Here is a 70,825-nt window from a genome sequence, read left to right on the forward strand (position 1 = left end):
CCTCATGCGCGGCCCGTCAAGCAGAAAGTTAGGAAGCAAGCAGTGGAGCGCCAAGAGTTTATTGCAGAAGAGATCAAGAAGTTGGAAGCAGCATGCCTTGTCAGAGGAGTGCTCCATCCTACGTGGTTGGCCAATCCTGTAGTCGTGCGCAAAGCAAACGGGAAATGGAGACTTTGTATCGATTTTACCGATGTTAACAAAGCTTGTTCCAAAGACTCATTTCCTTTGCCGCGCATTGACCAGATTGTTGACTCCACAGCCGGATGTGATTTGCTTTCATTTCTTGACGCATACTCAGGATACCATCAGATCTTCATGGCAGAAGAGGATGAGGAGAAGACCGCATTTATTACTCCATGTGGCACGTACTGTTTCGTACGGATGCCTTTTGGTTTAAAAAATGCTGGTTCAACATTTGCAAGAGTAGTCCATGTCGCTCTGAAGCCACAAATACACATAAATGTGGAAGCCTACATGGATGACATAGTGGTCAAGAGCAAGGACAAGGCGACTCTGATTCAAGATTTAGACGAGACCTTTGCAAATCTGCGCAAGATCAGCCTCAAGCTCAACCCCGAGAAGTGTGTGTTTGGAGTTCCCTCCGGCAAGCTTCTCGGGTTCTTCGTGTCTCAGCGGGGAATTGAAGCCAATCCCGACAAGATCAAGGCCATTGAGCAGATTGAAGCACCAAAGCGCGTCAAGGATGTACAAAGACTTGCCGGTTGCATGGCTGCTCTCAGCAGGTTTATCTCTAGGTCTGCTGAGCGCGCCCTGCCGTTTTTCAAATTATTGAAAAAGGCAGGCCCAATGAAATGGACTTCGGAAGCGGAGGCTGCGCTGCAAGACTTGAAGAGATACCTGTCCTCCCCTCCAATACTTGTCGCACCTAAGCCACAAGAGAAGTTGCTGCTGTACATAGAGGCAACCAATCAAGTGGTTAGTGCTGCATTAGTAGCAGAGAGGGAGGCAGATGACGAGCCAGCAACCACGGCAAGCGCATCCAGCGACAAGCAAGGGGCTTCCCCGGCAAGCTCTGGTCCCGACAAAGATGGATCTGCGCAGATGCACGACGAGACACAGAAGAAAATGGTGCAGGGCCCAGTTTACTTTGTCAGTTCCCTTCTGCAGGGGCTAGGTCAAGGTACTCTGGCGTGCAGAAATTGCTTTTCGGCCTTCTCATGGCCTCGAGAAAGCTGCGCCATTACTTCCAAGCACATGAGATCACAGTTGTCACTCGCTTTTCGCTGAAGAGGATACTACAGAATCCAGAAGCGACAGGCAGGATTGTTGAGTGGGCACTAGAACTGTCAAGCTTTGGCCTCAAGTTTGAGAGCACTTCAACTATCCAGAGCAGACCATTGGCAGAATTCATAGCAGAATGGACGCCAACACCAGATGAAGAAATTTCAGAAACGAGCATCCCCGTCAAGGAAGTAAGCAAAGAATGGCTGATGTACTTTGATGGTGCCTTTTCGCTACAAGGCGCCGGCGCTGGAGTGCTGCTTGTCGCACCCACCGGAGAGCACCTCAAGTACGTAGTCCAGATGCACTTTCCCAAGGAGAAAGCAACAAACAATACTGCAGAGTATGAGGGATTGCTTGCCGGTCTCAGGATCGCGGCAGACCTTGGGATCAAGAAGCTCATTGTCAGGGGTGACTCACAGCTTGTCGTCCGCCAAGTAAACAAGAGTTATCAGAGTCCGTTGATGGAAGCTTACGTCGACGAAGTGAGAAAGCTAGAAGAGCACTTTGACGGCCTACAAATGGAGCATGTTCCAAGAGCTCAGAACGCCATTGCCGATGGCCTGTCAAAGTGCGCCGCACTTAAGCTACCTGTGAAACCAGGGATCTTTGTGCTCAAGCTGACTCAACCGTCCGTAACACCATCAACTGGACAGAGCAAGAAGAGGAAGTTGATTTCTGATGACTATTTTCCGGCAGAGCTTCCTGAAGCCGCCGCCAAGAAGGTCCCTAAGATCGACGCCAAGAGCGCTGAGGAGCAATATGCTCCGGCAAGCCCTAGGGTTTGTTCCGTTGAAGCAGAAACTCCCGATAAGTTTTGCTCCGGCAAACTTGTCGGGGAACGTCAAGCTCCGGCAGAGACGCAGCTTCTCGCCGTAGAAGTGGATGTTCCCGCAGCAGCTGAGACCAACACCAAGAGCGCTGAGGAGCAAGATGCTCCGGCAAGCCCTAGGGTTTGTTTCGTTGAAGCAGAAGCTCCCGACAAGTTTTGCTCCGGCAAGCTTGTCGGGGAACGTCAAGCTCCGGCAGAGCCGCAGGTTCTTACCGTAGAAGCGGATGTTCCCGCAGCAGCAGATTTGCCTTTTGTCCTTGTTGTCGAGCCACAGGCTCCAGCATGGGCGCAGCAGATTGTCCGTTTCCTTCAGACAGGAGAACTTCCCGAAGAGCAAGAAGAAGCGGAAAGAGTAGCCCGGCAGTCAAGTATGTACCAGTTTGTCGACAAAACACTGTACAGAAGAAGACTCAACGGTGTGAAATTGAAGTGTATTCACCGGGAAGACGGACAAGAGCTGTTGGCAGAGATACATGGAGGCATATGTGGTCACCACATTGGCGCAAAAGCACTTGTCGGCAAAGCGTTCCGGCAAGGTTTCTTTTGGCCGACAGCCCTCCAGGATGCAACTGCACAAGTAACCAAGTGTGAAGCGTGCCAGTTCCATTTCAAGCAGATACACCAACCAGCTCAAGCTCTCCAGACAATCCCTTTATCCTGGCCATTTTCGGTCTGGGGGCTCGACATCCTCGGCCCCTTTCCCCAAGCAATCGGGGGCTTTGAGTACTTGTACGTTGCAATCGACAAGTTCACAAAGTGGCCGGAAGTGGAGCCAGTGAGGAAGGTGACAGCACAGTCAGCAGTCAAGTTCTTCAGGTCGATTGTTTGTCGCTTCGGGATCCCTAACAGGATAATCACCGACAACGGTACGCAATTCACGAGCCGCACCTTCATGCAATATGTCCAAGATCTTGGCGCCAAGGTCTGCTTCGCTTCTGTTGCTCACCCGAGAAGCAACGGTCAAGCGGAGAGGGCAAATGTTGAAGTGCTGCGCGGGCTCAAGACCAGGACTTTCGACAGGCTGCACAAGTGCGGGAAAAACTGGATCGAGGAGCTGCCGGTGGTTCTTTGGTCGATCAGAACGACGCCAAATCGAGCCACTGGCCAGACACCTTTCGCTCTAGTCTATGGAGCAGAGGCAGTTCTCCCCACGGAACTCGTATACGGGTCACCTCGAGTGCTCGCTTATGATGAGCTTGAGCAAGAGCAGCTGCGACAAGATGACACGCTGCTCCTTGAGGAAGACCGTCTTCAGGCTGCTGTGCGAGCTGCTCGCTACCTGCAAGCTTTGCGCCGCTACCATAGCCGCAAAGTTAATGCCAGAAGTTTCGAGGAAGGCGACCTTGTTCTTCGGCGTGTTCAGTCCGCCAAGAATTCCAACAAGTTGACGCCGAAGTGGGAAGGCCCTTACCGGGTGAAACGAGTCACTAGGCATGGCGATGTCCGCCTTGAGACCGAAGATGGCTTTCCGGTGAGCAACTCCTGAAATATTGAGCATCTTAGTAAGTTTTACCCGTAAGGCGCGGTTGCCGGAACCTGTTCCGGCAACCACCTTTTGTACAAGTCTTGCCGCTGTTGCATGTAATCCTTTGTACAAAGCCGGGCGCAGACCCCGTGCATAAGTAAAGCTCATGTGCTTCGCACATCTTGTCAATTTCATGCTTTCTATTTTTTGCATGTGTTATCTGACATTTTGTGCAGCACCTACTCCCCGATAAGCAGTAACGAGCCGCAAGGCTCCATATCTTTATTTTTTCTTCTTTCTTTTTTCCAAGAAAAGGAAGGTTCCCTCGCCCACAAGTTTGCCGGGGGGAAAGGAGAAGATAATGGTATGGACCAGGCGTCGTTCAAGAAAGTTTCGCCTTGCCGGGAAGCAAACAACAGAAAAGCTAAGTTACCAAAGTTTGAGCAATCTGATTTTTTAAATTTTTAAGTTATCTCCCTTGAATGACCGCACTTTGTATGGAAAACCTGTGCGCGGAGGAACCAACTCGTAGCTGGTTGCGCCCTTACTTTGTTTCGAGTCCGCTCAACAACTTAAGTGAGCTGCAACTAGTTGCGACAAGGTTTCTTGTCGGTAGCGGCACCGCCAGCAGGCTGCTGACGTCCCGCACTCAGCGCTCGCGGCTCAGGTGCCTACACCGGCAAGTTCCCTAAAAGCGTAGGGTAAAAACACATACAAAGGGAGGAATCAAGTAAAGGGAATAACATTGCAATCACTATCCAGAATAAAGTTATATTACAAAAATAGCTTGTCGCAGCTCTAATAGATTGTTTTCATAACATGACGAACAGCGACAAGGAAAGAAGAAATGGGCGGCCTAATCTACGCGATCGCCCTCGATCCTCTTGATCCCGCTCACCTTGTCCACAATGGGTGCGACAAGGGCCTTGAGCGCCTCCAGATCGGCATCCGGCGGCAGGGTATTGAGGACGTTGGTGAAGTTGAGGCCCGGATTGCGGAAGGCCACCTTCACCAACACTTTCTGAAGAGCTCCCGCGCAGATCTTGCGCGACTCGTCGGCCAGCTGCTTCGGGATCCTCTCCCGGAGTCGCTGGAGGGCCGTCGCCACGCCCTTGAAGAACAAGACGAGCTTGGCGCTGGGTTGGAGGTTCTCGTCGGAGGGATACCCGAGATCCTCCATCCCCAGCTGCGCCAACTCCTTGTCAATATCTGTGGCGGCAACCACAAGACTCTCCGTCCAATGCTCCACAGTCTCCCTGAAGGCGTTTTGGGTGGCGGCAACACTCTCTAGCAGCGCCTTGTCGGCCTTGATCTCCTCCTTCAAGGCCGCCTCCTGCTTCTTGGCGCCATCCAGCGTCCTGGTCAAAGTGGTCAGCTTCGACTCAAGATTCGCGTTGGAGTCCTTGGCGGCGCTGAGCTCTTTGCCCTTCTCGGCAAGATCAGCTTCTAGCTGCGCCACCTTCGTCTCCAACTCCTTCTTGGCGGCCTCGGCGGCGGCGGCAGCGTCCTCTGCTTGCTTAAGGGCTCCGCCAAGTCTTTCCTCACGCGCGGCAAGCTCCTCCTCGTGGGCGTCAAGATTGACCTTTCGCTGCGCCAGCTCGCCCTCCTTCGCGGCTAGCTTCACAGCGGCAAGTCGCTGCCGCTCTTCGACTTCAGCCTTCTCGAGGAGGAAAGCCTTCTGCGCTTCGGCAAGTTGCTCCCGCTCCTCCGCCAAGGATCGGAGGGCTTCCCGGTGGAAACCCCCGAGCTCTTCCGCGCGCTTCTCGATGTCTGCTCCCGCCTTCGCGACGAGCGCCTCGCGGGATTCCAGCTTGGCTTGCCGCGCGCGGTAGAGCGACATCAACTTCCGCAGCAGCCGCTCCTCTTCGGGCTCGTTGCTGCTGCTGCTTGGCGCGTCAACCAGCGTCAGCCTCGCGGAGGTGAGCACTTCCCCGTCGAAGATCTCTCCCTCGACCGGCGCCCTGGAGCTCGACGCCTAGGGGAGGTTGATGAAGATGCCATCGCCGGCCTTCAGGTAGACGCCTGGCTGGGGCTCTCCGGAGCCTGGCGATGCGGCAGCGGCGGACGGGTCGGCGGTCGGTGTAGCGCCTGGCGCTCCTGCGGCCTCAGGGCCGTCAGTACGATCGCCGGACCCCTCGCCAGATGCTGCGGCGGCAGCCTTGGCGGCCTCTGCGTCGGCGGGATCACCAGCACCGGCCGCTTCTTCGGCGGCAACCTCGGTCTCCATCGGCTCTGTAGCTGATGGGTCTGACAGCCGGGAAGGGGGGAAAAGTCAAGCAAAAATCCAACAAAAAGAAGATCAAAAGAAGAAAAACCCAAGGGAAGTTTTGAAGCAAGAGGAGTACCTGTGCCGGGGTCTGCAGTCGTGGTCTCCACCGTTGGGGGGCCGCTGGCGCTCTCCCTTGCCGGAGACTTCTCCCTTACCGGGAAGCCCTCCCTTGCCGGAGAATTCTCCCTTGTAGGGGAATTCTCCCTTGGCTCCTGGTGAGGCTGCTCTGCTCCTACACAAGTCAGCAACCAAATATCAGCAAAAACAGAGTATCCATGCGCACCTCACAAGCGGAAAGCAAACCATATACTTACGCTGGGGGCTGCTCTGGAGAAAAGTTGCCGGGTCCGGCAAGGTTGTCTCGGGTGCACCCCCCGCTGTCGCCGTGGGTTCATCCTTGATGATAATCACCGGAGCCTTGGCCCTCTTTGCTGCTCTCTGGGCCAGAGTCCTGAAAAGGAACAAGTTCAGGGAAAAGCAAATGAGATACGAGACAAACAGCAAGGATTGAAGAACAGCAAGAGAAGCTTACTCTTCTTCTTCTTCCTCGTCGGAGCTGAACGCGGAGAAGTCAAAGTCCGGCGCGCGCCCGGCGCGGGGAGGCGGAGGAGAAGCTTCCCTTGGCCGCTTGGCGGGAGCAGTGGCGGCGGTCTGAGACGACCCCGCTCCAGCTGTCGTCGCGGCACGAGAAGCGGCAGGAGCAGAAGCGGTGGTCCGGGAGGGCCCCGCTCCAGTTGTCGTCGCAGCATGAGGCGCTCCCGCGGCAACGGTGTTTGCCGCGGTGGAGCGTGTCACGCGGCGCGGCGACTGTTGACCCGCTTGCCGCTCCGCTACGTCACCAGCCTTGCGGAGACGCCTTCTTGGTGGGGATGGAGGCTCTGCTTGCGGCGAGCTGCCCGAAGACGAAGTGGAAGACGAGTTGATCTCCAGCGAGCCGCTCGTATCCTTGGCGGGCTCGCTCGACTCAACGTTCTGCCCGGCAAGCTCTTTCTCGCCGGCAGGCTCCTGTCGCTCGGCACGGCTTCCCGCCTCTGCTGCATCTGCCTCCTCCATGGTGAATCCGAACTCGCCCGCGGCCGCGGCTGCCGCCGCCTCTTCCAGCCTGGTGGCGATCAGTGCCATCTCCGCGTCGGTGGTGTCGCGGGTGAGGCCGTCCTTCTCGTCGGCGCGGATCGCCACTTCTACCAAGTCATCAAAGAATTGCTGCACGACGTCGTCTGCAGGCTCCTGCCAAGTTGGCATAATTCCATGCGAGTCACACTCCGGCATCATTGCACGGATGCGGTCGAGCGAGGAATTGTTGCACAATGGAACGACGCCCCCCGGCAACCTGAAAACCTCGGGATGTTGGGGGTCATACTTGAAGAGCTCCTGCAGCATCGCGTTGAACTCCAGAACTGTGAAGTTGTAGTTGAGGCCCGGCCGCAGCCTCATGATGTCCGCCGCGTTCTTGAACTCCCAAGTGGGTATCCCCCGTTCCTGCAGGAGGGCAATGCGGCGGCGAAGAAAGTCCGCGCCAACAGCGCCCACGGTGAGTCCGGCAAGCCTGAGGCGCAGGATCCTGGTGACGGCAATCTTCAGCCTGTCGTCTTCCGGGGCCACGTCACTCCAATCGCTGCCGCGTGCTACTGGGGTTTGGCGCCGGGTGGTAAATGGTTGCGGATTCTCCTCGTCAATCCAGCACCAATCTGCCCTCCACTCCTCCCACTTGCCGCGGAATTCTCCCTCCAGATAGGTTTCTTTCTTGCCGGCCCTCGAGATCCAGGCGATTCCGCCAGATAATGGCTCCCCTCTCTCTACTCGGGGTATGAAGAAATGGCGAAAGAGGGCTACGTTGGGATGGACTCCGACAAAGTTTTCGCAGAGATGTGCGAAAACTGCCATGGTCAGAACGGCATTGGGGGTGAAGTCAAGGAGGTGGAATCCATAGGTATTCATGATGTCGTAGAAGAATTCAGAGAAAGGCGGGCAGAGCCCGCAGTAGAAGAACAGAGCGAAGAAGGGGTATCCATTTGGGGCCTTCTTCCAAGAAGTGGCGGGGAGTACCTTCGTGCGCGGATGCGCTCGCGTCTCCGCCGACCAGAAGAGGTAGTAGTTCTCCCTCAGCTCCTTCGCGGCAAGCTTGGGGGGGGGGGGGACTGCGCGCTCCTTCTGCAGCGCCGCGAGCCGCTGCGCCTCGGTCGACTTCACGACCTTCCCCTTGTCGGCTTTTGGAGCCATGGCGGAAGTGGTGGAGGAGATTGATGGCGTTGGTGGCGCTGATGGCGATGGGGGGCGGAGCGCTGCTCTCTTTTGGCTTTAGGAAGACAAGGGAGCGGCGGAGATTTCTGAGATTGGAAGCAGCAACGGGCGAATGTGCGAACTGCCCCTGTTTCTCCTGCTTATAAAGAGGGAGGGGGCGGACGTTCCGCATTTCCGAATAAAATAACAACCCACGATCTCTCCCACGACGCCGCATTCAACGCATGCCGTTCGGGGAAGGCGCGGTGGATACGGAGAAAGATACGGCGCAATCTAGGCCGCGCGTGCCCGTGCCCTGTTTTGGGCCTGGCCCAACAGCGCTCGGCACCGTGTATGGCCCAGGCCCGGGGGCTCCTGTCGGTGTACTAGAGTAGGGGTACCCTAATATCCCGAACTTGTGCACGGGCAATCGCAGCATCCCGCGGCAAGGCTTGCTGGGTGACCGCCAAGGTCCTCCGTGGTTCCCCTGGAACCATTCAAGGAGACAAGACCCCGGCAAGAGGAGCTTGCCGGGAAGGCCAACTAAGGCACTCCAAGACCCCGGCAAGAGGAGCTTGCCGGGAAGGCCACCCAAGGCATCTCAAGGAACTTGCCGCGACGCGCCCCGCGTCCCGGCAAGGCCCGGTGAGCGACAAGCTCCCGGAAGCGACAAGACAACGACATCGGCAAGGCGTCTTGCCGCGGCAAGCCACCACTCCGTGTCCGCGCTCCAGCACATCCACCAACGTGTCGCTCTGGGACCCTTCCCAGCGTACGTGGCGGGAGGCTGTGCAGCCAGCGGGGAGTGGTGGCAAGCGGCGCTGACAAGATTGCCGCCGTGGCGAGCGGTGGCGTCCCTGACGGTCCCTTTTACACTGTTTAGGCGACGCAGACGAGCATTTAAGGCCCTTGTCCCCTGCCGTCGGGGTTAGGTATGATACACTGTAGCAGGTAGCTGTACCAACCGCAGCACCTTTCCCTTTTTGCTCTTGTCTACGTTGCCACCTGTCGGTGACCCCTTGAGCATATAAAAGGAGGCCCGTGCGCAACATAGGAGGGGGTTAGCTGGTTAAAAACACTCACGCTCGGTCTCGTTAGCTGCTGAAGTGTACTGTAGCACTTCGCGCTCCCGAGCAAGAAATCAATACAAACCACAAAGCAGGAGTAGGGTTTTACGCATCCGTGCGGCCCGAACCTGGGTAAACTGCTCGCGTGCTTCGCCTCGATCCGCTCTTTGCACGACCTCCCCCCCCCCCCCCCCCCCCCCGCCGAACCGAAAGGGACTCGGTCCGCCGTAGTGATACGGGAGTATGATCCGTAGACAAAAAAATGTTTTCTGCTACGTTTCTCAACATCTGACACATTCATGTCCGTGTGTATATTGCATATTTTTATATGTCTCCATGTTCCACAAAAATCATAAATTGTGTGGAATTCGCTTCGTATATGTTTGAATAGCTGGTAGGACCTTGGTTCCTTAGCATGGGTTATGGCGGCACTATCCTCAATAGTGTTTCATTGGCTCCAACGTACTTGGAACCATACCAAGTTCAAACAGAACTCTTTGATCCAAATACCCTACAATACTTTGCCTTTGTTATAGAATCCGCCACAGTGTTCTGCTTGGAGCAATTCCAGCTTACTGTGCCACATTCATTGTATTCACGAAATCCTGACTGAAATTGGAAATTGACTGGATTAATGATAAAGATTGCATCGATGTGACCACTTACAAAGAGTTTGCATTGTTGTAACCCTTTGTAACTAACTTTTCATCACCTCCATATACGAGAAACATCTCCTTAGTACTATTTAGATATTTAAGGATATTTCAATGGTCCCATGATCAACACCTTAATCACTCTGGTATGTTGTTCGCAATCCTTTGGAGAATATGGCATATCTGGTTGGGTACATACCATGGAGTACATGATAAATCCAAACACAGATGCGTATGGAATCTCACTCATGTATTCTTACTCATCAACCGTCTTAGGGTGCTGAGTTTTCCAGAAATATTTTTCGTGTGACCTTAGTGAGAACCTCTTCTTTGTGTTTTTCATACTAAACCATTTTAGTATTTTGTCAATATGCATGTTGGCTAAGCCCTATTAGACGCTACGATCTATTTCTATTGATATTTATGCCTAGTAGATATGTTTTCTAGCCCAGGTCTTCTATTGAAAAACTATTTTCATTGAAGTCCTAATTCATGTCAAGAAATTTACATCATTTACAATTAAAAATATGATTCCCCCGTAAACTATTAGAAATGTTGTGGAGTCCCACTCATTTTCTTGTAAACACAAGCATCTTCACCATTCTTGATGAAATCAAACTCTCTAACCTTCTCATCGAGACCAAGATTCCAATTCCTTTGTGGTTGCTTCAGTCCACAAAATGGATCTATGAAGTTTTGCACATTATTCCAGCATCTTTTGGATCGATAAAACCCTCATGACGTATCATATACACGTATGTGACTAATATTATTATGTTAAGAAAAGTTTGTTTTGATGTCCATCCGTCATATCTCAACGTTGAAATATCGAACAATTGGTAGAATAACCCGAATTGACTTAAACATCGTTACAATTTGATTATTTCATCGCAGTCAACTCCTTGAACTTGTCGAAAACATTTACAACAAGTTGAGCTTTATGGATGTCAGCTGCAACATCCAATGTTGGTCAATTCACGACGGTGTGGAGTGGCAGTGGTCAATTCCGCGCTCCCATCATGGGCGGCCGCTTGACGGTCGTAGCTTAAGGTGGGAAGAGTACAACTTCTTGTCCAGAATGAAAACTCTTGTTTTGGCCTTCATTGTTCAGGTTCAGCAACGACAAACTTGTGTGTTACCTTGTTGAAGGCGTTGCCAACTTCTTGTTGTATCCTTCATTAGTTGGTCTCGGTAATCAGGATGAAAATCATTATCCTTGTCGTCATAATGGCGTGAGGAGGGGACATCCCTTTAAAATGCGTTGTTGCGAAAGAAGTCGACTTAGTAGTAGGTGTTGATTTCATATCATGTGTCTCTCATAGTTATTCAAGTCTTGTACTCGATTTGTTGATGGTTGCTTTACATCAACTTTAACAAAATGACCCTATGCATCTTTTCGAAAACAGAAAAAAGATAACTAAAAATCCCTGACTCTTTGAAGTACGGACATGAAGGAAGTTATATCATGGCATCTCTTTTCAACACTAGTTTCCTCATGACAACGTTTGCACTGGGACAACTGCACTAATCAAGATTAAACTTTTCAACAAGCGCTTGCAGACATACGACAGTTTCACTCCCTGGTTTCTTCATACATGCCACTAGCCCACTACACAGGATCACATCCTTCACTGTAAACACGAGACACTCGAGACATTACAAAAACAGAAGTTCAGAACTACTCCGTACTAGTAGTTCACAGAAGTAGAGATGGAGCTTCACTTGTGACGCGCTTCGTTGGGCGGCTTGACGATGAGAACGGGACAGCGCGCGTGATGGGCGAGGTAGTCGCTCACGCTGCCCAAAAACGCCCTGCCAATACAATACCACGCGCACAGGGTCACAAACACAATCTACTACTCTATCGAAAAGATGCTCACTCGTGTGGCAGACTCGAAATCCTCTTACCTCTTGACCATGCCCAGGCCACGGCTGCCGAGGACGAGGAGGTCGGCGCGCATGTCCTCCACGGCCTGGCAGATGGCCTCCTTGGCGTCGCCCACCACCACCGCCGCCGTGGCGCTCGCCTGCTTCTGCTTGCAGGCGTCCAGCGCGCGGGACACCGCCTTCCTGGTGTTCTCCGCCTGCGTCCTCCTCATGGCGTCCATCGCCGTGGGCGGGACGTAGGCCAGGCCTGCTGCGATACGACGCCGCACGCACCAAACGTGTCAGCCTTCAGCGTCAGCGAGCGCGGCCGCGCGCGGGCCGAGTTCATAGAGTGGGTGCGCGTGGGATTGCGTGGTACCATAGGCGGAGCGGTCGACGCGGTGCTGGGCGTGGAGGACGACGACGGACGCGCCGGGGTGGTGCCGGACGACGTGGTCGAGCGCCCACGACAGCGCGTGCAGGCTCTCCTCGCTCGCGTCCACGGCCACCACCACCTTCATCAAGCCCGGCGCCCCGGCGGCCTCCGCGCCTCCTGCTCCAGGCGCCACGCCGCTTGTCGTCGCCGCGGCCTCGGTGCTCTCCTCCATGACGACGCGCTCGCTCCCGGTGAGACTGGCCTCGTGCCTGGCGATCACTGCCTCGATCGACCACATCACCTACCGTGCACGTGTGTATATATGCGTGCGCGCGCACGGTCGGCGCCGCTAGCTTTTGGATGTGGACGGCCCGAGATAGATAGATCGAGACGAGGGGGACGCGGTGGCTTTTGGTCCGTAGCTCCCGCCGTGCGTTCGTCAGCTCCTGCTTGCGTCCGGCGGCCGGGCGGTGTATCTTGGCTTCTTTCGGCCGTTGCGCGTGCCATGCCAACAGACCTACGCATGGACAGCCCGGCCCAGAAGCCCGACATCCGGGCTGGGCTCAGGCTCAGCTTTTCTGCCTGAAGCCCGATCAAGAGGCCTCAAAATAAGCTTGATCAAGGCACAAACCATTATTTTATAAGAAATATAGGCAATATATATTTTAAATATCAAATACTAGATATTATTATTGTAATTAAAAAAAGCGTTTGGCCAAGCCGGCCCGGGCTTGAGCTTTAGATTTTGAGGTTGTGCTTTAAAAAGCCTGGCCCGACGAATGCCCAGGATTATCAACAGTGTTGTCGCTTGCTTAGTGCCAAATCAAACCGTAACGTCATCTACTGAAGTACCACTAGTAAGCATGTACATGCAAATGCACATCCCATATATTATAAGTTAATTATGGTGGCATTTATCGTAATCCATCGACATGGTTGATATATCTAGATTTTTTTTTAATGGATTCTTATGTACAATAGCGTAAACATTGCTACGGATTGTATATGTGTATTGTAGGTCTTGCTATGGATCAGACATGTGAAATCTTTGTGAATCTTTGTGTGATATTATATAGCATCAGAAAAATGAAAAATGGCATTGACATGTTGATACATACTCCTATATAACAAAAATTATAAAATGTCCTGTAGCACAGATACACAGCAAACTGTCTCAATACAAAGTGAAAAGAAAAAAGAAGTTGCCATGATTCATGAACAAAGTCTGAATAAACAAAGGAACCACAAACTATCTGAACAAATCAATCTGCTTTGCATATTAACTTGTAACATCTACAATGGACAATAATATAAACCTGAAATCATAAAGAATCTAAATAACAAGTAGAAGTATTGCGAAAGAGAAAAACCACTCTCGTGTACTACTAAAGATGGTATATAGACATAGCCATCCATTGGCATGAGGTCATTATTTTGGAGCTCTGCTAACCTGTCAAAAAAAACATATGTAGTGCAAGTTAATATTCACACACTGATATTATCAGTAGTGTGCTTAGGGAACTTTTGCATACCTGTCTTGATAGCAAAGCCATGGCTAATGTATCTGATCTATGAAAAGAACACTTGTCACAAGTTATCAGCTAATTACTCCCTCCGTTCCTAAATATAAGGCGTTTTAGAGATTTCAATACAGACTACATACGGAGCAAAATGACTGAACTGCACTCTAAAATGCGTCTATATACATCCATATGTAGTCCGTATTGAAATTTCTAGGAGGTCTCATATTTAGAAACGGAGGGAGTACATCTTTCTTTCCAATTCTACAACTATGAGGCTCATGAAACCTTACAATAATTTGTTTCTGAACAATAACTATGCTTCCGGCAAAACTGCGGTTAATGTGCTATCAGTGGGTGAGAAATAGAAAATATGTACACCATGTGAAATAAAATAATTAGAGGAAGAAAATAGTATTTGTATGTAATTCAATTACCATGATAACTATTGTCATCATACAGGTTGGCCAACTTGGTACCACAACAACGTCATACCGTTTTCAACTGGGATGTTTTACTTTCTACTATAAAATAAAGTAGGACACCATGAGATAGGTAATTCGAGTTTGTACTTTGTGCAAGAGAAAACAGTTGAGAATATAATGATCATAACTAAACATGGAACCAACTAAAAATAGATTTTCTCATCCTATATAATGTGTTCCCATGACCCAAACACACAGCATAGAAGGTATATACGCCTTGGGAAAATATAGAGCAATAGACGATGGAAGCTAAACCCCATGGTGCAAAATCCTATATATAAGATAGGATTTGTGGCCGATCTGCTTCCTATTTTACTTGGTATACACCAAATAATCAAAACGGTAAATTAGTTTCCATGCATATAGGATAGTGCGAGTAAGAGCGAAAACAAAAGTGCAGTTCTAGTGCTACCTTAATATCTGGAGGATAATTCACCTGGTTCCCAAAAATAGCAAATCGAAGTGAAGAGTAAGAATGCCTTTCCTGCTACTTGATCAGTGAAAGATAAAGAAGAATGTTGTTGCCTTTGAACAGTTTCAGAGAGAAGCATGTTTCAGTTTGGTTACCTGCAGAGAAAACTCATAAGCTATTCCGCATGCCATGGATAGAAAGATTAATGTTGGAACTGGGAAGGGCGTGTTCGAGTAGTAGTCCTGAAATACATAGTATCACAAACACAATTACGATTAAACGGCTAAGATCTCCACGTTTGCACTGTTGCGAGAATTTATACTGTAATCACCAAACAAAACAAAAAACAAGGTTAAGAGTGATTACTACTACAAAGATGATGAGTTGATGATCATGACTCATGGTTACTCCTCTTCTTGTCACCAAAACATGCTGGGAACAGCAGCACATGAATGCAAGCCACAACAAAGCCCTGGATATTTGTCTAGAAATATGTGTTTGATTCAAAAATTGACCAATCATCCCAACTGGCGATTATTGCTTCAAATATTATGTGCATGCACGAAGAAAATCAAAAGCTGGGTTATACATTTATCTTATTATGTCTGATCATGACTGATTATTACTGCTAGGAAGATAATATCACACAAAAGCTTCTTTTTTGCTATCATCATCAGAGGACGCTTTGCCGGATGATTCAAGGAAAGATAAATCAGTTAATTACCATCAATTTCCCTGCAAAAAAGAAATTACCATCAATTTGGTTGTTGTGACGCTTTGAGTGCCTGATCCCTGTCCCATGATGTCGGATCTTTACATGGGGAACGATCCCCTGATTGTAACGCATGCGGACAATGATTCCTCATCTGTGGCATGAATGGTTAACATCGTACATCATTAGTAATATTCACGCAATATTGAGAAGCTCAATTCTTAAATGTTGCAAACAAAGTAAGCAGAATCTCAAGTAAATATGAATATGTGACGAAAAGGATATGTGTCATGAATGGGAAACATCGTACATCATTAGAAATATTCATGCAAGAGAAGCTCAATTCCTAAATGTTGCAAACAAAGTAAGTAGAATCTCAAGTAAATATGAGTATGCGTAGTTAGTTAGGGAGAAAGAGGAAACAGAATTTGTTTTCATACTGTCAAAATTATATATTTCAAAATGGCATTCAGTTTTGCCGCATCTGTTTTTGAATGTTGAAACATATGTTTCGAAACATATGTTTCATGAATCTTGAAACATAGTAGCTTGCACAAAAAAAAGAACAACATTATTTTCCCGTATAAAATTCAAGAAAGCGATAGTAGCAGACTGGTTAAGAGTAGAGGCCTGACAAGATGTTGCAGAGGTGTGGAAGAAGGTAATACTGAAAAATAGAATTTTGTAGGTCAAAGCAAGTTGCATATCTAAGTGTCATGAGTGCACCAAGCAGAGAGCATCTATTTTTCTATTTTGCAAGCAGAGAGGCTGCAGGGTGCCTTTTATGCATTCAACAGAAGGACTATGTAGAAGCATCCTTTTTGACCTCCTATATTCACCATCCGCCTCTCCCATTTCATCTCTCCACTGACTCCTCTCAACCCATCCCGGTAAGCCCCACCTTCGCCTCGTCGATGCATACGGCCTTTGCATCATGGTGTGCAAACCTTCATGATGTACCATTCATTTAAAAATAGAGGTACCTTTCATGTCAAAATATAATGCTTGCTCACAGCCCATGACTCAATCTCTTGAAACAACAAAACACGTGGGTTATTTTTTAATTGAAACTACAATGTGGTATTTTTTAACTCAAACTACAATGTGCAGATTATATATTTAGATTATAAATTTGAGTAGTTGTCACAAAACAAAACATCGCTGCCGATACTATTGTGGATAACCCAATATAGCAAAATTTAGGCAACTTCAGGAGCATAGCAACACAATGGGATGGGAAGGTAAGCAACAAAACTTCAAAATATGAGTTGCTTGGACTGCAAATTTCCGAAATCCTCACTAATTCAATATGTCCTCGTAAATTTCAGGAATCCTGATGGTTTGCTTAGTTAATTACACCTATGATACATGAACTTGCACAGCGGGTACGGATTCATACAACAACCGCAATTAACTCTTCTCTGAGTATAGAAACTTACTCGCGAATCCGGCGGAGTGGCAGCGTGACGGCGTGGCGGCGACCCGCGGCTCCGGCGGCGCGCGGTGAAGGGCGCGGGGCGAGGCGGCGACCCGCGGCTCCGGCGGCGCGCGGGTGAAGGGAGAGGGCGGAGGCGGCGACCCGCGGCTCCGGCGGCGCGCGGGTGAAGGGAGAGGGCGGAGGCGGCGACCCGCGGCTCCGGCGGCGCGCGGTGAAGGGAGAGGGCGGAGGCGGCGAACCGCGGCGGGGAGGCTCCCGTCCCGGCGACCCGCGGCTCCGGCGGCGCGCGGTGAAGGGCGCGGGCGGAGGCGGCGACCCGCGGCAGGGAGGAGGTGCGGGAGAAGGCGCGGCTGCGGGAGGAGGTGCGGGAGAAGGAGGAGGTCGTGCGGGGGCGGTTGACTGCGGGACGTTTTTTTCTTTGACGGGCTGCAGGACGATTTTTACTGCGAGGCGATTAGCGATCGACCGTGGCTTGTTGCGTGGTTGGTAGCGTTAAACATAGAATGATTAAGGACCATTAGATTTTGATGATGGATGGATGTGATTGTTTGGATCTGCCTCTCTCTTTCTTTTATAGTGGTAGTAGATAGTAGATTAATGGTGTGTTTAATAGGTTGCATCCGGCCCAGACCACCAGTGGCGTGTTTAATAGGTTGCATCTGGCCCAACCAGACGGGTGCGGTGCAAAAATAGGGTGTTTGTTTAGCTGGGTTGCATATGTTTTTCAGCCCCGTGCAAAACTTAAAGCAGTTTCAAGTTTGGCTGAGGAGAACGGCCGAATCGACTATTTTTTACGACCTAGACTCATAACTTCCCAATTGCTAGTCACCTCCCACTCCCATTCACAGTCGTGCCATCCCCCAACCCCCATCCATGCCGACAACCACGCCATCCAAGCCCGATGGGTGGGCGGCCTCGCCTGGTCCAACATTGACCTGATGTCGGCAATCATGGTGTCGTCCCCCATCTGTAGAGAGCCGCATGCGACGGCCATTGACCCACCAGTCGATGTGACTCCTGCTCTGGAGGTAATCATTTGGAGGGCATCAGCGGAGGAATTGCAATGATGGCGGTCGTGGTCGGTAGTTCTTTTACCCCCGGAGGAGGGTTTCTTCCCTTGCTTTGGGGCAAAGTGAGGGGAGCACGGATGGAGCATGGACGACGACAACCTCTTCCTCCACCGAGCGCGTCATGAGGAGCATCGTTGAAGTGGCTAGGGCCCTCAGATCGGCATCGGTGATTTCCATCTTGATGAATACTCGGTGGCCACCGCTTACTCTGCGCAATTTATGGGAACCTTGTACTCACCTATGGATCACACGGTTGGGAAGGCGTGGGCTCCGCCCAAAGTCAAATTATTTGCTTTGTTGGCCCATCAAGAAAAAAATTAGACAGACAACTAATTGGCCAAGCGGGTAGCCAAATTGCGGTCTTTCTCCTGTTTGCAAGAGAAATCAAGAAACCTGGACACACCTCTTCTTCAAGTGCCGAGAAACCCTCCATATTTCGAACTTGGCTAACGAACGACTACACTTAGAAAACTTTGACACCTCCTCTTGGCGCCTTAAGAGCCCCAACAAAGATTGGTGGGTCAATCTTTCCGCAACAACAAGGTCAACTGTAAAGCAATGGCGTCGCTTACAATGCTCATTAATTGGACCATTTGAAACGAGAGAAATGCCCGTGTGTTTCGAGAATAGAGCAAGCCGAAGACCATCTTGCTCAAGGCCATCAAAGACTAGCCCAAGCTTTGGGTCTTGGCAGATGCAATTTTGTTATTTTGGGAAACATTCTACCAGGAGAGTAATTCCATGTTTATTGCGGGTGGGCCTCGCGGCCTTGTAATACAGAACTCTACCCTCTTCTTCATTAAATAGACGAGGCAAAACTTTTGCCTCCATTTTAAAACAAAAGCATGCTTGCTTAGAAACAGAACATGCTTCGACGGTCATTCATGCTCTGCATTATGAATAGGAATTCTGAATACGTTTTTTAGAGCGAATTATGGAGTATTTGTGATCAATAGGTCTTGTACTGGTCATGTGTTTGGCGAACCGAACTCTTCGAGATGTGCCTGTTTTTCAGCAGCATCACCGCACTCTGTACTTCAGGGAAGAAAGAACACTACGTCCATGGCAATGTAATGCATCGGAACAACTGCACTAACCAAGATTAAAAATTTCAGCAAGTGCTTGCGGCCAAACAACAGTTTATTCCCTACATTCTAGGATGTTCATAGAGTACTGCACATGAGCTCGATCACATCTTTATTGGAAGCACGAGGCACTCGAGACATTCAGTCGACAGTGGCAGCAGAGTTGGAGCTTCACTTGTGGTGCGCCTTGTTGGGCGGCTTCACGATGAGAACGGGGCAGGAGGCGTGATGGGCGAGGTAGTCGCTCACGCTGCCCAGCAACGCCCTGCAACACACCACCAGCACAGGGTCAAGGCGTGGCTTGATGTGATCCATGGAGTTTTATTATGCATATGCTTGTAACTCTGTAAGCAACATGACTATTGTCTCGGTGATAAAGGCTTGCTCTCATAGTAAATAAACATGAAAAACTAAAAAACAACTGTGTTTTCTTTAGCCATTGGATTTTCTTAAATGTACTACTGTTTAAGGAGGCAAGTTAACTAGCTATTGCATATCTTTCAGCCATGCATTTCAATATGCTACCAGGATAAGAAGGGAAGGCACAAAGGGAAAAGCAGAAGAGGAGGCAAGCTGCAAGAGAGAGAATGGAAAAAGGAACAGGAACAGAAAAGCCCATGACGTGACTCGGTAAGGCCTGCTACGGGCTCTCGGTTTGGGCCCAACCGAGCAGCGGGTGGCATTGCCGGAGCATAGAAGAGAGGGCAGCAGCAGGTTTAGTACCACATCGCGGACGGAGGAGAAACCCTGGGGAAAGATGGCTATAAAACGAGACCCAGCTCAATGTTCCAACTCATACCTTTCTCGGCCTTTTGGCTAAGATCAAGTGTAGTATCTGTTCTTATCAGTTTAATATCTGATATGTGGACCATGTGTTCACAACGATATTAAATTTATTTTTCATGGGGGAGAGCCCACCATGGTAGCTTGCTGCCAGGGCTCTCATGTGTCGCCCAGGCGTTGCACTACTGCCTGGGCCTGGCAAACCCCAACCAAATCAAGCATTAAAATTTTGAAATTTAAGGATTTCCATATGTTTGCAATTCAAGTCGCTTGAACACTGAAGAAAGCTAAGCTGTGCTTTAGTATCTTTGGCTCTGCCAGTGAAGTAGTCGAACTGCACCCAGAATCACAATCTGTTATCGAAGATGCTCACGCGTGGTGATCTCATTGGCATGCGCGTACCTCTTGATCATGCCCAGGCCGCGGCTGCCGAGGACGAGGAGGTCGGCGTGCATGTCCTCCACGGCGCGGCAGATGGCCTCCTTGGCGTCGCCCTCCACCACCGCCGCCGTGGCGCTCACCTGCTTCTGCCTGCACACGTCGAGCGCGACGGACACGACTCGCCGGGAGTTCTCCTCGTGCGTCTTCCTCACGGAGTCCACCGCCGTGGGCGGGACGTACTGTAGGCCTGCCTCCGTATGCACACGCAAACGAGTTCCGTCAGTGAGCGTGAGCGTACGTACGTGTGTGTGCGTGTGAGCTAGCTTGTTGTACAGGACAGGCGGTACCGTGCCCGGCGACAGGGTAGGCGAAGTGGTCGGCGCGCGGCTGGACGTGGACGACGACGAGGGACGCGCCGGGGTGGGGCCGGACGACGTTGTCGAGCGCCCACGACAGCGCGTGCAGGCTCTCCTCGCTCGCGTCCACCGCGGCCACCACCTTCATCGTCGCGCCCTCCGGCCCGACGCCGCTCGCCATGGCCGCGGCCTCGGCGCTCACCTCCTCCATGACGATGCCTTCACTCGCGGTAAGACCGGTACTGACACTCTGACACAGCCTCGAGCGAGCGCTTCGATCGTTGGTTCCTATAAATATCCGCACCTACGGGCGGTAATAAAACCGGCGTTTGGCTTTCTTGCGCGGCGGCACAGTATGGGATAGACACGGCGTGTTTCGACTCTCTAGACATCTTGTCTTCGTTGCGCGTGGCAGTCATGTCCACGGCGGCGAGCGAGCTGGCGACACCTGCCGCTCCTCCGGTTCCGGTGCGCCAGCTCCAAGTCAAGTCCCAACGCACCAGCGTCTCCTCTCTCTTCTGTAGGCTGGATGGCGTGATACTGATACCGACCAAGAAGATGAACCTTTCAGAATGAAATACCACAGGTAGTACCAAAAAGTTAAATCATGCCCACAACTAGAATTGAACAACATAATCGCATCCAAATCAGTACTGTTCTGGGCATACAGAGAAGCAAGTATGACCATGCCAAATCCCAAAAAGTTCAGTCATGCCCACTGCTAAAATACACATGAAAAGTTGCATATTCGGTTGCTTCTCCCTCTAGAAACGCAATCCTGAGCCATCAACCAACCAAGCAGTGGTTGGAAGAACTTGTAAGACACACAAGTGCTAATTAAGCACAACTCATCTTCTCTCAAGTAGTATAACCTTCTAGGACCATACGGCGATTGACAATTGCCAGCTTCCTCTTTCCTGATCATATACCCATAGCACCCTTGGCCTCTTCCAGAGATGGTGAACTGAACTACTACACGGCAGCTCTACGGCAAAGACCAATTCCCAGCCTTGAACTTCGAATGGAAGGCGGATTTCCTTGAAACCACAAAGAACACTGCACACAGGAATTAATGGAAGCTCTTATTTGCGCTGAACAATGTCAAGCATTCTATACGTACGAATGCAAAGTATACACAGGTTGAAGAACGGACCAGGTACTGCCGGGATGATGTAGTCTTTATGCTGCAGCGCTTCCTGAAGAGTTTTCCCTTCTCTTACTTTGATCCACTTACCCTGGCCTGCACACATTGAAATGGAATACAACTACTTATCAGCGCAGCATAACAGCATTATAGCATGTTGCAGTAAATGTAGTTCTGCTAATGGCAGATTGGATATACTCCCTCGGTTCCTACATATAAGTCTTTTTAGAGATTCCACTATGGAGACTACATTCGGATGTATATAGACACCTTTTAGAGTATAAGTTCACTCTTTTTGCTCCGTATGTAGTCTATAGTAGAATCTCTTAAAAGACTTATATTTAGGAACGGAGGGAGTATTACATACTGAAATTGACAGAATCACAGTTCACATCGTGCTGTCTTTTTACTGTACATCATGTAAATTTAGAGAAATAACCTAAGGAATATGTTTTACATACTTGGTGATATAGCTGTGCTGCCCTTCACAGTATCATGTTCTCCATCTTCCCCATCAAGGCTTTCTGGGAGTGACCCTGAGTCGACAGTGCCTTCCAGAAGATATTTTAACAATTCACTTTTGGAGAACGGCGTGCCATCACCAGCCTAGTGTATCAAATGGAAATACCAGTTAGCCAGCAAGGCAACGAAATGAAACTAGAAAGTTTTTCTATCCTAAAGCTGTGTCAAAGTACTGACAATGGTATGTTGACTGTAATCCTAATTGTGAATGAAAAAGCAAAAATCCTACAGATTTGTGAAACTTCAAGATAACTTGCAAAACTGGACTGGATAATGCTAATGATGATCAACATGATAGTACTGAAATCTTAATTGTCAACAACTCCGAGTTTTCTCACATGAGTCCGACACTGTTAAAATTGGTAAAGGATAATGCTACAGAATATTGCCACAGAGGTTAGAGCTATCATCTCGACATTCTATTGCCAGATAAACCATTTACCAACAACAACACTTAACTACATCAGTGTAGCAATAACATAACTTATGTTGCATCCCCCAAAACTTAGTAGCAAAAGGGTATGGATCGAAAAAACTTGTCTCACAATCATCTAGTGAAAAATAAATCAGAAGGACATTGTCTGTAGCATATACACATCAGAGGCATCAGTGTTCTGTTTTAATGTTCTATGAAGAGGTCGTGGCACTTGCCTCATGCCATTTAGAAGAAAATCTGATATCTGTAGGTGCTAGCACTTTGCAGAAGGTATATATTAACTCTCAAGTAGTGACAGTTATGTCGACTGTAATAATATAATAGTTGTAAATGAAGGAGCAACCATCCTACAGATTTGTTAAATTTGAAGATAACTTCAAAAACTGGACTGGATGCTGCTGCTAACGATGATCAAAATGATCACATTGAAATCTGAATTTTCAATAGCTCCTAGTTTTCTCACATGAGTCTGCCACTTGTAAAATTGGTAAAGGATAATCCTACAATTTTCAGAATGTGGCCACAAAGGCTAGAGCTACCATCTTGACATTCTATCACCGGACAAATGAAATTACTAATAACACTTAAGTAGCAATAGCATAACTTATGTTGCATTCCCCAAAATTTAGTATCACAAAAAGGTCTGGATCGAAAAAACTTGGCCCACAATCATCTAGTGGAAAAATAAATCAGAAGGACAATGTGTGTAGTATATAGACATCACAGGGGCATGAATGTTTTGTTTTCATGTTGTATGAAGAGGTTGTGACTCATGCCTCGTGAAATTTAGATAGAGAAAATTTGATCATCTGTGGGCGCTAGCACTTTGCAGAAGGTAGCCTTACAGGTTAACCCTCAATTAAAATTCGAAGTGTGTAAACAAACCTGACAATACAACTCAATAGCGTCCCTTGTGTAAGCGTGGTTCTCATCCCATGGCAAAGGTGGAGAACTTTCTGAGAACATGTTTGATAATTAAGGATAACAGGAATTCAAGAAACCATTCCTCCTCCTTTTTGTGATGAAAGTATCTATGCATATTCATGTACATACTATCAGAAAAAGTATCACGTAACTTTCCAAGGATATGAGATCAAGGTGATCCGAGAACATATCAGTCTCCGGAAAATCCTCAATAAAGTCGCTCGACATGACCTCCGGGTAGAGCAGAAGAACTGGCCAGTGGAGCACGCCCTGCTCATCCAGCTTCGGCTTCTTTACCCCGGTCAGCTCCTGATATGCTGCCTTCCCCAGCCTCAGCCCTCTCTTCTCTATAGCAGCAGCAAGATCCTATATGCATCTAATACAGTCAATTACACAAACAGGAAAAGAATAAGGAAATGCTCAACTGCCAATTTGGAACAGAAGAGACCTTCGCGGCGGATATGGCCTGTTCAACCTTGGCCCTTTTAAGATCCCGCTCGCGCTGCTGCGCCTCCACCTGCGCGAGGAATTTCTTGAGCTCCTCGTTGGCGGGGTCCTGCTCGAGCCCCCGCCGGCAGAAGGACGCCGCCTGGGGCAACTGGTCGAGAGCAAGCGCGGCCTTCGCCGCCCGGTAGTGCGCCTGGCTACACGAATGTCACACATCACACGGCGGCTTCCTCGCCAAATCCGAGAAATTGGAGCAAGAGAGGCGTAATCTAGAGCGAGCGAGCGTGCGGACCTTGAGGTTGGAGGGGGAGAGGCGGACGGCCTGCTGGGCGTCGTCGAGGGCGCGGCGGTGGTTGCCGAGGAGGAGGTTGACGTGCGCGCGGTTGGCGAAGAGGACGGAGGCGTCGGGGTTCGGGGCGGAGAGGGCGCCCATCTGGGCGATGGCCTTGGTGTAGCAGTCGACGGCGTCGGGGTAGTGCTTCCGGCCCTTCTTGACGAACTGGTTGCCCTCCTCCCTGTACTCGCGCGCCGCCGACTCCTTGATGGCGGCGATGGCGTCCAGGTCGGCCTTCTCGCCCTCCGTCAGGGGCTCCGACCCGGGCTCCATCAGCAGCGCCATGCCGTCGGCCAAGGTGCTCTCGGTCTGGGTGGATCGGCGGCGCCGCCTCTTGGCTTCTTTTCCTCCCCTGTGCTGTCCCCGCCGCCGCTTCCGGTGTTTCTAGTAGACTTCGAGAAGGGTTTGTGCTCCGTCCAAATAAGCTTCCGTAGATGCATCTACTACATGATTGTTGTAAAATGGTTCCGTTGCATCTCATACAACAAGGCGCCTGTAGCTCAGTGGATAGAGCGTCCGTTTCCTAAGCGGAAGGCCGTAGGTTCGACCCCTACCTGGCGCGTTATTTTTGTTTTTTGGGTCGATTTCTACAGTTTTTTGTTCAAATGATTCGGAAACAAGCTTTTTGTTAACAATTTTTGTTTAAATGATTCGGAAACAAGCTGTTTGTTTAGTTAATACGAGTGGTATTTTGCACTATTTTCCACCCTCCGGTTGGTACCACTGAAGGAAAATGAACTCCTGATGGGTTTGCTATCCGGAACTTTTTTTTTGTATAAAATTATTTTGAACACTCTTGCTCTTGGACCGAGCTGTTTTCAGTCAAACTTGTTTTTCAACATCCATACACCTCGGGGCTGAAGCCAAAGAATTGGCGTTCTAACCAGTAAACTGCTACTTGTTCATGGTTTTTATTCAAATTGTCTTTAGCAGCCTTAGTCCTGAACATTGGCAAAAAACTTAACCGGATGTTATGTAGATATGTGATGAGATATTTGTGCAATTTAACACGGATCGCACCCCAACGGAGTCTACAGTATAGACTCGAAGAGAGTGCGTGGCTTTGCCATTACAAACTCAGGCCATTGAGTTAGCACCCGGTTCTCACAACACCCTTACTCCTTAAGATTGAAGAGTTGCATCTCTATCTTCGGCTAGAGTTCTTTTTTACAATGACATCAAAATTTTCATGCCATAAAGTAGATATGAAACAAAGTGAACAATTGAGAAACCACATTGGTAAGTGCACAAGATATGTTAATTAAATCATGAACTAATTTGTACCACATTGGCAAATTTAGTTGTCATGAGGATTGCAAGCACCACTAAAGTATGAAATAAACCTTGAATTCGTACTCTCACTTCGAGTTAAACCCTGACTTATAAATCTCTGAAACTGTCACCCTATACTCTTTAATCCCGGTCTATTCCTGTTGATTTCTGCTAAATACATGTTTAGCGCATAGTGAAAAGGAAAATCCTGAGCGGGATCACACGCTAATGTCGCTAACTACGCGGGTCCATGTGTCATATTCATCTTCTTCTTTCTCTCAATCTATGTCATCCCCATTTTAACAGTCCCGCACCAATTTCCCCTGAAAAATCTCTCTGTCCCCCTCCTAGCGATCCAGAAGGCCCTGACCTTGTTCTTCTCCCCTCCTCTTACCGAACCGCCCAGCCCCGAGCCTCATCTCTGACTCCCCTCCTCCAACATATCCCTCGACCCACACATGGTGGAGCTACTACGTCTCCCGTACAAGCCATGGGTCACAACTTGGGATGCACTACGGCTGGCTATACGTGTGGTGGAGCTCTCCTCTTCCCTCGCCTCCCCCCACCCCCCGCGGGTGGATCTCCAGCTTCCCCGATGCAAGCCACGAGTCAAGGATGGCAACGGGGATGAAACCCATCGGGTTTTGCCTGTCCAAACCCATCCTCACGAGAAAATCTCAAACCCTTCCCCGTCACCGTCACCATGCGCGGGGCTCATTTTTTGCCCATTCCCTGAACCCATCGGGTTTTCTAAACCCACGAAAAATCGGCATATTTAACTAAACATAGTAGTAACAAACAATAGCACTTCAACATCAAAAAGAGCATATTTCAGTAGCATAACTTGAGCAAATTTCAGCATCATATAATAGTACATGGTTCAGCAGCTACAAGGAGCATATTTCAGGATCAGAACTTGAGCAAAAAGAGCTATAACAGCAGCTACAAGGAGCATTTTCCAACACAATACAATACCCCATTTCAGCAACAAAGATAAGCTTATTTCAGAAACAAACAAGAGCATATTTCGGCCATACATGATTCAACAAGATGTTCAATTACACAAGTACTAAAAAAGAATTCATGCATGGTTCACAGATCTTGCACAAAGTTTCAGTGGAGATGTCAAGTCATGTCTGGCCGACAGGTGCTATGTTGTGTCATGCCTAGTCGGCAGGTGCTACGCACGACAGATCTTCCAGAGTCTTTGCGTCTAGATGAATGCGCGCAGGGCGGTGGCGCCGTGGTGGCGTCAACGGATGTCCGGACTGGCAAGGGTGATGCAGATCTCTCTCTTGAAGATGGGTCAGCGGTCCGATGATGATGGCGGCTTCTAAAACGTGTGCATGTGGTGTGCGCTTTAGGTCTGCTGCACCGGTTGTTGGTTCCCATACGTTATGTGGATGGATCAGTGACGACACCAATTTTAGATATGGGGGGTGAGAGCACTCCACATTATCGAGTTTGTAGGTGTGAGTGGTGGCTTCGGGTGGCTTGATGTATGTTCTTGTTAGTCTTTTGTTGAATAATTAATAAATATGGCTGTATGAATCGATTGATGCAAAACCCGGGGGTTTAATTTCCTTTTCCAAAAAAAAAATCATTTTCCCCTGCGCGACGAATGAGCATTTAGCAGAAATCATCCGGGACAGACCGGGATTAGAGAGTACAAGGTGCTAGCTTTAGGGATTGTATAAGGTCAGGATTCAACTTAGACTAAGAGCACAAATTTAAGGTTTATTTTAAACCTTTCTCTATCAAGAACTCATGTTACTGAAATAGTGGGAATGCTTGAGCCTGGAGGAAAAATAAATATAATGATTATACGGATGCCCTGTATGCTCCATTCCTAAACCGCTAATTTTTATGACGCCACAGAATTGGCATATAATACCAATCATAAATTGCAAATCTACTGTTACAGGTACATGATTATGCTTCATGCCCTAGATGTAGAGCACGGTAGTGTCGAAGAAGCAGAATTTGCAATCTTCGGAGAGCAGGGTGAAGCTATTGTGGGGAAGAACCCGCAATTTCTATAGGCTTACACGATCGAGGAGTCAGATCGGCAGCATGCTATCTTAACTTGCTGATCTGTTAGGCAAAAAATACACTGTCATGGTTACTCCAAGCAGCAAATCGCTACAATTATTTCCTGATAAAAAGGCTAAGCCTTTACGGGGGATGGCATCATCAGTCTTTTGGCCGCTCGGGCACTCCTTCGGTGGCTCAAGAAGATGCCCAGTTTTCTTTCTCTGGGAGACTGGAAGTATGTCAGCTGACATACACAGTGGCCTTTAACGCAACGCCCCCACCTGCTAGCTCGAGCTCAAAATGAATACTGTTCCAAAGATACTACTCCCTCCGTGTCAAGATATAAGACGCTTTTGTAGTTTAATTTGAACTGCAAAAGCGTCTCATATTTTGGTACAGAGGAAGTAATTATGAAGCTTTTTAGTTTTCACTGATGACATTTTCATGCATTCAGGCAAGCAGCAAAAAGAACTCTTTCCTCAAAGGGTCAAAAAGATCCAAAGAAGAAATGAAGCAAGGCGACTAAGGGCTTCTCGCACGAGTGAATAAAGATGCAGTCTGCTAAGAATGGCAGACAGTAATTCTTAGTCCAGATTGTGGACGTTGTGGGTCAATGTCAATGTAGTTTAGATCATGTAGTCCATGTCATGGTTCTGTGCTCTGTATCTCTGTCACTCCGTACTCGAATGACTACTGAAATAATCAACATGTCAGTGTTATCTTTTGCATACTCTTTCCAAATTTTATATGTTTCGCTTCTGCAACCCAAGCAACCAATGATCAATAATACCGCACCAGGTAAATCAGTTCAAGCAATCAAGTAATGCACTTGGATTCAACTGGCCAAGATACAGTAGCATACTGGTGCAAATTGATTGCTGCAGATTACAACCATCCTGACACAATACATGCCCATGAAGAAACCACAGGACGCTGGCGATGCAAAGAAACATCGACCTCAACTAACCGTAAGACCCCAGATCCAATAAAAAAAGAGAAAAGTATACTTTTCGTTCCTCAACTTTTGGTGAAGTCTAGATTTGGTCCCTCAACTTTAAAACCGGACAACTTGCACCCCCAACTACCGAAACCGAACAAGGTTCGTCCCTGGACTCGGTTTTGACCGGTTTTGGTGTTGACTCACCCCGGTTTTGACCGGTGCTCACTCATATTTATGTAATTTTTTTATGTCCGTGAACTTTTTGAATTTCACATACACTTTTCAACTCTACGTAATTTTATCAAGCTCGCGTATTTTTCAAAAATAAACATACTTTTTTTCAAATCAGCGAACTATTTTGAAATTTGCATACTTTTATAATATGTGTTCCTTTTATGCTAATCCATGAACTTTGTTTGAAATTCACGTACTTGTTTCAAGCTGAAATAATTTTTGAAATCCACATATTTTTGCGTAAAAAATTCCATATCCGCGTACTTTTTTCCAGTTCGCATAAACTTTTCAAATTCATGAACTCTTTCCAAAAAAATGTACTCAAATATGAAAAGGTACATCAATTTAAAAAAACTAGATGAACTTTAAAAAAATACGCATAATTAAAAAAGTATATGAACTTGGAAAAAGTATGCAGATTTTAAAAAAGTACACACATTTTAAAAAGGTTCATGTATTTGAAAAAAGTAACCGTATTTTAAAAAGGTTCACGTATTTGAAAAATGTAACCGAATTTTAAAAAGGCTCCCGTACTTGGAAAAGGTAGGCAAATTTGAGTCGAAACGGTCAAAACCGGGGTGGGACGGCACCAAAACCGTGACCAGGGATGAATCTTGTCCGGTTTCAGAAGTTAAGGGTGCAAGTTGTCCGGTTTTGGAGTTGAGGGACCAAATCTAGACTCCGCCAAAAATTAAGGGATGAAATGTATACTTTTCTCATTAAAAAAAACTGGGCTGAATGTTCTGGTCATACAGATCAACTATGCGAGTTCTCACGAGATGCACAAGATGGCATTCGCATGAAATGCACAGAAGTGCCATTGATAAAAAAAAGTAGTTCCATCAATGGCAGAAATGTCAGAAGTCCTTCGGTTCCAACTTCCAACCCCTGACGAAGCGAAACATGGAAGCGTTACTAAGATAATAACGAAGAGCGCCCCGAGCAGCGATGAAAGGATTAACTGTGTTGCCACATACCCACACGCGCAGACATTCTCAGATAGTGATAGTATGGTCACGATCGATGGGTTTAAAAACAACTGCTGGAGGATCCATCATCACCTGCCACCACAGCACACAAATCACAACATTACACAATAGAAATTTCTACGTGCGGAGATTTAAACACTGGTTTCAAATCTGACAACCATAAATGAATAGAAAATAACACGAAAGAACAACTCAAGACTAAAGAGAAAGTTAAGAAAAACTGCAGTCTTATTTGAGAACAACTCGGGACTCAGTTAAATTGGCACTTAATTATTTCTCTTATACATACAAGGAAACATGATCTAACTAACAGAAGCAAAAACAGATGAAGGGAAGGAGCACTAACCGATTGCAGCAGCAAAGAAATCAACTGGTCTTCTTCACCGAAGATGGTATGTCTTTCTCAGTCTTAGTAACTTGCTGTTGTTTATTCAACTGTTTGTAACCGTTATCCTAGCACTTTTGTAACCGTGGAATCGATCAAAAAATAAAAGCCACTATTTATCTGCAAAAATGCTAGTGCCGGCTCAGACTTCACGGACCAGCTGAGCTGTCTTGTTACTTCTCCCAGCCCGTAAAAACCCCGTAACTATCCTCGATGTAGCTCATTTATCTGTCTGCACGAGACTTTTCGCCCTATTACAGTTAAGATGTGTACAGCCTCTAGCACAACCATATACTGCCTAAGTAAATTCGAACAAATTTAGTACACAATTCAAACTATACCTCAATCAACAACGGATTGTGACACGGGCCGCGTTGCGTGACGCCGCATCCCCCCCCCCCCCCCCCCCCCACACACACACACAGCTAGTAGAACATATAGTAACAAGGATATGAAACTGTAAATAGCAAACAATTATTATATGACCCGTCTCACAATCTAATAGAGTTTCTTGAAGCCTGCGTAACAATGAACTTACAGTCTGCTTCTCTTCTTTCTCCTCTAAAAACTCAGCAAAAAAACATTATTTGAATGCTTACATCATCTAATTATACTTGCTCTTACAACCAGAATGCAATGACCAACGGAGGACGCTTACAACCAGAATGCAACTGGATTCTTCAAGAATCCAGAATCTTTACCCCGCGTCTTGGGCAATTTGAAGGATTGAACCCGACGGCGTTTGCTGATCCCGAGGTCGCCGTTCTTGTGGTACCTGGGGAAGAAGGTTGTCAGTCAAAGCTGATGGCGCCGCCAGCCTCGCTGGAGGCACTCCACGAGGCAGAACCGGCTCCTGTACCCCGTCCCTAAGTAGACGAGGGACGCGCCGGTGTGCGCGTCGGCTGGGTCGCGGCAGAAGAGCTTCTCCCTGCTGAGCTTCCACGCCGGGGGCGACGAGCAGACGTCGTCGGGGGACGGCACCTGGCAGCAGCAGATGTGGCCGGCGGTGGCCGGGTCGTCGGTGAGCCCGACCCAGGCGTCCAGCCTGGGATCGTAGTGCCCGGGTCCCTTGAACGGCAGCTCCCACTCGCGGTGTGCCGCCGTCCACTTGGGGTCGTCCGCGTCCGCGCCCGCCCCCGTGTCGCAGGTGAAGGTGTCGCCTGTGTCGCGCCCTTTGACCCTGACGCTGGCGAAGAGAGTCCGTCCGTCGGGGTGCACGGCGTGGGAGGTGACTTGATGCTCCCCGAAGGGCGGCGTGAGGCAGCGCCATGACCACTCCTTGGGCACGTTGCAGCAGAGCACTTCGGTTCGTGGTGGGGGAGGGCGGAGCACGTGGAACTTACGGAAACCAAACTTGTAGAGGCTGTCGCCGACAGGCACATGGACCGGGGCGGTAGGCGGTAGCCATCCCTATCGTCGGAGGGCCGAAGGTGAGGCACCGAGTCTGGACGTCGAAGACTGGGGTGTAGCGCCAGGGCGTCAGGTGCAGGGCCATGATCTTGGTGCCAAAGGCCGCCGCGAAGTGCCAAGGCCCGTTGTGCAGCGCCTCGAGGCGGAGGACCGGCGGCGGCATGCGCCGCGGCTCCTGATCGTCTGCGTCGGAGTCGGCGTCACCGTGGTCCTCCATCAAGTCTACCTCGCGGATGCTGTACCCCTGTTTCCAATCTTCAGTGACAAGGTAGAGGCGCCGCCGACGAGCACGCTTGGCTGCGCGGCCGCCCGCTGGCCGCCTTGGCATGCTTCTTTCTTTCTGTACGCCGTCTGATCTGTGCGTCCGCTCTGAAGCCGAACTGAATCTGAATCGGGGGGAAACAACTGGCAAGACGAGCCTTCAACGAAGTTGTTCGATCGGCAAGGAGAGCGCCGGTAAATCAGACCTGCTATGCAGATTCGTTTGCCGAGCGGACAAGGGGATCGGCCTCGCAGATTGATTTGCCTCGACGAGGCGTGTCGCGTCCGCGGATGCGTGGACTCCCGGCGCCGCACGCACGCGGCCTGGTCGCGGAGATTTTCCATCCGACGGTGCAACGCTTCGCGGGGTCTGTTTGGTTTTGTGGCTGTGCCCATCGTCGTTGCCTTACCAAATTGCCTAAAATTTTGGGAGAGACTAGCACAAATGCACGTGGGTTACAACGGTGAAACGTGTTTTGGACCTGCTAATTGCTTTCATGACTTTTTTTATTTTGCGAGAGAAATTTCCAATTTATTCATCAATCATGACAGTACAGAGAACATAAAAGGTAATAAAAATTACAACCAAGTCTATGGACCACCTAGCGACGACTATAAGCACTGGAGCGAGCCGAAGGCGCGCCGCTATCATCGCCCCTCCATCACCGGAGTCAGGCAAACCTTATTGTAGTAGACAGTCAGGAAGTCGTCGTGCTAAGGCCCCAAAGGACCAGAGCACCAGAGCATCAACCATCGCCGATGAAGAGAGTTGTAGATCAGAAAAATCAAACCTGGAACACACAAACGAAGATGAACAAAAACTGGATCCAAATAGATCCATCGAAGACCAGCACCAACCGAATCCCATGAGATCCGACAGAACAGAGACACACCTCCACACATCCTCCGACAATGCTATTTGCACCATCGGGATGGGATAGGACGTGAGAGACATTATTGCTACCAAAGGACATCGCCGCCGCCACACAGCCCCAACCAAGACGTTCAACCTAGCAAAAACGAGAACGAGGTCCTTCCCGACGGCCGGGAGGGGGGGGAGGGATCCTCCGCACCTCCACAGGCCAAAGGCCATTGGAGGCAGGGCGGCGCCGGCGGAGGAGGAAGGAGACTTTTCTTAGGCAGGCTCTAATTGTTCTCATGATTCTACATCCATATCTATACCTGTAAATAAATGGATTATTGCTTCTATTTGTTCGTCACGGAAAGAGTTATAGAATATTACCCATTGATGCCATCTATAACTGACAAGAAAACGTTTCACACCCAGGGAATCCCTACGTCTGAGGCGTCCCATGCAGTACGACTATAGAGAAGACGCAACACACTTGTTTTGGCCCGCCCATGTGCGGGCATCCTGTTTTTTAAATTTCTTTTTTATGTTTATTTTTTCTTGTCCGTTTTTTGCTTTTTACTACTTTAGCAGAACTTAAAAAAAGTTCCCAAAATAAAAGAAAATGAGAATTTTGAAATAAAATGATCAATAAATAATAAAATGTTTGCAGATTCAAAAAAGTTCCTGATTTTTAAAAAATGTTCACCTATTTAAAAAATGTTTGCAATTTTGAAAACAAATGTTTGGGAAATAAAAAAATGTTCATGATTTTCTAAAAAAAATCGTGTATACAAATGTTAATGAAATTAAACAAAATATTCGCCAATTTAGAAAATGTTCATGAACTTTGAAAAAAATATCCTACAAATATAAAAACTGTTCGGAAGTAACAAAATAGTTTATTCATTTATAAAATGTTCGTTGATTCAAAAAATGATCATGCAATTCGAAAAATGTTCATGAATTTCCAAAATTGTTGCAACAATTCCCAAAAAAATGTTCATCGACTCTAGAATTGTTTGCTGATTCAAACAAACGTTTGTTTTTTGCAGATTGTATAAAATGTCACGAGTTTAGAAAATGTTTGAAAATTGGTCAAAAAAATTCACAAATTTTAAAAATGTTCACAATTTCAAATATGACGACAAGTTTAATTTATTCATCATTTAAAAAAAAATCATGATTTCACAAAAATGTTCACAAATTTAAAAAGATGTCCACAAAAAATAAAAAGAATGAAAAATCAAAGGTAGAAAAAGAAAAAGATAGGAAAGGAAAAAGAAAAAGGAAAGACAATCTATATGTATATCTATACCTACTAATAAAGTACGGAGTGTTTCTCCCTGTTCGTCGCATATTTTGCGAAAAGCCCTGGTATTTTCTTTAATTAATCCGCGGTCGAACATTAAGTGTCCTCTCCTTCCTCATTTTTTGTTGGGCTTCAGCCCAACTCAAGTAGGCGGCCGGGCACTGGTTAGTATTCCATGTTCAGCTGCACTAGGCCCAGTTCACTCTATTTTCAGCCCATTTAGATCTATGGCCTTTATTATTTACAGAGAATATTTTAGACATGATTATGCTATAACTTTGCACCCATAACTCGGATAAAAATAATTTATATATGTAATTTGGCCAGAAAAATGCATATTTTCCAACCGTGCTATTAATTATTCATGTTAACCACTTTGAAATTCACCTTATAATTAACTTAATAATTGCTACAAAGTAGACTTAATAAAGAAGGTGGCATACACATGTGGTGTTAAATGGATTTGTGGGCTAGCATGGCTAATTGGCTATAATTAAATATTTTGATTGGATTTCCATGGTTCTTCGCTTCAATCCAAATTAAGCGAGATTGCGAGTAACAACATATTCCAAGATTATTGCTACTAGCGAGAGGCCCTACAATTTTAATTTAATCCTTTCAGAGTCCACTAATATTGCGTAAGTATTCCATTCTTTCAGAATTTCGTGAGATAACCCAAACAAAGAGAGGGTGAAGATTTAAACGGGTACGCATTTCGGCGCGCGTCTCCCTGCTACTGTCAGGTGGCATCGTCTAGATGTTGTCGTTTCACATTGATAGACATTTCGGTGGACATGTCAATTACTTCTCCTGTTGCGATGCACAAATATATGTGCTAGTATCGTCAAACTAAAAGGTGTACTCATGAAATTTGGTAAGTACATCACAAAGGAATTTAATATGGTAATTTTTTTCTAGAACACGGTAACTATATTGAAACGATCTCCTTAGACCTTGGTACAAAAATGAATTTAACATGGTAATTAAAATGAACACCAAAATAAAAAAAAATTACATCCATATTCGTAGACCACCTAGTGACGACTACAAGCACTGAAGCGAGTCGAAGCACGCCGTTGTCATCGCCCCTCCCTTGCTGGAGCCGGGAAAAAATGTGTTGTAGTAGATGATAGCTCGAGAATTTATGATTATTTGCAAAGGATTTTCATTTGGTTTTCACAGGATTAACACAATTTCTCGGTTATTTCTGATGTCAATCCTTCAAGGGAAAAGAAAATCATTTTTCCCATTGTTTGACAGGAAATATCACATATGGAAGGAAACCAAGAAAAATTACTACAAATCGTGTGAAATGGAGTAACTTCCAACTCACCACCGTCCAGCAAGCCTACAAATGAATTACCCACTCCCGATGATGAGCATCATGAAATTATTGACGGAGGATGGTTGAAGATGACGACGGCGTCGAATCCCCCTCTCCGGAGCCCCGAACGCACTCCAAATCAGCCCTCCCGATGAAGAACAATAGGTGGCGGCAGCTCCTTATCGTAAAACGCAACGGTTTTTTCTCTCTGTGTTTTTTCTGGACGAATATGTACGTATGGAGTTGGAGTTAGGGTTGCGGGAGCTTCCAGGGGCTCGCAAGCCTGCCAGGCGCGCCCTGGGGGAGGGGTGGCGCGCCCCTGGGCCTATGGTGCCCTGGTGACCCCCCTCTAGTATTTCTCTTCCCTAGTATTTTTTATATATTCTGAAAAATATTCTCCGTAAAGTTTCAGCCGAATCCAAAAACTTTTATTTCTGCACAAAAATAACACCATGATAATTCTGCTGAAAATAACGTCAGTCCGTGTTAGTTCCATTCAAATCATGTAAATTAGAGTCCAAAACAAGGGCAAACGTGTTTGGAAAAGTAGATACATTTTAGACGTATCACTTGCCCTCAGGACCTCGCCACCGTTGCGTCCACAAAGTCGTCGAGCCACAACGCCACCAAATCCTTAGGTCGTCGTGCCCTTAAATACCATCCGCCATCGCGCCCAAGGCAGCCGCCACACACTTCCCGCCGAGCCATAAAAGATGCAAGAAGAGAGAGGGGAGAGGCTAGAGGGTGATGGAGGGGCTCACCGCACCAATAACAATGGATAGCGCCGCTGCGGTGGATTTCCCTCTGGTTGAATTTGTCCCCCACCCCACCCGCTCACCCACACTCGCGTGAACTGATTTGCGCCATTCGCCGTTGCCGTCTGTTTTTAATCTTTTTCAAGCGGGTGCAGGTGAGCTCGGACCCGACTGAGGGCCTTTTTGATTCATAGGATTGCAAAAACACAGGAATAGGAAAAACGCAGGATTGAAATGGCATGTCCATTGGATCCCTATAGGATTTGAGTTTGTTTGATTGTGTTAAGGGAAAAACAAAGGATTTTTTCCAAAAGGTTTGAGTGGATGCTAGAATTCCTGTGAAATGTAGTACAAATGAACCCTTAGAAAAAAATCCTACAGGATTCAATCCTACGAATCAAACGATCAACGTAGAAAAAATTCCTAAGGATTCTAATCCTTCAAAGATCTTATGAAAATCCTTTGAATCAAAGAGACCCTGAAGTTGTGGAGCTCAAAATTTATAGTATTCCTCTAGAAGAAGCTCGAAATTACTTCTATACTGATTAACTGATGTGTGTGCAAAAAGAAAAAAACTGATTAACCGATGAAACAACCAGTGTTTGGTACACTTCTGCGGGGGTGAATTGGTGAGCTGGACAGGGCCCACCCGCAGCAAATTGCTTCTATTATGGTGGCCGCCTCCTCTCCTCTCCCTGGCCAGATCCCAAATTTGAAATCGCCCAACGTCTCCAGACTCCTCCTCTCCGCTCCCCATTTCAAAACCTCCAATCTCGTCCTCTCCCCACCCCCACCCACCGCCGCCGGCCCGCCGCGCCGCCGCTCTGCCCAGATCCCGCCCGCCGCAAGCCCATCCCTGCCTCCGTCGCAGCCGCAGCGGTACCCGCAGCCGCAGCCGCGATGCTGTCGGACGGTGGCGACGACGACAGCTCCGCCCCCGCGCGGTTCGAGCTGCAGGAGGACCCCTCCTTCTGGAAGGACAACAACGTGCAGGTAGCGATTCTTCTCGCCCCCCTCGCCGGGAGCTCCCGCGCCTCCGCCTCCTCGATTCTCCCCTCGCAGCGGCGTCCCGATCTAGTTTCGCCCGCGGCCGCGCGCTGCGCCGTTGGAGCATTTCGTCGAGCACCTAGGTTCGTCAGGTCCGGTCCGCGCTAACCGCTCCGCCCCGCAGGTCGTGATTCGTGTCCGGCCGCTCAGCAGCAGCGAGATATCGGTGCAGGGGGACAAGAGGTGCGTCAGGCAGGACAGCGGCCAGAGCATCACCTGGACCTGCCACCCGGAGTCCCGGTTCACCTTTGATCTAGTCGCCGATGAGCACATCACGCAGGTATACTCCTTGTTCCTGTTCGCCCGTTCCTTTACTTGTTCCGCAGATGTGTAAATACTCTTGTGCTTGTGCTGTATAGGAGAGTCTTTTCAAGGTTGCTGGGGTGCCCATGGTGGAGAACTGCATGGCTGGCTATAACAGCTGCATGTTTGCCTATGGGCAGGTGAGCTACAGCCTCCACCTCCACCTGCTGTTGCAGTGTGCTTACTCTCTTTTATTTGCACTTTGAATCATTGAGCTTACAAAAGTATCCTGTTTCTTAGACCGGTAGTGGCAAGACCCACACGATGCTTGGGGACATAGAAAATGGCACACGGAGAAACAATGAGAACTGTGGTATGACGCCTCGAGTGTTTGAGCATCTCTTCCTAAGAATCCAGAAGGCAAGCTCTGATGATATGTTGATTCTGATGCCTAATTTTGTGCTGTAGATGGTGTACTGTTTCTGAGGTAAACTTTTCAATTGCTGTTTGCAGGAAAAGGAAATACGAAGAGATGAAAAGCTCAGTTTTACTTGCAAGTGCTCATTCCTGGAGATATATAATGAGCAGATTCTGGATTTGCTCAATCCAAATGCAACAAACTTACAGGTAATTCACCGAAATCTAGTGTCTGCGTATACCTATTTGGTGGTTGCATCTTTGTCGTGACACTGTTGGGAAAAGTTTACAAAGTTTGCATCTAACTTACAGCTATGCTTTTCTTTTACAGTTAAGGGAGGATGCGAAAAGGGGTATGCATGTTGAGAATCTGACTGAACATGAGGTTTCTAATGCCCGAGAAGCACTGCAACAACTTATCGAGGTCAGTGTCCCAAAAACAGCGTAGTAGGCCTGATTTTGGCAGTACCTGTGTTGATGATTGCAGAATGATTAATATAACATGCCTACATCAATTTTGCTCAAGGTTCTTCGCACAAACAGTCAAATACACACATATAAACTAAGTGTATAAATATAAACATGCTTTTTCAATCTCCAATTCCTTGTCTCCTTGACTTCTCTTTTGATCGTTTTAGCAACTGTCACTGACAATTACAGCCACTTACTTTTCAAAACTATATACTTAAACATTACACAATACAGTTTTCTTTTGATGCAGTATGAATAGAAATCCGTAAATATGAATTTTAAATAGGAAAAACAATTAGCATATTATACTTTACTGACAAGATGGAGTGACTGAACTATTTAGAAAATGGACTGCAGTTAAGCTGATCAGATCCATCATTTTCGCATGGCATGGTACACTAGTTTTTCCTTTATCTCTAGGGATTGCAGCAAGTTTTTCCCTCCCTTTATTAGTCACATTATTATCTGTGTTAGTTTCACTAAATCACTAGCTAAATTCTGCATTTTCTCTTCAGGGGGCAGCAAACAGAAAGGTGGCATCTACCAATATGAACCGAGCAAGTAGCCGTTCTCATAGTGTATTCACTTGTCTTATAGAGAGCAAGGTATAGTTTTTGTGTAATAGGAAGCAAAACATTCTTGCCTTAACTTTCAAAGATATTGCTAGACCAGCATATATTTGTCCCTACCTTAATGCATGCATATGTATTGATGCACTTAATCTTCTAACTGAACTATCAACCTTACAGTGGGAATCTCAAGGTATCAAGCATCATCGATTTTCTCATCTTAACCTTGTTGACCTTGCTGGCTCAGAGAGGTAAGTTCCACATGTAACCTTGCTTTTTTTGTTACGTATGATCTTGTATTTCAGAGCCACCACAAATATACTTGTTATGCTTCTCAAGTCTCCTATTCTTGCAACTGAACGTGGATGATGTGTGATGTGCAGGCAAAAGAGTTCAGGTGCAGAAGGGGAACGCTTGAAGGAAGCTTCGAACATCAACAAGTCACTCTCAACCTTAGGGTTAGTTGTGGAGCCTCAATTCTTTACCTCAGATAATACTAAACTGTTCATAGCTTGACTTGATTCAGTTTAATCATTTCACTGTTTCCCTATGGGATTGTTACAGACATGTTATTACCAGCCTTATTGCTGTGTCAAACAAAAAGTCACAGCATGTTCCCTACCGAGATTCAAAATTGACATTTCTGCTGCAGGTAATATGCACAGCTGAAGTGGTAGATTTCTCACGTTATGTTTTTGACATCTCTGATGTTAACTTTGTTTATTTATACCATTTCATCTCTTTCCAGGACTCACTTGGAGGTAACTCCAAGACCACTATAATTGCAAATATAAGCCCATCTAGCTGGTAGACTTCTAAACACGATTTCTTTTTCCTTTTCTGCAAAAGGCTTGCTATAGTTACATGCATCTTACTGATATTTTAATTTGTATTTCTAGCTGTGCAGCTGAGACATTGAGCACATTAAAATTCGCGCAACGGGCTAAGCACATACGGAATAATGTATGTCATGAACATGTCTTATTGACTTGTTTTTAATATGCAAAACAATAACTAATTGTTGTTTTTGTAGGCTATTATAAATGAGGATGCCTCTGGTGATGTGCTGAGCATGCGTTTAGAGATCCAACATCTCAAGGTATAGATGATGAATTTCAATTTCGGTTTAATGAAAAATATTCTGTGCACTGGATTGCAATAAGTTCCAGGTTAACATGTTTCTTCTAATTATGGTCCTTTGTGCTATGATTGACGTTTGTTGTTAATTAACAGTGGCCTGTGCCTGATATTTTTTGTTGCAGAGCGTTAATATGTTTTGTTGTACACAATCTAATGCTTTGCTATTACCACAGAAAGAGCTTAGTCGCCTGCAAGGACAATCTGGATTTACTAACAATGGATTTGTCTGCGAGTCCCCTAGCGCATTCAAATGGGATCAAGCTAATGGCACATTCAGTCCACTTATGTTTGATAAGAGAGCTACACAGGTATTCATATACTGTTTTGTCTATATCGAACATTATCCATGTACTGGTTCTGTTTGTTGAACTTATGTTTTTAACCGTATGCTTACTTTCTCTTTCTCGTGTTGTGTTCAGAGGAGAGATTATGATATTACACTTGCCGCTGCATTTAGGAGGGAGCAGGAAAAAGAAGCAAAGCTAAAGGCAGCAATTGCTGCAAAGCAGATTGCCGAAGAGCTGGTATGCATCTCTCTTCACTACATTAGATTTTGTAGATACTCTAGAACACTTTGTCACTAAAAAAGCAAATATATGCCAGTATAGTATTTTTTTTCTTAATGTCAATTTGTTGTTGCACCACAGGCGACTCAAAGATCAGAAGAGGTGAGAAGTTTCAGGATGAGGCTTCGCTTTCGTGAAGATCGAATCAAGAGATTGGAGCAAGTTGCATCGGGGAAGTTATCCGCTGAAACACATCTCTTGCAAGAAAAGGAAGACCTCATGAAGGAAATTGAAGCTCTACGGAACCAACTAGAACGAAATCCAGAAATTACAAGATTTGCTATGGAAAATCTACAACTGAAGGAGGAGATTCGAAGGTTAGCTTCGGTATCCAATCACTTCAGTTGCCCCCCTTTTCTACTGCCTACACTAATATAGTTGGTAGCTTGATGCCTTTTTTTTTTGAACTTGTAGGTTGCAGTCATTTGTTGATGAAGGAGAATTGGAAAGAATGCATCAGCAGATAAATGTTTTAGAACATCAGGTATCCACTTTTGTGAAGGGGAATTTTTCAGTGATAAAATTTTTTTGTACTAAAATGAACTTTTTTTTACTCTTATAATTTTCTTAACATCCTGAACTTACTTAGTTTGTTTTCCTTTAGCTCCTAGAAGCACTTGACTGGAAACTTATGAATGAGAAGGATCCTGTTAACAAGGTATGCTATATAATTTGTAGACTTCACTCCTGTTTAGTGAAAATATATGCAAAACTTTTGAATTTTCTTTAGCTAGCTGTTACAAATACTTGCATGGCATTATATCTCTTTACCTACCATTTTGCTTAGACGATATCCCATAATGACTTCTACAGGACCTCTCACTATTTGGGGAGGAAGCTGGTGATGAGAAAAACGAGTTTCTTCTTGTGCAGGTTGGTATTGTAGAACTATATTTGGCATATCGTCTGATGATATCTTCACAGATCTTTTAAAACAACCTGTAAATTAATCATAAGTGTACATTGTTGATCAACTCCGATACGGAGGAGGTAGCTGACTTAATAAGTATCCTATTCTGATTCATTTTTTTCTGTAACATCAGTTTGTAATGTTGTTATACAGGCTATCCAAAATGAGAGAGAAATCGAGTCACTACGTAAAAATTTGAGCGTCTGTCTTCAAGCAAAAGAGAAACTCGAGAGGTATATCACTATTTCTTGTCTGTGTATTCTGTTATTGCATGCTATGGTTGTGTGGTATGATGAGAAAGGAATATCACTATTTCTTGTCTGTGTATTCTGTTATTGCATGCTATGGTTGTGTGGTATGATGAGAAAGGAATATTAATGTCATCAGCTTTTGCAATCATAATTAGTTCCTTAAATTTACAGTATTTACTTCAGGCCCCATGGTAACACAACTCTCACATATGTAAAACCCTTGGTGCCCCACAAACAAGATTAGAGGTGTATAGTATCTAGAAGTAAAAAAACACTTTTTTGTTAGTGTTTCAAGTCACTGTAACTGAAGAAATTGTTGTGCTGTTTTTGCGCGCTACATTTCAAGACCTACCATTTGGTTCTTGGTGTTCTTGTTGTTGTTGTTTTTTATTCTCCTTAGGAACGAAGCCTATAATAGTTGGTGGGAGGTCACCCAGGTTTGAGTTCCCCTCAACCTGAATCTGGGTGCTTATCTCTCTATCACTGAAAAGTTTCTTAGTTCCTTCCAGGCAATCTAGTATTTTTTTCTGCTTGGTAGTACTGTGCATATCGAATGGATAATATGCTTAGAATAGTTGGTGGGAGGTCACCCAGGTTTTGAGATATCAATTATTTAGTGGTTGGAGTTAATGATGCATTTGTGCAAGTTCAAGAAAAGGTGTGCTTCTCAGAAGGGGTGATGGCTAGCGTAGGTGTAGATCAACCACAACAACTCATCTGTGCTGCATTTTGTTTGATTTACTTGCATATGATATCCCAAGAATTATAAAAAGGCCCTAAAGAGTATGGCAAGTCATTTGTAAATCATCTTGGTTTGCAAGCTTCACTGATGGTTTTCACTGCATACTACTCTTTTGTGTGTCCGGAATTATGTTCCTTTTTTTTGCTTTGTCTTGTCCAGAGATTTATGTGGTTCATTTCTCACATTGGATGTTGTGCAGGCGTGTTGATGATTTGACTGTGGAGTTGGAGGTAGCGAAGAAATGCGACCATGAGAACAAAGAATTTAAGGCTGCACAGCACCAGGAACAGTCCGTCTTGCTTGATGCTCAGACAGAACTTAAGACATTGGTAGATGCAATAGCAACTGCAAGTCAAAGAGAAGCAGAAGCTCATGAAACTGCAATTGGGTTGGCCAAAGAGAATGAGAAATTGAGAACAGAGCTTACGACCCTGATCGAGGATAACAAGAGACTGGTTGATCTCTATGAACAGGCTATTGTCAACATTGAGGTGAAACAACATGGAAATTATCCTTCCATTCCTCAAACTGAAGATTCGAATGAGCAGCAGAGCAGCCATCCTTCTAATGGAGGGAATAGCCTGCTGGATGACCAACCAGAGGGTGCATATGGTTCACGTAGTGATGCTGTAGAAGAGCCTATGATAGTGGATGAAAACTGCAGCCACAAGGATGACCCTTCGAGATCTGAATTTTCAGAACTGCAGCTTCAACTGGAAGAGATGCATGAAGAAAATGATAAACTTATGAGTTTGTATGAGAAAGCTATGCAAGAAAGGGATGAATTTAAAAGGAAATTTTCTGAGCAAAGCAATCATGAAACCACAGAAGACGTTCAGTTCAGAGATGCTGAAATGGATGAAGCAATGGATACCATGCAAAGCAATCCTGAAACTACAGAAGACATTCAGTTCAGAGATGCTGAAATGGATAGTATGCTAAGCAATCTTGAAAGTTCAGAAGACATTCAGTTCAGAGATGCTGAAACCGATGCTGAGGGTTTCCAAGGAGAGCATGTACATGACTCTCCAATTGTAGCTTTCAAAGAAGCGATGCAGCTTGTCCGTGTCAAGCTGGAGCATGTCCAAGACAAGCTTGTGACTGCCCAGGATGCAGTGCAATATTTCAAGCTACTTGAAATGGCTAGCACCAAGGCAGAAGAACTTTCATCAAGCATTCAGCTCTGCTGTCTAGATGTCCAGAAAGAGCAGGAAGACATCAACGCCCTCAAGTCCGCACTGTCAATATCACACGAGAGAGAAAACGCTTTGGAAGGCAAGTTTTTCTCGCCTGTGGCATCATGCCGGGACTTGCATTTGAAAACCGAAGCCCTTGCCGGGTCCAAGTTTGGCGTCAATGTTCAATCAATGAATAAAAAGATGGAGCAGTTGAGTAGGTTGAGAACTCGCAAAACCGAGATTTCCGCTGCACGTGCAGAGGCACGCAGGTCTGAAACCGAGCTGAGAAACAAAATCGATGGCCTTAAACAGAAATACCGTTCCTTCGAGGCCCAAAGGAAGGAGACAGAAAGGGTTCTCTTCGCCATCGACAACCTGGAGTGCCCCGCGACTCCGTTGCAGAAGCCCATGAATTTCGGCAAGGCGTCGGAGCTGCTGAAGTCCGAGGAGGAGAGGACAAAGCTCTTGTCTGAACTGAAGAAGTTCCGCGAGCAGCTTAGCGTGGTGCAGAAGGAGATCAAGAGCATGAGGAACTGCGACGACATCGACGGTGAGATGTCGCGCCTTGAATCGGAGATGGAGGGCTGCTTCCTCTCCCTGCTGGAAGCCGACACCGAGAAGTTTGTGCGGGATCACACCTTGGCCGAAGTCTGGGAGGTTCAGCAGAAGGACTTGCCGAGCCTACTGGTCGACTACCAGGACAGCGTTTTCCATGTGAAGCTGGAGGAGGAGCAGATCAGGGTGTGCGAGGCGTCGTTGCAGCACCAGACGACGTCCCTGGACGAGATGAACTCGAAGCTGAGCCAGGCGATGCGGGACCTCGGCGAGCTTCTGGTTGCCAGAGGTTTGGACGCCTCCACGCCGCACGTCTCCGACAAGGTGAAGGGGGACCTCGACGCCATCGAGGCCCATGTCGCCGAGGCCAGGCAGCTCTTGCTCGTCGACAACCAATAAGATTTGCTGCGAACCAAAGCAAACCGGTTCTCGCCATTGACAGACAGGCTGGTCTGTCTCCGCCTTCATTTTGTACAAATTCTTTGTAACGGAACGTTGGTTCTCTCGGGTGCTGTTATCTGTGATTCGATTCTGTAGTTTGGATGGATGGGTGGATGTAGGTCCTGAAGTGGACTGTAATAACTGTTCTGCGCGGCCTCTTGTTCTGTTCTCTGGTGGTCTGGCATCGAAGCTTCTTCCAGAAGGCCGTTGCTAAGCTATGCAACTATAGATTCACCTCCTTCTGGTATGCACTTGGCCGTGCAAGACAGCAATGATTGGACAATGTCGATTTCAAGAGGGCTTGACTATTTTGTTGTTTATCATAATCTGTGGCAGCGAGCGTGGTTGCGTGTGTACGTGAAGAAAAGAATGCCGGTGTTTCAGTTCATCGCAGGAGGTTGCAGGCCGAGAAACTTGCTTTCCATTATTGTACTACTACATTTGGTGTTAACTTGGGCTGTGTCGTGGCGGTTGAGAAATGTGTTCTGCAGGTCCTTGAGGGCATTAGGGCAGGTACAACGGTGTCCAGTCAGCTGTCTGGAAGGGGTGACAACTAGGATTTTAGATGATGTGGAGGAGAGAGAACAAAGAAAGAGAAACAACCCGTCTGTAGAATAACCAACGATCTGCAGCCCTTAAAATCCGGTGGATACAGATGGCCTTCTACCGTTGTATGGGGTGCCGTCTGCAAAGTTGTTTGTAACTGCCTCCTTTGTCCCTGGATTAGTCTTCCACTCATCAATATTTGAGAGTGCTATAGACAGTAAAATAGACGGTCTAATGTATAGGGTGTCTTAATCTCTGTCTATACGTGATGTGGAGCATCGTTACAGACAACGAGTTGTCTGAACTAATGTACATGCCCTCATGCTCCATGCTGCCGCCCGGTTCGGTTGTTTGGATTGCTTCTGGAAGCTCCTTGAGCTATTTTTGTCTCTTCAGGGTTGCTTCTTTGCCTCTTTGTGTCCACTTGTTTGGTTGGACTGCTCGGCTCGCCTATTTGGTCGTTGTTTTCCTGAAATCTACTTTGCCTCTTGGCTCCACTGATCGGTCAGCTGCTCCTCCATGAATCCAAAATAACATAAAACAATCTCTCTCCACTCGTCATCACCATTTTATAAGAGCGGCTAATAATGATATCAATCGACCATCACCATCATCCGACCTCCCTTATCAATCACACGTAAGACGCGTACCAACGACCGAGGCTGCCTGCCTCGTCGACATCCACACCCCCCGTGTCCGTGCGCCCTCCTATCTCTCCTACTCGGCCAAAACAGACACGGGTGCTCAGCCGAAAAGCGCCGTCGGATGGAAAATCTCCCGGAACTCCGCTCCACAGCCCACACGGACACACCCGCGTGCGTGTGCGTGCGTGCTGCACCGGGAGCCCGACACGCCGTCACGGCCGTTCCCGTCGACCTCTCTCCGTCTTATCGCATCACACAGCAAAGGTGTGGCGCAGCCGGTCGACCCCGACCGCCGTCGCGGTCTCGCACCCTTTTCGCGCGGTTGCGTCCCGGCATTCCTTCTTTTCTGGCAGCGAGTCAGCCACACCAATAAACACCAGGGAATAACGTTTCAAACGGATTAAAAAAAACAGTATGCTCAAAAAAAGTACGGATTATAACCTTTCATAAAAAAGCAGTATCCTAAAAAAACAGTAGGGATTATAACCTTTTCAAAACAAAAAACAGTATCCTTAAAAAAAGAGTAGGGATTAACCTTTCAAAAAAAAACTGTAGGGAATTAGCTTCTTTTTCATTGTTGTACATTCAATTTAGTAATCAGCCTGCTTGCGTCGCGGCAGTTCCAAGTGTTTTCTGTAGCTCCATGCTGCCGCCCGGTCGTTCAGATTGCTTCTGGAAGCGGTTGAGCTATTTTTGTCTCTATGGGGTTGCTTCTTTGCCTCTTTGTTCCACTTGTTTGGTTAGACTGCTCGGTTTTTTTAGCAAAAGAGGGTTTCTCTTCGATTTCATTAAGAGAAACCATGCAAACCAGTACCAGTTCAATTCAAAGCGAAAGAAAAGAAAATAAAGCTAAGAGCGACAAAATTACTACTACCAGGTTTTTAGACAAGTAGACTTCTAAGCAACCCTCCCCATGCAGGGGGCACGCATTTTTACATTGGATTGACACCAAAAGCAACATCTAAAATGCAATGTCTCGCACAAATCGCCTGCCTAGGAGACGAGCAGATCTTCAGCAGCCTCAGGACTCCAGGTCTCCACCCCTGCGATGCACGATACACTTCACTTGCTACCTGTTCGCTTAGCCGTACCCCAACATCAGCATTTTTTTTCTTGGATGGTTTTATTTGCAAAACAGACCAGTCCGAGATCCATTTGCACATCAGAACAATAACATTCATCGGATCACATATTTTTTTCCTCTCAAAGGTCACATCATTCATGCATTTTCAAATTGCCTAAAAAAGGCCAGACATGCCAACAAGGACCATTTTTTTTTATCATATTTAGGGAACATTTTCAACCATCTATTAAAACAATCGTGTAGAGTAGCAAGCACAAAGTTAAGATCAAAAGCACACTTCAACAAATTCCAAATGAGCCTAGCTATCGAACAGGAAAAGAATAAATGGTCTATGGATTCATTCTAGCCACAAAACACACAATTTTTGCCTCCTTTACATCCCCTCTTCAGCAGGTTATCTCTAGTAGTAATACCTTTTTTTATTAAGAAGCCACAAGAAGAATTTGATCTTAGCACTTAGCAGGTACTTTGACTTTTCCATAGGAATTTGTGTGGAAAGCCTCTATCTCTTTTGATCAAATGCAAATATAAAGATTTCACTATGAATTTCTTATCAGGGGTCAACATCCGCATGGGTATATCTCCCCCCCATACATCCTAACCTCTTCACATCTACTTTTCAGAGAGTTCCACATATCAAGGGACTCTCCAAGTAGAGTTCTTCTAAAGGTGAATTGTTGCCATCCCATCTCAATGGCATAAAAACAAAGATATTATGATTGTTGCTAATAAAACAGAGACTGGGATATGCTTCCTTTAAGGGTTTTTCTCCTACCCACCAATCTTCTCAAAATCTAGTGTTTTTCCCATCCCCTAACTTTTTCATTACATGTTGATAGTATATATCCCTAATCTGTAAAAGGTTGGACCAGAAGTGAGAATCTCCTGGTTTATGCTTTATCCTAAAGATGCACTTTCCTCTCACATATTTGGCAAGCAGGACATCCCGCCACAACCCATTCTCTTTTTCTGATTTCTACAGCCATTTGGCAAGCAGGGCTTTGTTAAAAAGTTCCCAATTTAAAATCTCTAGGCCCCCTTGTTGTTTTGGCATACAACAGGTTTTCAGTTAACAAGGTGGTATTTTTTCTTATCTTCATCTGCTTGACACACTAGTCTTGCTCTATAGAAATCCACTTTTTTCCTCACACCTATAGGTAGAGGATAGAAGGACATCATGTATATGGGAATATTGGTTAGACAAGACTGCACCAGTGTGACTCTCCCAGCAATGTTAAGCAACCTCCCCTGCCAGCATGCACATCTTTTTTTCATTTTTTTCAGTCATAGTCTTATAGAAACTATTTTTCAATCTCACATCAGAGACTAGGATGTTGGGGAACGTAGCAGAAATTCAAAATTTTCCTACGTGTCACCAAGATCTATCTATGGAGAAACCAGCAACGAGGGAAGGAGAGTGCATCTACATACCCTTGTAGATCGCTACGCGGAAGCGTTCAAGAGAACGGGGTTGAAGGAGTCGTACTCGTCGTGATCCAAATCACCGGAGATCCTAGTGCCAAACGGACGGCACCTCCGTGTTCAACACACGTACAGCCCGGTGACGTCTCCCATGCCTTGATCCAGCAAGGAGAGAGGGAGAGGTTGAGGAAGACTCCATCCAGCAGCAGCACAACGGGTGGTGGAGGAGCGTGGTACTCCAGCAGGGCTTCGCCAAGCACCGCAAGAGACGAGGAGGAGAGAGGTAGGGCTACGCCAGGGAGAGATCAAATCGTGTGTCTAGCAGCCCAAAACCTCAAGTATATATAGGGGGAGGGGAGGGGCTGTGCCCCACCTAGGTTTCCACCCCTAGGGGTGGCGGCCAGCCCTAGATCCCATCTAGGGGGGGAGGCCAAGGGGGGAGAGAGGGGGGCGCACCACTAGGTGGGCCTTAGGCCCATCTGAGCCTAGGGTTTGCCCCCTTCCACTCTCCCTTGCGCCTTGGGCCTTGGTGGGGGGGGGGGGCGCACCAGCCCACCTGGGGCTGGTCCCCTCCCACACTTGGCCCATGCTGCCCTCCGGGGCTGGTGGCCCCATTTGGTGGACCCCCGGGACCCTCCCGGTGGTCCCGGTACGTTACCGATAAAATCCGAAACTTTTCCGGTGACCAAAACAGGACTTCCCATATATAAATCTTTACCTCTGGACCATTCCGGAACTCCTGGTGACGTCCGGGATCTCATCCGGGACTCCGAACAACATTCGGTAACCACGTATATCTATTCCTTATAACCCTAGCGTCATCGAACCTTAAGTGTGTAGACCCTATGGGTTCGGGAACCATGCAGACATGACCGAGACGTTCTCCAGCAAATAACCAACAGCGGGATCTGGATACCCATGTTGGTTCCCACATGTTCCACGATGATCTCATCAGATGAACCACGATGTCGAGGATTCGATCAATCCCGTATACAATTCCCTTTGTCTAGCGGTATTGTACTTGCCCGAGATTCGATCGTCGGTATCCCGATACCTTGTTCAATATCGTTACCGGCAAGTCTCTTTACTCGTTCCGTAACACATCATCCCGTGATCAACTCCTTGATCACATTGTGCACATTATGATGATGTCCTACCGAGTGGGCCCAGCACGGAGTGACAAATCCCAGTCTCGATTCGTGCCAACCCAACATACACTTTCGGATATACCTGTAGTGTACCTTTATAGCCACCCAGTTACGTTGTGACGTTTGGCACACCCAAAGTATTCCTACGGTATCCGGGAGTTGCACAATCTCATGGTCTAAGGAAATGATACTTGACATTAGAAAAGCTTTAGCATACGAACTACACGATCTTTGTGCTAGGCTTAGGATTGGGTCTTGTCCATCACATCATTCTCCCAATGATGTGATCCCGTTATCAACGACATCCAATGTCCATGGTCAGGAAACCGTAACCATCTATTGATCAACGAGCTAGTCAACTAGAGGCTTACTAGGGACATGGTGTTGTCTATGTATCCACACATGTATCTGAGTTTCCTATCAATACAATTCTAGCATGGATAATAAACGATTATCATGAACAAGGAAATATAATAATAACCAATTTATTATTGCCTCTAGGGCATATTTCCAACAGTCTCCCACTTGCACTAGAGTCAATAATCCAGTTCACATCGATATGTGATTAACACTCAAGGTCACATCCCCATGTGACTAACACCCAAAGAGTTCTGGGTTTGATCATGTTATGCTTGTGAGAGAGGTTTCAGTCAACGGGTCTGCAACATTCAGATCCGTATGTACTTCGCAAATTTCTATGTCATCTTGTAGATGCAACTACTATGCTACATTTGGAGCCATTTCAAATAACTGTTCTACTTGGAGCTATTCCATTATACGTATCCGGTATCTCTACTCAGAGCTATCCGGATAGGTGTTAAGCTTGCATCGACGTAATTCTTTATGTCGAACTCTTTATCACCTCCATAACCGAGAAACATATCCTTATTCCTCTAAGGATAATTTAGACCGCTATCTGGTGATCTACTCCTAGATTACCTTTGTACCCTCTTGCCAGATATGTGGCAAGGCACACATCAGGTGCGGTACTCAGCATGGCATACCGTATAGAGCCTATGACAAAAGCATAGGGGACGACCTTCGTCCTTTCTCTTTCTTCTGCCGTGGTTGAGCTTTAAGTCTTAACTTCATACCTTACAACTCAGGCAAGAACTCCTTCTTTGACTGATCCATCTTGAACACCTTCAAGATCATGTCAAGGTATGTGCTCATTTGAAAGTACCATTAAGCGTTTTGATCTATCCTTATAGATCTTGATGCTCAATGTTCAAGTAGCTTAATCCAGGCTTTCCATTGAAAAACACTTTCCAAATAACCCTATATGCTTTCCAGAAATTCTACGTCATTTCTGATCAACAATATGTCAACAACATATATTCATCAGAAATTCTATAGTGCTCCCACTCACTTCTTTGGAAATACAAGTTTCTCATAAACTTTGTATACACCCAAAATCTTTGATCATCTCATCAAAGCATACATTCCAACTCCGAGATGCTTACTCCAGTCCTTAGAAGGATTGCTGGAGCTTTGCATACTTATTAGCATCTTTCAGGATTGACAAAACCTTCCGGTTGTATCACATACAACCTTTCCTCAACAAAATCATCGAGGAAACAATGTTTTGACATCCTATCTGCAAGATTTCATAAATAATGCAGTAATCGCTAATATAATTCCAACAGACTCTTAGCATCGCTACGAGTGAGAAAGTCTCATCATAGTCAACTCCTTGAACTTGTCGGAAAAAATCTTAACGACAAGTCGAGCTTTCTTAATGGTGATACTTACCATCATTGTCCGTCTTCCTTTTAAAATCCATTTGTACTCAACAGCCTTACGACCATCGAGCCGTCTGCCAAAGTCTACACTTTGTTTTCATACATGGATCCTCTCTCGGATTTTATGGCCTCGAGCCATTTATCGGAATCCGGGCCCACCATCGCTTCTCCATAGCTCGTAGGTTCATTGTTGTCTAGCAACATGACTTCTAAGACATGATTACGTACCACTCTGAAGTAGTACGCATCCTTGTCATCCCACGAGGTTTGTTAGTGACTTGATCTGAAGTTTCATGATCACTATCATAAGCTTCCACTTCAATTGGTGTAGGTGCCACAGGAACAACTTCCTGTGCCCTGCCACACACTAGTTGAAGAGACGGTTCAATAACCTCATCAAGTCTCCACCATCCTCCCACTCAATTCTTTTGAGAGAAACTTTTCCTCGAGAAAGGACCCGATTCTAGAAACAATCCCTTATTGCTTTCGGATCTGAGACAGGAGGTATACCCAACTGTTTTGGGTGTCCTATGAAGATGCATTTATCCGCTTTGGGTTCAAGCTTATCAGCTTGAAACTTTTTCACATAAGTGTCGCAGCCCCAAACTTTTAAGAAATGACAGCTTAGGTTTCTCTAAACCATAGTTCATACGGTGTCATCTCATGGAATTACGTGGTGCCCTATTTAAAGTAAATGTGGTTGTCTCTAATGCCTAACCCATAAAATATCGTGGTAATTCGATAAGAGACATCATGGTATGCATCATATCCAATAGGGTGCAGTTATGATGTTCGGACACACCATCACACTATGGTGTTCCAGGCTATATTAGTTGTGAAATAATTTCCATAATGTCTTAATTCTGTGCCAAACTCGTAATTCAGATATTCATCTCTACGATCATATCATAGACATTTTATCCTCTTGTCACGACGATGTTCAACTTCACTCTGAAATTACTTGAACCTTTCAATAATTCAGACTTATGTTTCATCAAGTAAATATACTCAGTATCTACTCAAATCATCTGTGAAGTAAGAACATAACGATATCCACTACATGCCTCAGCACTCATTGGACTGCGCACATCAAGATGTATTACTTCCAACAAGTTGCTTTCTTGTTCCATTTTACTGAAAACGAGGCTTTCAGTCATCTTGCCCATGTGGTATGATTTGCATGTCTCAAGTGATTCAAAATCAAGTGAGTCCAAACGATCCATCTGTATAGAGTTTCTTCATGCATATCTACCAACAAACATGGTTCGCATGTCTCAATCCTTTCAAAAATGAGTGAGTCCAAAGATCCATCAACATGGAGCTTCTTCATGCGTTTTATACCAATATGACTCAAATTGCAGTGCCACATTTGTGTGGTACTATCATTACTATCTTATACCTTTGGCATGAAAATGTGTATCACTACGATCGGGATGGTATTATTCAAATAAACAGAGTAACCATTATTCTCCTTAAATGAATAACCGTATCGCGATAGACATAATCCAATCATGTCTATGCTCAACGCAAACACCAAATAACAATTATTTAGGTTTTAATACCAATCTCGATGGTAGAGGGAGCGTACGATATTTGATCAACCTTGGAAATACTTCCAACACATATCGTCATCTCACCTTTTAGCTAGTCTCCGTTTATTCCGTAGCCTTTTGTTTCGAGTTACTAACACTTAGCAACCGAACCGGTATCTAATACCCTGGTGCTACTAGAGTACTATTAAAGTACACATTAACACAATGTATATCCAATATACTTCTACCGACCTTGCCAGCCTTCTCATCTACCAAGTATCTAGGGTAATTCTGCTCCAGTGGCTGTTCCCCTTATTACAGAAGCACTTAGTCTCGGGTTTGGGTTCAACTTTGGGTTTCTTCATTAGAGCAGCAGCTGATTTGCCGTTTCATGAAGTATCCTTCCCTACCCTTGCCCTTCTTGAAACTAGTGGTTTCACTAACCATCAACAATTGATGCTCCTTCTTGATTTCTACTTTCGCGGTGTCAAACATCGCGAATATTTCAAGGATCATCATATCTATCCCTGATATGTTATAGTTCATCACGAAGCTCTAGCAGCTTGGTGGCAATGACTTCGGAGAAATATCACTATCTCATCTGGAAGATCAACTCCCACTCGAATCAAATGATTGTTGTACTCAGACAATCTGAGCACAAGCTCAACAATTGAGCTCAGAAATGATTTCGTTTTCGGTCCTCCTCCCATTCACCTTAGCATGGTAATATCTAGAATTACAATCTACTTCTTTGATTTCTTTATCTTTGTATCTCTGTAACCACTTAAACTCCTACTATTTAAGAAGATCATTCAACTGTTTTCTCAGGTCTTTTTGTGTAGCTCTATCATGCACTGTTAGTCCCATGAGTTCGGTATTTTTGTCAATCTCATCCAATTGAGCGAGCAGTTCTTTCTTTTTATTTCTATAGGCCGCATTACCATTCAAAATCCACCCCTAGCTAAGTTTCTTTCTTAAGATTCTATTTTATTTTGCCGTCTGTCTAGACTAGAACCCATACACTGAGAATTCTAGTGTTTAATAACAAATTCTTTAAACCCTTCTATCAACATCCAAGAATTTTCAAACCTAAAGACACGGGGGAAAGAGGAGTGAGCTCTAGTATCAAGGATAAGAGGAGTATGATTAGACACCTCCCTTTCTAAAGCTTGTACCATGGCCAGTGGTTATTTTTCCTCCTAGTCAGGGCAGATCAATATTCTATCTAGCTTCTCATAAGTAGGATTGGGGAGATTGTTAGCCTGGGTATAGTTTCTACCATTTAGGGGGGAGCTCCCTCAAACCAGCTTGTTCAATAATTGCATTAAACACAAAGCTCCACTCATCAGTATCAGTGGGCTTGTTTTTGTCAGCACTATATCTGATTATATCGAACTCTTCCCCAATCACACAGGGAATTCGATTATCATGGTAAGTTCTGGATAATTTAGCTAAATAAACTTCTTTTCCATCATTTTGTGCATCTCCATAAATAGTCACTAGGTTCCAATGGAATTTAGCAAGCTTATCAAACAACATCAGTCTCACAAAATAAGTCCCCTTTTCTACTTGAACAACATGAAAGACATCATTATTAACACCAACTAAAATGCCTCTAGATTTGCCTCTAGGAGCAGTCCAAACCCAAGTAAAATCCCTTCCAGCACTAAGATTAAATCTGAGAACGGTTGGGGAACTGAACTAAACCTCAACTGAACCCGCATGATCAATTTGGGCAAACCGAACCTAACTAAACCTCTTTAATTTTATTTAAACCCAAACCAAACTGAATCACGTCCTCACTCCACCTAAACTAAACTAAACCGATGGTTGAAACTGTGGTTTTAGCCAATGGGTAAATAACAGTTCCATACCATGTTGCCTCCTACGTTCATGGCAAATGGCTTGGTGCTTCTCCCATCTCTCTGCCTTTGTGAAGAACTTGTAAATGAGTGGTTGAGCAGAGCAGTGGTCGGGCAGAGGGATGCACCTCAGCCGCCGGCACCGCCCGTTCTTGTCAGTGCGGCGGGTTGTGCATGCGCGCGGCCGCCGTCGCGCCTCCAAGTCATGAGCTGAGCATGATCTTCAGCTGCTCCCACGAGGGTGTTGACGTCGCAGGCGCCGCTGGACGACTCTCCTTTGATGCGGCATTGCGGCTCAGCGTCGCGTGGGCGGGAACGCCGAGACAGGGAGAGGTGGCGGCGGCGGCTACAGGAATAGGGAAAGAGCGAGTTGTCGAGCAGACCTACGAAGTTCGAACCAATCTCAGGAACCGGGGAACCACGGGTTGAGCCTGGTTGGAAATAGAATGGTTCAAGCCCATACCTGACCACACCCACCTATTATTCACATGAAACTGAACCCAACCAAACTGTTAGCAGATACAATCCATTAGCGACCAAACCAAAGAAGCCCACTTGATTAAACTGAACCGATACATCTGATTATACAAAAACCATCCCCAGGTTTAACTAAGATTATGTAATTCATTCTCGGAGAAATCAGTTTTGGTAGTTTCTTGCAAACCAATGAAATCAAGCTTTTTCCATAATCATTTCTCTGACAAACCATTTTTTAATGTCTTGCCATATTTCCCTCACATTCGAACATTCATATCATTTATGCTCTTTATTTTTTCTTTTCCCAACCCCCCAATTGAGACAGTATGCTTCACACAACTAACAACTGGTGGGCCACTTCTCTTTTTGTGACCACTAGAATTTTCTTTTCTTTAGATGGTCATAATAATCATTTTCTATCTCTATCGGGGTTATGATCCTGACAATGAGTACTAGGGGTACGAATAAGGGGTAGAACCTAGCTACGGTGCAGGTGTAATACTCGGTGTTTAACGAGCTCAGGACCCTCTCAGCGAAGGTAAAAGCCCTACGTCTCGTGCATGGAGGCTTGCTTTGATTTGATGGGTATGGTTACAAAGGGTGCTTGTGCCCGATTATGGAGGGGGCGTGACCTATATAGAGTGCGTTGCAGCCCCACGTCCCCCATGTCTCCTGGGCATTGAATGCGTCAATTACAGGTGTAATGAGCCTCTACTACGGCAGTTATAGGTAACGGTAGCCACGACTCTATTTAATAGATGACTTAGGATTCCTCGACCATTGCAGCCCCCATGCCGCCTGATTGCCTCCTTGGTCCGAGTGGTGGGTCGTCAGCCGAGTGACGGGTGGTCGTCCGAGTGGAATCCTTGATGCATGCATCCGAATGTTGGTACGGTTCGGAGACCTATCCATGGTGATGATGGGCCCCATGTGGGTCTGATACGTCTCCAACGTATTTATATTTTTTTATTGTTCCATGCTATATTATATTCTGTTTTGAACATTATTGGGCTTTATTATACACTTTTATATTATTTTTGGGACTAACCTATTAACCGGAGGCCCAGCCCAGAATTGCTATTTTTTTTACCTATTTCAGAGTTTCGCAGAAAAAGAATATCAAACGGAGTCCAAACGGAATGAAACCTTCGGGAACGTGATTTTCGGAACGAACGTGATCCAGAGGACTTGGACCCTACATCAAGACATCAACCAGGAGGCCACGAGGTAGGGGGGCACGCCTACCCCCCTGGGCGCGCCCTCCACCCTCGTGGGCCCCCTGTTGCTCCACCGACGTACTCCTTCCTCCTATATATACCTACGTACCCCCAAACTACCAGATACGGAGCCAAAACCCTAATTCCACCATCGTAACTTTCTGTATCCATGAGATCCCATCTTGGGGCCTTTTCCGGAGCTCTGCCGGAGGGGGCATCGATCACGGAGGGCTTCTACATCAACACCATAGTCTTTCCAATGAAGTGTGAGTAGTTTACTTCAGACCTACGGGTCCATAGTTATTAGCTAGATGGCTTCTTCTCTCTTTTTGGATCTCAATACAAAGTTCTCCCCCTCTCTTGTGGAGATCTATTCGATGTAATCTTCTTTTGCGGTGTGTTTGTTGAGACTGATGAATTGTGGGTTTATGATCAAGTTTATCTATGAACAATATTTGAATCTTCTCTGAATTCTTTTATGTATGATTGGTTATCTTTGCAAATCTCTTCAAATTATCAGTTTGGTTTGGCCTACTAGATTGATCTTTCTTGCAATGGGAGAAGTGCTTAGATTTGGGTTCAATCTTGCGGTGTCCTTTCCCAGTGATAGTAGGGGCAGCAAGGCACGTATTGTATTGTTGCCATCGAGGATAACAAGATGAGGTTTATATCATATTACATGAGTTTATCCCTCTACATCATGTCATCTTGCTTAAAGCGTTACTCCGTTCTCTTGAACTTAATACTCTAGATGCATACTGGATAGCGGTCGATGTGTGGAGTAATAGTAGTAGATGCAGGCAGGAGTCGGTCTACTTGTCTCGGACGTGATGCCTATATACATGATCATACCTAGATATTCTCATAACTATGCTCAATTCTGTCAATTGCTCAACAATAATTTGTTTACCCACCGTGAATACTTATGCTCTTGAGAGAAGCCACTAGTGAAACCTATGGCTCCCGGGTCTATCTTCCATCATATTAATCTTTCAATACTTAGTTATTTTCTTTGTCTTTTATTTTACTTTGCTTCTTTATTATAAAAATACCAAAAATATTATCTTATCATATCTATCAGATCTCACTCTCATAAGTGACCGTGAAGGGATTGACAACCCCTTATCGCGTTGGTTGCGAGGATTTATTTGTTTGTGTAGGTGCGAGGGACTCGTGCGTGGCCTCCTACTGGATTGATACCTTAGTTCTCAAAAACTGAGGAAAATACTTACGCTACTTTGCTGCATCACCCTTTCCCCTTCAAAGGAAACCAACGTAAGTGCTCAAGAGGTAGCAGGGTCCCAAATGATGGGTCGTTGACCCTACATGTAATATGTGACCTCATCAATCTCTGCATCACAGTGGTCTCCCCCTGAACACAACTCATTTAGAGCATATTCAACAGACGCGTGGTTGTGCGGCGCGCTAATTTTTTTGCAGCGCCAAAATAGTCTTTTTACTCGCGGGAGCAACGAAGAGGTTTGTTAGATGCAGAAACAACACGACGCCCAATCCAATGGCCCCACTTGTAGCAGTCCAGATTTTACAACACGCGTGAGCGGGCGCACCAAATACGCATTGTGCGCTGCCGTTTTTCCCAGCGCGCCGAACCTTATTTCCTGTGTGCAAAATTTTAGCGCAGCTGCTGGAGCGCTAGTTTTAATCTCGCGCGCGCTACGTGGCTATTTTTTCCAGCGAGCGGCTTATCTAACGTGAAGAGCAAGTACTGTTGGGCTATTTGGTCATTCTTTCCCTGAAATCTACCTTGCCTCTTGGCTCAACTGATCGGTCAGCTGCTGCTCCATGAATCCAAATTAACCTAAAATAATCTCTCTCCACTCGTCATCACCATTCTATAAGAGCAGCTAATTATAACAAGCGACACGGGCATATATATATAAAAAAAATACTTCTAGCCCGTCACCATCATCGTCACCTTATCAATCACACACGTAAGACGCGTACCAACGACCGAGGCTGCCTGCCTCGTCGACATCCACACCCGTGTGATGTGGCGTGTGTCCTCCGGTCCTCTCCTTCCTACTCGGCCAAAAGCGTCGTCGGATGGAAGATCTCCCGGAACTCCACTCCACAGTCCACACACACACACCCCGGCGTGACCCCGCGTGCGTGCGTGCGGCACCGGGAGCCCGACACGCGCTCGCGGCTGTTCCCGTCGACCCTTCTCCGTCTTATCGCATCGCACCGCAAAGGTGTGGCGCAGCCGGTCGACCCCGGCCGCCGTCGCGGTCTCACACCTTTTTCGCGCGGTTGCGTCCCGGCATTCTGGCAATGAGTCAGCCACAATAATAGCCAGCAGGGAATAACCTTTTAAAAAAAAGTATATCCCCAAAAAACAATAGGGATTAATAACATTTCAAAACAATAAACAGTATTCTCAAAAAAAGAGTAGGGATTAACCTTTCAAAACAAAAAAACATGGGTCGCGCTAACTGCCACACGTGTGGCAGGTGTTAGATAGAATCAAGAGAGAGAGAGGAGCGAATGGAAACATATGTATATGAATGAACTGTTATTCTATTGATTGAAGATTGGGGTATTTATACCCAGTTTACAAGGCGGTTACAAAAGGAGGCAGTTGCCAAAAGTGGCACCGACATAGCAGTGATTAATAGTTAATTAACCTAATTAATTAATTCCTAACACTCCCCCTAATCAATGCTTGTCTTTGTGAATATACATCATCTTGATAGACTCCTGCTAGTATGTATTTGCCTTGAACGTTCATCATCTTCATCTTGGAAGTCTCCTCCAAAAACCCTATGAGAAAAATATGAGGAGAATAATGCAGATATGTTGCTAAAACTCCTTCAAACCCAGTGGGAAAAATAATAAGGAGAAAATGATGCAACATATAATGATTATTGTCTCTTGATAACTCATATGAGAAAAACCTTTGAAGAAGGAGAAAAATCATCGATGAGTTTAGAGAACAATTAATATGTCTTGAGTACTTTCCTTAAAAAAAACCGATAGGGAAAAAAGAAAGTATGACATGCCTCGTTAAAAACCGTTATGAGAAACTTTGAGAGAAAACTCATAAAGGAACAGAGTGCGATTATATATGCCATCGAAAACTCCTTTAAAACCCAATGGGAAAAAATATAAGGAGAAAATGATATGACATATATGAACACTTGTATCTATATTGTCTCATTAAAAACATTTTATGAGAAACTATTAGGGAAAAACTCATGAAGGGAAAAAGAGTACAATATATGTAATCTAATGTTTGTTAACAGGTTATACTTTGAGAGATTACTCCCCCTGAACTTTGCAAATCTGGAGGATGTCTCATATCAATTACATTGACATGATCATGACATTATGAATAATATGTCGGGTTTTCCAATATTTTGTTTGCAAACTGTCTCATCACTTTTCTATAATTCATGAGGATAAGTGATCTCGAGCAATGTGCTCTGTGATATTGCTCTTCATATAACCTGTATGTATTGAGTAATACAAGTGGTAGCATCTTGATAAATCAAGTTATGTTACTCTGATGAATCTCAACCACATGGTTTTGAGTGTGGTTAATCATTCTGCCAAGCTAACCATATTTTCAATGCCTTTAGATAAAGTAATTATGTCAGAATGATAAGTGGAAGTAGCCATTAAATTCTATTTATATGAATTCCATAAGAAGGCTATTCCATCAAATTCAGTCATTGATATGGCTTTGTTGGGATCAAGTAAAGAGCCAATATCATGGTCAAATCTTGATTTTCCTGATGGAATTGTTCAAGATTTATTATGAACTTGAGATATAAGTTAATATTCCTCACATCGACCATATACGTTTTGTTGGTGTGATATATCCACATTGAACTTCTCAAATATGTTTTGGATATATGTAGACTGATATGTATTCTTGAGAGAATGCTCAAGTTATAAACTTAAGCTAAATTTGGTTTAATCCAAATTTTCCGCCTTGAGATGATTTTGTATATGTTTAGGTCTTGTATAGACATTGATGATGAAGTCATCGATATACACTAAGTGATATAAGGAAAACAAATTTTGGATTCCCTTATTAACACAGAAGCAATCATCATTCTTTGAGTAATCCCTTTGAATAAGGAACTCATTTAGTCGGTAGTACCATATGATTTCCGACTATTTCAAGTCATAGAGTGACTTTGAAGTTTTACACAAAACATGCTACGATTTATCTTTGGATTCGGAATTTTAAGCCCTACAGGAACTTTAAAATAAATATCCGAAATGAGTGATCCATATGAGTATGTAGTGAAGGAAATATGCCCTAGAGGCAATAATAAAGTTATTATTTATTTCCTTATAATCATGATAAATGTTTATTATTCATGCTAGAATTGTATTAACCGGAAACATAATACATGTGTGAATACATAGACAAACAAAGTGTCACTAGTATGCCTCTACTTGACTAGCTCGTTAATCAAAGATGGTTATGTTTCCTAACCATGAACAATGAGTTGTTATTTGATTAACGGGATCACATCATTAAGTGAATGATCTGATTGACATGACCCATTCCATTAGCTTAGCACCCGATCGTTTAGTATGTTGCTATTGCTTTCTTCATGACTTATGCATGTTCCTATAACTATGAGATTATGCAACTCCCGTTTACCGGAGGAACACTTTGGGTGCTACCAAACGTCACAACGTAACTGGGTGATTATAAAGGAGTACTACAGGTGTCTCCAAAGGTACATGTTGGGTTGGCGTATTTCGAGATTAGGTTTTGTCACTCCGATTGTCGGAGGGTATCTCTGGGCCCTCTCGGTAATGCACATCACTTAAGCCTTGCAAGCATTGCAACTAATGAGTTAGTTGCGGGATGATGTATTACAGAACGAGTAAAGAGACTTGCCGGCAACGAGATTGAACTAGGTATTGGAATACCGACGATCGAATCTCGGGCAAGTAACATACCGATGACAAAGGGAACGACGTATGTTGTTATGCGGTCTAACCGATAAAGATCTTCGTAGAATATGTAGGAGCCAATATGGGCATCCAGGTCCCGCTATTGGTTATTGACCGGAGACGTGTCTCGGTCATGTCTACACTGTTCTCGAACCCGTAGGGTCCGCACGCTTAAGGTTACGATGACAGTTATATTTTGAGTTTATGCATTTTGATGTACCGAAGGTTGTTTGGAGTCCCGGATGTGATCACGGACATGACGAGGAGTCTCGAAATGGTCGAGACATAAAGATTGATATATTGGAAGCCTATGTTTGGATATCGGAAGTGTTCCGGGTGAAATCGGGATTTTACCGGAGTACCGGGAGGTTACCGGAACACCCCGGGAGCTAAATGGGCCATAGTGGAAAAGAGAAGAGGCAGCCCTACATGGGCCGCGCGCCCCTGCTCTCCCTTGGTCCGAATAGGACAAGGAGAGGGGGCCGGCCCCTCTCTCTCTCTTTTCCCCCCTCCGCGAATCCTATTCCAACTAGGATTGGGGGGGGGGAATCCTACTCCCAGAGGGAGTAGGACTCTCCTGGCGCGCCCTCCTTGGCCAGCCAGCCTCCCCGTTCTAGTCCTTTATATACGGAGGCAGGAGCACCCCAGAGACACACAAGTTGATCCACGTGATCTTTTCCTTAGCCGTGTGCGGCGCCCCAGCCACCATAGTCCTCGATAACATTGTAGCGGAGTTTAGGCGAAGCCCTGCTGCTGTATTACATCAAGATCATCACCACGCCGTCGTGCTGACGGAACTCTTCCCCGACACTTTGCTGGATCGGAGTCCGGGGATCGTCATCGAGCTGAACGTGTTCTAGAACTCGGAGGTGCCGTAGTTTCGGTGCTTGATCGGTCGGATCGTGAAGACGTACGACTACATCAACCAAACGCTTCCGTTGTCGATCTACTAGGTATGTAGATCACACACCCCCTCTCGTTGCTATGCATCACCATGATCTTGCGTGTGCGTAGGATTTTTTTTGAAATTACTACGAAACCCAACAGTGGCATCCGAGCCTAGGTTTTATATGTTGATGTTATATGCACGAGTAGAACACAAGTGAGTTGTGGGCGGTATAAGTCATACTGCCTACCAGCATGTCATACTTTGGTTCGGCGGTATTGTTGGATGAAGCGGCCCAGACCGACATTACGCGTACGCTTATGCGAGACCGATTCTCCCGACGTGCTTTGCACAGAGGTGGCTTGTGGGTGTCAGTTTCTCCAACTTTAGTTGAACCAAGTATGGCTACGCCCGGTCCTTGCGAAGGTTAAAACGGAGTCAAATTGATAAACTATCGTTGTGGTTTTGATGCGTAGGTGAGATTGGTTCTTACTTAAAGCCCGTAGCAGCCATGTAAAATTTGCAACAACAAAGTAGAGGACGTCTAACTTGTTTTTGCAGGGCATGTTGTGATGTGATATGGTCAAGACATGATGCTGAATTTTATTGTATGAGATGATCATATTTTGTAACCGATTTATCGGCAACCGGCAGGAGCCATATGGTTGTCGCTTTATTGTATGCAATGCAATCGCGATGTAATGCTTTACTTTATCACTAAACGGCAGCGATAGTCGTGGAAGCACAAGCTTAGCGAGACGACAACGACGCTACGATGGAGATCAAGGTGTCACGCCGGTGACGATGGTGATCACGATGATGCTTCGGAGATGGAGATCACAAGCACAAGATGATGATGGCCATATCATATCACTTATATTGATTGCATGTGATGTTTATCTTTTATGCATCTTATCTTGCTTTGATTGACGGTAGCATTATAAGATGATCTCTCACTAAATTATCAAGAAGTGTTCTCCCTGAGTATGCACTGTTGCGAAAGTTCTTCGTGCTGAGACACCACGTGATGATCGGGTGTGATAGGTTCTACGTTCAAATACAACGGGTGCAAAACAGTTGCACACGCGGAATACTCAGGTTATACTTGATGAGCCAAGCATATACAGATATGGCCTCGGAACACGGAGACCGAAAGGTCGAGCGTGAATCATATAGTAGATATGATCAACATAATGATGTTCACCAATGAAACTACTCCATCTCACGTGATGATCGGACATGGTTTAGTTGATTTGGATCACGTAATCACTTAGAGGATTAGAGGGATGTCTATCTAAGTGGGAGTTCTTTAAGTAAATTAACTGAACTTAAATTTATCATGAAACTTAGTACCTGATAAGTATCTTGCTCGTCTATGCTTGTTTGTAGATAGATGGCTCGTGCTGTTGTTCCGTTGAATTTTAATGCGTTCCTTGAGAAAGCAAAGTTGAAAGATGATGGTAGCAATTACATGGACTGGGTCCGTAACTTGAGGATTATCCTCATTGCTGCACAGAAGAATTACGTCCTGGAAGCACCGCTGGGTGCCAGGCCTGCTGCAGGAGCAACACCGGATGTTATGAACGTCTGGCAGAGCAAAGCTGATGACTACTCGATAGTTCAGTGTGCCATGCTTTACGGCTTAGAATCGGGACTTCAACGACATTTTGAAACGTCATGGAGCATATGAGATGTTCCAGGAGTTGAAGTTAATATTTCAAGCAAATGCCCGGATTGAGAGATATGAAGTCTCCAATAAGTTCTATAGCTGCAAGATGGAAGAGAACAGTTCTGTTGGTGAGCATATACTCAAAATGTCTGGGTATAATAATCACTTGATTCAATTGGGAGTTAATCTTCCAGATGATTGCGTCATTGACAGAATTCTCCAATCACTGCCACCAAGCTACAAGAGCTTCGTGATGAACTATAATATGCAAGGGATGAATAAGACTATTCCCGAGCTCTTCGCGATGCTGAAAGCTGCGGAGGTAGAAATCAAGAAGTAGCATCAAGTGTTGATGGTCAACAAGACCACTAGTTTCAAGAAAAAGGGCAAAGGGAAGAAGAAGGGGAACTTCAAAAAGAACGGCAACCAAGTTGCTGCTCAAGAGAAGAAACCCAAACCTGGACCTAAGCCTGAAACTGAGTGCTTCTACTGCAAGCAGACTGGTCACTGGAAGCGGAACTGCCTCAAGTATTTGGCGGATAAGAAGGATGGCAAGGTGAACAAAGGTATATGTGATATACATGTTATTGATGTGTACCTTACCAATGCTCGCAGTAGCACCTGAGTATTTGATACCGGTTCTGTTGCTAATATTTGCAACTCGAAACAGGGACTACGGATTAAGCAAAGATTGGCTAAGGACGAGGTGACGATGCGCGTGGGAAACGGTTCCAAAGTCGATGTGATCGCGGTCGGCACGCTACCTCTACATCTACCTTCGGGATTAGTATTAGACCTAAATAATTGTTATTTGGTGCCAGCGTTAAGCATGAACATTATATCTGGATCTTGTTTAATGCGAGACGGTTATTCATTTAAATCAGAGAATAATGGCTGTTCTATTTATATGAGTAATATCTTTTATGGTCATGCGCCCTTCAAGAGTGGTCTATTCTTATTAAATCTCGATAGTAGTGACACACATATTCATAATGTTGAAGCCAAAAGATGCAGAGTTGATAATGATAGTGCAACTTATTTGTGGCACTGCCGTTTAGGTCATATCTGTGTAAAGCGCATGAAGAAACTCCATACTGATGGGCTTTTGGAGCCACTTGATTATGAATCGCTTGGTACTTGCGAACCGTGCCTCATGGGCAAGATGACCAAAACGCCGTTCTCCGGTACTATGGAGAGAGCAACAGATTTGTTGGAAATCATACATACAGATGTATGTGGTCTGATGAATGTTGAGGCTCGTGGCGGATATCGTTATTTTCTCACCTTCACAGATGATTTGAGCAGATATGGGTATATCTACTTAATGAAACATAAGTCTGAAACATTTGAAAAGTTCATAGAATTTCAGAGTGAAGTTGAAAATCATCGTAACAAGAAAATAAAGTTTCTACGATCTGATCGTGGAGGAGAATATTTGAGTTACGAGTTTGGTGTACATTTGAAAAATTGTGGAATAGTTTCGCAACTCACGCCACCCAGAACACCACAGCGTAATGGTGTGTCCGAACGTCGTAATCGTACTTTACTGGATATGGTGCGATCTATGATGTCTCTTACTGACTTACCGCTATCTTTTTGGGGATACGCTCTAGAGACGGCCGCATTCACGTTAAATAGGACACCATCAAAATCCGTTGAGACGACGCCTTATGAACTGTGGTTTGGCAAGAAACCAAAGTTGTCGTTTCTGAAAGTTTGGGGCTGCGATGCTTATGTGAAAAAGCTTCAACCTGATAAGCTCGAACCCAAATCGGAGAAATGTGTCTTCATAGGATATCCAAATGAGACTATTGGATACACCTTCTATCACAGATCCGAAGGCAAGACTTTTGTTGCTAAATTCGGAAACTTTCTAGAGAAGGAGTTTCTCTCGAAAGAAGTGAGTAGGAGGAAAGTAGAACTTGACGAGGTAACTGTACCTGCTCCCTTATTGGAAAGTAGTACATCACAGAAAACTGTTTCTATGACACCTACACCAGTTAGTGAGGAAGCTAATGATGATGATCATGAAACTTCAGAACAAGATACTACTGAACCTCGTAGATCAACCAGAGTAAGATCCGCACTAGAGTGGTACGGTAATCCCGTTCTGGAAGTCATGCTACTAGATCATGATGAACCTACGAACTATGAAGAAGCAATGGTGAGCCTAGATTCCGCAAAGTGGCTTGAAGCCATGAAATCTGAGATGGGATCCATGTATGAGAACAAAGTATGGACTTTGGTTGACTTGCCCTATGATCGGCAAGCAATTGAGAATAAATAGATCTTCAAGAAGAAGACTGACGCTGACGGTAATATTACTATCTACAAAGCTCGACTTGTCGCAAAAGGTTTTCGGCAAGTTCAAGGGATTGACTACGATGAGACCTTCTCACCCGTAGCGATGCTTAAGTCTGTCCGAATCATGTTAGCGATTGCCGCATTTTATGATTATGAAATTTGGCAGATGGATGTCAAAACTGCATTCCTGAATGGATTTCTGGAAGAAGAGTTGTATATGATGCAACCAGAAGGTTTTGTCGATCCAAAGGGAGCTAACAAAGTGTGCAAGCTCCAGCGATCCATTTATGGACTGGTGCAAGCCTCTCGGAGTTGGAATAAACGCTTTGATAGTGTGATCAAAGCATTTGGTTTTATACAGACTTTTGGAGAAGCCTGTATTTACAAGAAAGTGAGTTGGAGCTCTGTAGCATTTCTGATATTATATGTGGATGACATATTACTAATTGGAAATGATATAGAATTTCTGGATACCATAAAGGGATACTTGAATAAGAGTTTTTCAATGAAAGACCTCGGTGAAGCTGCTTACATATTAGGCATTAAGATCTATAGAGATAGATCAAAATGCTTAATTGGACTTTCACAAACCACATACCTTGACAAAATTTTGAAGAAGTTCAAAATGGATCAAGCAAAGAAAGGGTTCTTGCCTGTGTTACAAGGTGTGAAGTTGAGTAAGACTCAATGCCCGACCACTGCAGAAGATAGAGAGAATATGAAAGATGTTCCCTATGCATCAGCCATAGGATCTATCATGTATGCAATGCTGTGTACCAGACCTGATGTGTGCCTTGCTATAAGTCTAGCGGGGAGGTACCAAAGTAATCCAGGAGTGGATCACTGGACAGTGGTCAAGAACATCCTGAAATACCTGAAAAGGACTAAGGATATGTTTCTCATATATGGAGGTAACAAAGAGCTCATCGTAAAAGGATACGTTGATGCAAGCTTTGACACTGATCCGGACGATTCTAAATCGCAAACCGGGTACGTGTTTACATTAAACGGTGGAGCTGTCAGTTGGTGCAGTTCTAAACAAAGCGTTGTAGCGGGATCTACATGTGAAGCGGAGTACATAGCTGCTTCGGAAGCAGCAAATGAAGGAGTCTGGATGAAGGAGTTCATATCCGATCTGGGTGTCATACCTAGTGCATCGGGTCCAATGAAAATCTTTTGTGACAATACTGGTGCAAGTGCCTTGGCAAAGGAATCCAGATTTCACAAGAGAACCAAGCACATCAAGAGACGCTTCAATTCCATCAGGGATCTAGTCCAGGTGGGAGACATAGAGATTTGCAAGATACATACGGATCTGAATATTGCAGACCCGTTGACTGAGCCTCTTCCACGAGCAAAACATGATCAGCACCAAGGCTCCATGGGTGTTAGAATCATTACTGTGTAATCTAGATTATTGACTCTAGTGCAAGTGGGAGACTGAAGGAAATATGCCCTAGAGGCAAGAATAAAGTTATTATTTATTTCCTTATGATCATGATAAATGTTTATTATTCATGCTAGAATTGTATTAACCGGAAACATAATACATGTGTGAATACATAGACAAACAAAGTGTCACTAGTATGCCTCTACTTGACTAGCTCGTTAATCAAAGATGGTTATGTTTCCTAACCATGAACAATGAGTTGTTATTTGATTAACGGGATCACATCATTAAGTGAATGATCTGATTGACATGACCCATTCCATTAGCTTAGCACCCGATCGTTTAGTATGTTGCTATTGCTTTCTTCATGACTTATACATGTTCCTATAACTATGAGATTATGCAACTCCCGTTTACCGGAGGAACACTTTGGGTGCTACCAAACGTCACAACGTAACTGGGTGATTATAAAGGAGTACTACAGGTGTCTCCAAAGGTACATGTTGGGTTGGCGTATTTCGAGATTAGGTTTTGTCACTCCGATTGTCGGAGAGGTATCTCTGGGCCCTCTCGGTAATGCACATCACTTAAGCCTTGCAAGCATTGCAACTAATGAGTTAGTTGCGGGATGATGTATTACAGAACGAGTAAAGAGACTTGCCGGCAACGAGATTGAACTAGGTATTGGAATACCGACGATCGAATCTCGGGCAAGTAACATACCGATGACAAAGGGAATGACGTATGTTGTTATGCGGTCTGACCGATAAAGATCTTCGTAGAATATGTAGGAGCCAATATGGGCATCCAGGTCCCGCTATTGGTTATTGACCGGAGACGTGTCTCGGTCATGTCTACATTGTTCTCGAACCCGTAGGGTCCGTGTTGGGGAACGTTGCAGAAAACAAAAATTTTCCTACTCGTTTCACCAAGATCCATCTAGGATTTCAACTAGCAACGAGCCATCGGATGCATCTACATACCTTTGTAGATCGCGTGCGGAAGCGTTCAAAGAACGGTGATGATGTAGTCGTACACGACGTGATCCAAATCACCGATGACCAAGCGCCGAACGGACGGCACCTCCGCGTTCAACACACGTACGGGACGGGAGACGTCTCCTCCTTCTTGATCCAGCAAGGAGGAAGGAGAGGTTGACGAAGATCCAGCAGCACGACGGCGTGGTGGTGGATGCAGGGCGTCACAATAGCAGGGCTTCGCCTATACTACGAGAGAGAGACGTAACAGGGAGAGAGGGAGGCGCCAGGGGCTGGGGTATGAAGTCCCTCCTCTCCCCCACTATATATAGGGGTGCTAGGGGGGGCGGCGGCCTAGGGTGGGGGGGCTTGCCCCCCAAGCAAGGGGGCGCCCCCCTTAGGGTTTCCCCTCAACCCTAGCCGCATGGGCCCTAGGGGGTGGCGCCCCAGCCCACTTTGGGCTGGGTTCCCTCCCACTTCAGCCCATGGGGCCCCCCGGGATAGGTGGCCCCACCCGGTGGACCCCCGGGACCCTTCCGGTGGTCCCGGTACAATACCGGTGACCCCGAAACTTGTCCCGATGGCCGAAACAGCACTTCCTATATATAATTCTTTACCTCCGGACCATTCCGGAACTCCTCGTGACGTCAGGGATCTCATCCGGGACTCCGAACAACATTCGGGTCACTGCATATACATATCTTCACAACCCTAGCGTCACCGAACCTTAAGTGTGTAGACCCTACGGGTTCGGGAGACAAGCAGACATGACCGAGACGACTCTCCGGTCAATAACCAACAGCGGGATCTGGATACCCATGTTGGCTCCCACATGCTCCACGATGATCTCATCGGATGAACCACGATGTCGAGGATTCAATCAACCCCGTACGCAATTCCCTTTGTCAATCGATATGTTACTTGCCCGAGATTCGATCGTCGGTATCCCAATACCTCGTTCAATCTCGTTACCGGCAAGTTACTTTACTCGTACCGTAATGCATGATCCCGTGACCAGACACTTGGTCACTTTGAGCTCATTATGATGATGCATTACCGAGTGGGCCCAGTGATACCTCTCCGTCATACGGAGTGACAAATCCCAGTCTTGATCCATGTCAACCCAACAGACACTTTCGGAGATACCCGTAGTCTACCTTTATAGTCACCCAGTTACGTTGTGACGTTTGGTATACCCAAAGCACTCCTACGGTATCCGGGAGTTACACGATCTCATGGTCTAAGGAAAAGATAGTTGACATTGGAAAACTCTAGCAAACGAACTATACGATCTTGTGCTATGTTTAGGATTGGGTCTTGTCCATCACATCATTCTCCTAATGATGTGATCTCGTTATCAATGACATCCAATGTCCATAGTCAGGAAACCATGACTATCTGTTGATCAACGAGCTAGTCAACTAGAGGCTTACTAGGGACATGTTGGTGTCTGTTATTCACACATGCATTACCATTTCCGGATAACACAATTATAGCATGAATAAAGACAATTATCATGAACAAGGAAATATAATAATAATGCTTTTATTATTGCCTCTAGGGCATATTTCCAACAGTCTCCCACTTGCACTAGAGTCAATAATCTAGTTACATCGTGATGAATCAAACACTCATGGAATTCTGATGTTGATCATGTTTTGCCCTAGGGAGAGGTTTAGTCAACGGATCTGCTACATTCAGGTCCGTGTGCACTTTACAAATCTCTATGTCTCCATCTTGAACATTTTCACGAATGGAGCTGAAGCGACGCTTGATGTGCCTTGTCTTCTTGTGAAACCTGGGCTCCTTGGCAAGAGCAATAGCCCCAGTGTTGTCACAGAAGAGCTTGATCGGCCCCGACGCATTGGGTATGACGCCTAGGTCGGTGATGAACTCCTTCACCCATATTGCTTCATGTGCTGCCTCCGAGGCTTCCATGTACTCCGCTTCACATGTAGATCCCGCCACGACGCTTTGCTTGCAACTGCACCAGCTTACTGCCCCACCATTCAAAATATACACGTATCCGGTCTGTGACTTAGAGTCATCCAGATCTGTGTCGAAGCTAGCGTCGACGTAACCCTTTACGACGAGCTCTTCGTCACCTCCATAAACGAGAAACATTTCCTTAGTCCTTTTCAGGTACTTCAGGATATTCTTGACCGCTGTCCAGTGTTCCTTGCCGGGATTACTTTGGTACCTTCCTACCAAACTTACGGCAAGGTTTACATCAGGTCTGGTACACAGCATGGCATACATAATAGAACCTATGGCTGATGCATAGGGGATGACGCTCATCTCTTCTATATCTTCTGCCGTGGTCGGACATTGAGCTGAGCTCAATTTCATACCTTGTAACACAGGCAAGAACCCCTTCTTAGATTGATCCATATTGAACTTCTTCAATATCTTATCAAGGTATGTGCTTTGTGAAAGACCTATGAGGCGTCTCGATCTATCTCTATAGATTTTGATGCCTAATATATAAGCAGCTTCTCCAAGGTCCTTCATTGAAAAACTTTTATTCAAGTAGGCCTTAATGCTGTCCAAGAGTTCTATATCATTTCCCATCAAAAGTATGTCATCTACATATAATATGAGAAATGCTACAGAGCTCCCACTCACTTTCTTGTAAACGCAAGCTTCTCCATA

At 45.8% G+C, this 70,825-nt stretch overlaps 4 protein-coding genes and 2 non-coding genes across 7 annotated transcripts; 3 read left to right on the plus strand and 3 right to left on the minus strand.

Moving 5' to 3' along the window:
- Positions 1–11,189: 11,189 nt before the first annotated feature.
- On the minus strand, positions 11,190–12,594 carry LOC125510625 (uncharacterized). 2 transcript variants are annotated; one of them, XM_048675857.2, is made up of 3 exons: positions 11,994–12,594; positions 11,657–11,882; positions 11,190–11,560 (listed from the first exon to the last, which is right to left on the minus strand). In XM_048675857.2, the coding sequence occupies exons 1-3, from the start codon at positions 12,286–12,288 to the stop codon at positions 11,467–11,469; spliced, it is 615 nt and encodes a 204-aa protein (XP_048531814.2). In that variant the 5' UTR covers positions 12,289–12,594; the 3' UTR covers positions 11,190–11,466. The 2 variants fall into 2 exon arrangements, with proteins under 2 accessions (XP_048531814.2, XP_048531813.2); XM_048675856.2 differs by having other exon boundaries at positions 11,657–11,885; positions 11,994–12,572.
- A 6,104-nt stretch (positions 12,595–18,698) lies between these two features.
- On the minus strand, positions 18,699–20,519 carry LOC125510626 (universal stress protein PHOS34-like). The gene is made up of 3 exons (XM_048675858.2): positions 20,224–20,519; positions 19,898–20,123; positions 18,699–18,977 (listed from the first exon to the last, which is right to left on the minus strand). The coding sequence occupies exons 1-3, from the start codon at positions 20,441–20,443 to the stop codon at positions 18,884–18,886; spliced, it is 540 nt and encodes a 179-aa protein (XP_048531815.1). The 5' UTR covers positions 20,444–20,519; the 3' UTR covers positions 18,699–18,883.
- On the plus strand, positions 19,508–19,704 carry LOC125511940 (U2 spliceosomal RNA). The gene has a single exon (XR_007285206.2). It is a non-coding gene; the product is annotated as a U2 spliceosomal RNA (small nuclear RNA).
- Positions 20,520–20,822: 303 nt separating the features above from the next.
- Positions 20,823–24,445, minus strand: TPR2 (Tetratricopeptide repeat (TPR)-like superfamily protein). Its single transcript, XM_087521750.1, has 7 exons — positions 23,998–24,445; positions 23,707–23,898; positions 23,422–23,624; positions 23,220–23,298; positions 21,838–21,982; positions 21,386–21,472; positions 20,823–21,288 (listed from the first exon to the last, which is right to left on the minus strand). The coding sequence occupies exons 1-7, from the start codon at positions 24,322–24,324 to the stop codon at positions 21,218–21,220; spliced, it is 1,104 nt and encodes a 367-aa protein (XP_087377876.1). The 5' UTR covers positions 24,325–24,445; the 3' UTR covers positions 20,823–21,217.
- Positions 24,446–24,528: 83 nt separating this feature from the next.
- TRNAR-CCU (transfer RNA arginine (anticodon CCU)) lies at positions 24,529–24,601 on the plus strand. Its single transcript has one exon. It is a non-coding gene; the product is annotated as a tRNA-Arg (tRNA).
- Positions 24,602–36,508: 11,907 nt separating this feature from the next.
- Positions 36,509–44,655, plus strand: LOC125510627 (P-loop containing nucleoside triphosphate hydrolases superfamily protein). The gene is made up of 21 exons (XM_048675859.2): positions 36,509–36,798; positions 36,977–37,132; positions 37,212–37,295; positions 37,396–37,515; positions 37,609–37,722; positions 37,844–37,936; positions 38,499–38,588; positions 38,733–38,803; positions 38,936–39,010; positions 39,117–39,204; positions 39,301–39,359; positions 39,452–39,515; positions 39,586–39,651; positions 39,866–40,000; positions 40,112–40,216; positions 40,340–40,575; positions 40,673–40,742; positions 40,863–40,916; positions 41,072–41,131; positions 41,322–41,401; positions 42,361–44,655. Exons 1-21 carry the CDS (start codon positions 36,706–36,708, stop codon positions 44,291–44,293), a joined length of 3,846 nt encoding a protein of 1,281 aa, XP_048531816.2. The 5' UTR covers positions 36,509–36,705; the 3' UTR covers positions 44,294–44,655.
- Positions 44,656–70,825: the final 26,170 nt, after the last annotated feature.

Source organism: Triticum urartu, chromosome 5A, assembly GCF_056163025.1.
Source record: "Triticum urartu cultivar PI428250 chromosome 5A, HENAU_Tu73, whole genome shotgun sequence".
Taxonomy (NCBI): domain Eukaryota; kingdom Viridiplantae; phylum Streptophyta; class Magnoliopsida; order Poales; family Poaceae; genus Triticum; species Triticum urartu.

Bases quoted from the DNA above. Each gene is read 5' to 3' on its own strand.
- LOC125510625 (XM_048675856.2), bottom strand. From the start codon at position 12,288: ATGTGGTCGATCGAGGCAGTGATCGCCAGGCACGAGGCCAGTCTCACC. The intron at 11,886-11,993 runs GTACCACGCAAT...GTCGTATCGCAG, and splicing joins CGTCGACCGCTCCGCCTATG to CAGGCCTGGCCTACGTCCCG. The intron at 11,561-11,656 runs GTAAGAGGATTT...TTGTATTGGCAG, and splicing joins GGCCTGGGCATGGTCAAGAG to GGCGTTTTTGGGCAGCGTGA.
- LOC125510626 (XM_048675858.2), bottom strand. From the start codon at position 20,443: ATGGAGGAGGTGAGCGCCGAGGCCGCGGCCATGGCGAGCGGCGTCGGG. The intron at 20,124-20,223 runs GTACCGCCTGTC...ATACGGAGGCAG, and splicing joins CTACCCTGTCGCCGGGCACG to GCCTACAGTACGTCCCGCCC. The intron at 18,978-19,897 runs GTACGCGCATGC...GGTGTGTTGCAG, and splicing joins GGCCTGGGCATGATCAAGAG to GGCGTTGCTGGGCAGCGTGA.
- TPR2 (XM_087521750.1), bottom strand. From the start codon at position 24,324: ATGGCGCTGCTGATGGAGCCCGGGTCGGAGCCCCTGACGGAGGGCGAG. The intron at 23,899-23,997 runs GTCCGCACGCTC...TCGTGTAGCCAG, and splicing joins TCTCCCCCTCCAACCTCAAG to GCGCACTACCGGGCGGCGAA. The intron at 21,473-21,837 runs GTATGTAAAACA...CAATGTGTGCAG, and splicing joins CAGCACAGCTATATCACCAA to GCCAGGGTAAGTGGATCAAA.
- LOC125510627 (XM_048675859.2), top strand. From the start codon at position 36,706: ATGCTGTCGGACGGTGGCGACGACGACAGCTCCGCCCCCGCGCGGTTC. The intron at 40,001-40,111 runs GTATTCATATAC...TGTTGTGTTCAG, and splicing joins TTGATAAGAGAGCTACACAG to AGGAGAGATTATGATATTAC. The intron at 40,743-40,862 runs GTATCCACTTTT...GTTTTCCTTTAG, and splicing joins TAAATGTTTTAGAACATCAG to CTCCTAGAAGCACTTGACTG.